Below are 72,089 nucleotides of genomic sequence, written 5' to 3'. Positions count from 1 at the left end.
CTTTCTGTGTTGTTTTTTTCTTGTTGTCGAATGTCTTCAGGCTCATTTTCAGCAATCGGTCAAAGAATGGGATCTCCTGTTTGTCAAGGCGCTGTTCTTGGAACGTTCATCAGGTTTTGGGGGCCATGGTATCTTTGGCATGGATTTGATTTGGCCTCTGATGTGGACTGCCGATTGGTTAATGATATGTTTAATGTCGTGTGTGGACTCCAGTTCCTGAACCTTATCCTTGAGTATGGCATTGTCTCCAACAGCTTGTGCAACTGATAAATTGTCAGGATATACAAGAATCCTACCATTTGCCTCACTGATGAAGTGGGGAGACTCACAGAATTCTGCATCTAGCTTATGCCGAATAGGATTTTTGGTCTGTTTCTTCACATCATGGAAGCCATAGATTCTCATGAATTCTACAAGTTTCTCAGTTAGGACAGTCAGTCGAACTGCCTGAGGATCAATGAACATAGTGTCCCTTATGTACTTGAATAGCATCATATACGATTCTTGTTCTGCTTCTTGATAGGCCACATCTTCGTCTGGCATACTAGCAGTCACAACTTTGGGCTTCTCATCCCTCGTGTAATTTCTGTAACACGTCTTATGGTAGTGGGCTTCTGCTGCCACTAGTTCTCATGATGTTATGGCAAGAATTTTGTTGTCAGATTTTCGAACGGCTGCTTGTCGAACCTTGTCATCAGAGCGGAGCTCCAAAGACTGCATGAGTGGTTCACGGGTTTTGAATCCTGTGATGTATTTGGTTTTCTTGTCATAGAAAATACAAATTTGATCCATAACACGAGATGAACTAGGTCCATCACGCCTGGATGGCCGTGGATCTCTGGCAGCAAAAGAGTCTTCTTTTGAGGAAAAGCTTGCGAGTGTTTTCTTGTGTGTAAAAGACGAACGGCAGTTCCTATGATACCATAGTTTTGAGTCATATTCATCGGCACAGATATTAAGGATGGCATCAAAGTCTTGTATCCTGGCAGCATTCTGTAGTGCTTCTATGGACTGCAGATCCTTTGGTTATGGTGAGTTCACTGAGTGGTGCTTTCACTGAACAAATGATGCAGGTCCTCTCCTCAAGATGAGGCCTCTTGGCTGGCTTCCGAGTTTCACCCATTATCTGTTCACCTGTAAAGATACAGTATACAGCAATTTAATTACCAATTTGAGAAATAACCATGATAACAATTCATGCAAATATTGGTACATTCAGTGTCAGTTATAGCAGTGCTGTCTGCTTTCGAAGTCAATTACTATGGCAAATTGAAATATGTTAAAATCTTATGTAATCAGAGAAATATACTTATCAAATTGAACTTAAATAGTGTAAAGGGAATAAAGAGATTAATCATACCCAGCGTCATCAAACATGAGAAGTGTTGTGAATCTGAGCTCCCTCCCATCATCTTGTCACTCTCGGAAGACAGCATGTCAGTAAACACCACATGTATTGATGAATAATGCTGTATGGATTAATATGAGTAAATACCACTTAATTAACATTTAATAGGATGATGTTCATGTTGTTAACAATTGGAACACTATGATTTTCATCATCCTTACATCCGATCACAATTTTATTCAAAGTTGACCTCCGTCAATGCCTATCCAACGCCTACGGGACCGTATTAAGTGCTTTTAAAATGATCAACATTGTGAGAGAGAAACAGTTTGATCAACCAATCATACATTGATTACATCCACATCATGAAAAACAACTCATATTACCATTTTTTCATTTTTTAAAATTGAAAACATATTTTAAGAAATTAGGCACCGCTTGGCCAAAAATCGTGAAATCTTCAAAGTCCAATAAAAAACTTGAGCTACTCGACTGAGAAGTCCATCATGCTGTTTTGTTATGTCCATGGGTATATAAATAAGATAAAACAACCAAAGTTTGGTGTCCTCTCATGGTAGCAATTTTTGGACGGGCTCATGGTCTAAAATGGAAGTTTCCTCCAGCTGCAGCGCGAGAACCACCCCCTTCAAACACGCAGCAATGGGGAAAGGCTGCATGCATTGTGCTCGCTTGTAAGCCATGCCCTGCGTTGCAAGCATAAAGCCCAGAATGCAGCTCGATACAAGCGCGCTATGGTGAGCACGTCAGGGCCGCCTCAGAATGGGCTGGGGTTGTGGGTATGTAAGGATCACCTTAGAATGAGCTGGGGTTGTGGGTATGTAAGGATCACCTTAGAATGAGCTGGGGTTGTGTGTATGTAAGGATCACCTCAGAATGAGCTGTGGTTGTGGGTATGTAAGGATCACCTTAGAATGGGCTGGGGTTGTGAGCACGTCAGGGATGCATCAGAATGGGCTGGGGTTGTGGGTATGTAAGGATCACCTTAGAATGAGCTTGGGTTGTGGGTATGTTAGGATCACCTCAGAATGGGCTGGGGTTGTGGGTATGTAAGGATCACCTTGGAATGAGCTGGGGTTGTGGGTATGTCAGGATCACCTCAGAATGGGCTGGGGTTGTGGGTATGTAAGGATCACCTTAGAATGAGCTGGGCTAGATGGAAGCCTCAATACAAATACGTACTGCCCGCTTGAAGGTTTGTCTGCCGGAACGAGCCACGCTGGGTCACTTTGTTCCAGGACAAGCTATGCTGGGTTCACCCACACTTAAGTAGCAAACTTGCCCACCTGCCAGCACTATCAGGGCCAGCTAATCCAAATGTCCAACCTGATTTCAAAGCAGTGGTTCTTTTGTTCTCATTTTTCCAGCACCTACCAGCCCTTTTCACATCCTTCTGTTTCTTCCTTCCACCATATTCTGTGACCATTATACTTGTCCATTGTACTGCATGCAGGGTTACATGTTCCCCCACTTCCTACACCTGTCCTGTATCTTGTAAGGCACAAGTGTCGAGATCATGCCTTTGGTTGTGCCTTATCTAATTGTGGTTTGCATTTAATAGTGGTTGCTTTGTGAAAAGGATTAAGCTTACTATGTTCCCTCTTGCTTTGAACTATGCTTTATTGTCCAACTGTGCCAAGGAATGTAGAAAGATAGTGAAACTGCTTGCTCTGTTACACTCCCTCGTGAAAACACGTCTTTTTGTCCTTGACCAAAGGCCAGCATGAGAAGATAAGTTTTGAGAATGTCACTGTGCTCTTTCTCCTGCATCTTTCCCTTGGCTCATGCCAAATAAGATAGGACAAGGGTGGGGGTACTGGTCAACGTTTCCCCCATTGTGTATTATACTGCTGAAACTTGCCAAAATTAGTGGAGATTTTTATCACACTCTGCAAGTATATAAGGAAGTTCTTTCTGTAAGGAACTCAGGAGTGTATGGGGCCATGCTGTTCAATTGTGAATGGTATGACTCTTACACCCTCCACAGCGCTGTGCACTTGGTTCATCAATAAATCTTGTTATCCCAGGAACTCGAGGTGTGGAACATGGTTCTATTCTCGTCAGTTGGTGTCGGAAGTGGGATCCGACTCTGAGCGATATTTGGGAGGCAGACCCTGTGGAGACTCAGCGGAGAGGCTGGCCAGCACTGATTCGATTAACGTGAGCTTTCATGCTGAGGGGTCATTCCAAATTGAGCTCCGTTCACTCACCCAGGCTGTCTGTCTCCCATTTCGTCGCTCCGTGCTTGGATCACGAACAAAATTGGAATCTGGTGTATAAGTACAGGCCTATTTGACTTGGGGTAACAAGTTGTCTATTGATGAACCAAGAAATGGGGGTCAGTTAGCAAAAAGGGGGGACTTCTTGGTAAAGCCAAGAACTTCCCAGGCAGGGCAGTCTAGAGACAAGATGGAGTTGATGGGGTTGATAGTTACCAGAGAAAGTATTGGCTGCGGGCTAACAGAGGAGACCCAAGGAATATGGCCAGGATAAGTGTTAAGTTAAGAAGGGAGAACCCCTTTAGGGAAGCCCCGGCGTGGGTTAAGTTAGACAAGTTAGAAGCAAGTTAGCGCCACGGGAGGACCGGATTAGGGAAATATCGGCGTGGTAAACCAAAAGGCAGGATTTTTCGGTGGATGACCTCGGGGCGCTTACTTGCGCCTTGTACGCATCACATCACGAATTAAATATCTTAAGGGAGATTAAGGTATGTCGGAGTAATACTCAATCTGAAGTAAACTAGAATGATTTGAGTTCTGGAGACGGAGTGCGTGTATTCAATGCATTTGGGTGGCCGAGTCAGGCGAAAAAAGGATTATAATGAGCCAGGTAAGAAAATGATGCAACCAGCCGCATCGGGTGGTTGCACCTTTATGAAAAACTGAAGTTAAGGGCTCAGAATGAGGGAAAGAATAACATGCGGAGTTGCCGCATAAGGATGCAGGCCGGCTAGCATGGAGGCCGGCGAGATAAGCAGAAGATTGGGAGAGACCCAAAAATCCTGTGGACAGGTGCATTTGGGATTGAGACGGACGAGTGCGGGAGAGCCGTCTGGAGAGAAAGGCGCATTATGGAACAGGAAGATGCGTGAGTACGGGGGAGAACCCTGCTATGAGGTTGCTTGGAGGATGTATGCCCAAATGCATTATGGGCCACTTCAACTTTCCTACACGTGAGTCGTTCGTGCCTTGCCAGCAAGGTGCTTCATGCGGTGTGCTATGCGCCATGTCGGTATAGTGGGGGCCAGTGACGCCTGCCATGCAATGTCATGAGGAATACGTTGTTGATAATGGAATTATAAGAGGAATGCTGAATGAACGTTGATAAGTAACATGAAGTATATTAAATGAGGCGATTGACATGGTTGAATGTGGGATTTCAAGACAGTAATTAATTTCTGGTGCCAACAGGAAGTCTTGTCCATACAATGAATGATGTATAGTGTGGATGAGGTCTCTCTGAATGAGGTGAATGAGGTTGTCTAGAGCGGATGAAATAGAGAATGGCAGTTGCAAGACCGAGGTACGGATGTGATGCGGAATGGCAGCTGGAAGATGCATCGGCACATTTGTGTTGATCGATGCGCCAGATAAAGACGTTTGCAGGCGAGTGATGGAGGTATGGTTTAGTTATGAAAATGCATATGGGTCTCAGGGCAGATAATGCGGGACAAGCTGCCCCACAGGCGGATGGGGGAAAGTATTGGAGAAGATAATGTGGGTCGAACGCTCATCCGAGGGATGAAAACGGTCGGGGTTTCAACTGTCGTTATGTGATGTGGCTCACACCGTGCGAATGATGTGTGGATGGGGTGCGTAATGGCTAATGCATCTTGGAAATGCGTCGGTGCAAAGACACAGGGAAGGTGCTGAGAGTGGCATGGAGTACGAGTTGGTTGTGGCAGGTGAGAAGGAATACACACCTGGAATGGAGTGTGCGAACGACGAGTGTGTGCCAAGGTGTGCGGTGGTCAGGTGTGTAACGAAGCCTGAGAGCGGAATGAATGTGCGGAAGGTGTGCACCAGGTAGAGGGTGCTGCATGGTAGACCACGCCTCCCTAGAAAGGCTGTGGGGTTTGAGGTGAGAGCATTCGCTCCACACTTCAATTGAAGATCATTGGAGGTGGCTTGTGTTTGCGGGGAGTTCCTGGACGGACCAGTTGGTTGTTGTTTCGGTACATCGGGTGTGTGCATTTGTAACATTGAGTCTGATTGTCGTTTATCTGTTCGAAGGTGGAGCTCTTGCAGAGGCAAGTTGTATTTTTTAAGATGACATCTGTTTTAATTTGTTTTGGGATTTGACTTGGGAATGCATTGAATGAAGGGAGATACTCACTTGAGGATGGGAGCTCTGAGCTCTCTCGGTCGTCCTCCAGGTCGGAAGGACGAAACGGCTCGGGCTGGCAACGAAGCAGGCTCAATGCTGTGTGTACCGCTGATACAGTGCCTCGACGGAGGTTGAGGCGAAGGCATGTTGTGGGCTGTGACATGCGACAAAGTTGATATGAAGCGGTTTCTTGGTAATTCTAGTTGACACTCGATGGGCTGCCTGCCGTTGCCTTTGCAACAGGAATCAGGGCAGGAATAGGGAATTTGTTCAGAATGCCGGCGATAACGCACCTGGTTGGGTCCCTAGGTGTGTGTCCCTGACACACAGGTGTGTGTGCATGACCGGGACTTAAATCGGGACAAAGGGAAACATATTGTTGGTTAAAACTGAGATTGCGATAATTCGTGAACTAGGGATGAGATACTGACCAAATTGTGTATGGAATGATGTAAACTAAAAATTAAATTGAGTATATATGGGGGACAGATGTGTGCAACAAAGTTAAATTGATTGGATTTTGGCAAGGTTGAGTCATATATGTGATTGGATGGGGTGTGGAGGCGAGTTATGACTGCTCCAGGGAGCAGTCCTGGTGTTGGGTCTCATATAATCGTGGTTAAAGTCAAAAGTGCAGACAAACCATGTGCAGACAAAGGTGTACTTTGGTTTGTATGACTGGAAGAGAAAAGACAACATGGGTTTGTTTTTTGGGAATGCTAGCTTGGTGGGGGTGTGAAGGTCACGGCGTGCTGGGATATCTTTGTGTACAGTTGCTGGCTTGGACTGACTTGTGTGTGGGGAAAAAGAAAACAATTGGAGCTGTTTCGGAGAAACAGTGGCTTGGTTGGAGGTTGGGATCCAGTATTATGTTAGGAGCACGCAATTGTTACGAATTCATGTGAATTACTATTCAGGTCTTTGCGTATCAATGTGTAGTCGATTAAAGGTTGTTGTGATTAAATGGTCAGGAGCCCTTCTGGGAAAAAGGAGAACGGAAACGGAAGGAAAAAGACACGAGGTCCTGGAGAAGCGACGATCTTCTTCTTCTTCCTCGCCGAGCTCCGAGGCGAGGGTATCGATATCGAGCAGCGTCTGACGCTGCGTTGGGAAACCCATCTGGCGAAAGGAATTACCCCTTGACACATCAAGTTGCCATGGGTTCGTGCACGGAACCAAGCGTCCTACACAGTTCACCTCACCGTCTACAAGGACGCGTACGGGTCGCACCTTGGGCCTCGCACGCTGGACAAGCCGCGCGTTGCTTTGCCCGCGTTGCTTGGCAAGGAGGTGCGCGCTGCAACCGTGGTTCCCGGTACGTGACGTGCACGTTTGGGAGCATGTCAGCCAGGGGTTCGTTCAACCGCGCGTGTGTGGAGAAGCCGACCATCCTCTTGGTCAGGAGGGGCCCAGAGACATTGTGAGGGACAGAGACCAAAGGGGTCGTGAGTACCCAAGGGGTCGGGAGTGGGGAAAGGGGACACACATATATAAGATGGCCATCTTAATCATATTGGTGATTGATTGTTGATTGTGTATTGTTGATGGTTGTTGATTGTTGATTCCTTGGGGGAATATATTATTGATGACTCTGGATCCTTGGTGTGGGGTTTCTTATTGACTGGAATTCATATTGATTGCGTTACGAAAGCGTATAAATCATATATCTTTCTGGTGGGGTGCCTCCCACGGTCCGGGGGTCACCGAGACCAGGTAGTTACCGGGAGGACCATGTAACAGAATTGGGGGCTCGTCCAAATTACGATTTACGGATTCGCAATTGGGTCTACGTCCGGGATCTAAAATTGTATAAAATAATAAAATAATATTTTTATTAATTAAAATTTATTAATTAAGTATTAATTGGTAAATTTTTGGGGAAATTGGGGGTAAAGTCTTGGGTGAAGGTTAACAGGTGTTAACGATAGGCACCATGGCGTTTGTGGCACAGAACTTTGCGGTAACCCCGAGTGAGGCACAGTTCCGAGCGTTATTAAAGTCGGACCTCTTGAAATTGGCCAAACATTTTAACTTGGAGGTCCGAACTAATTTGAGGAAGGCAGAGTTGCAGACCACGGTGATAGTCTATGGTGGGATTAGGAACATGGGACGAGTTAGCCTGGGAGTGGCTACCCGAAGAACCAGAAGACGTTGAGCTCTGGAAACTGGAGTTGCAATTACGGATCCAGGAACGGATCAAAGAAGAGGAAAGGAAAGCAGGAGAGAAGAGAAACAAGCAGAGGAAAGGAGAGTGGAACGAGAACTCCAGGAAAGGTTAGCAGAAGAAGAAAGGAAAGCAGAAAAGGAAAGAGCAGAAGAAGAAAGGAAAGCAGAAGAGAGGAGAGAAGAGAAACAAGCAGAGGAAAGGAGAGTGGAACGAGAACTCCAGGAAAGGTTAGAAGGGAGAAAAGCAGAGGAGAGGAGAGCTGCCAGGGAACTCGAAGCAGAGGAGAGAAAAGCTGAAAGGGAGTTGAAGGAACGTGATCTGGCGCTTCAGCAAGAGATTAAATTCAAGGAGCTGGATTTAATGAGAGAACGGGGAGAGGTACCACCCTTGCTGATGGGGTCGACACCTAGCCAGAACACCTGGGAGGTGGGCAGACATGTGAGGCTGGTTCTACCCTTCAGTGAAAAGGAAGTCACTCAATTTTTTCCACACTTTGAGAAAGTGGCTCGACAGTTAAACTGGCCGGAGGAGGCCTGGACCATACTAGTGCAAAGTGTGCTAGTGGGTAAAGCTCAAGAGATTTATTCGGCACTACCAATGGACCAATGTGCAGATTATGAGGTATTGAAGAAGCACATCCTCAAAGCCTATGAGTTGGTTCCGGAAGCTTACCGGCAAAAATTCAGGAATGCCAGGAAGAGGGAGAGTGAGACCCATGTGGAGTTTGCTAGAGTGAAAGAAAATATGTTTGATCGGTGGTGTGAGTCAAAAGAAGTCGGGAACGACTTCGAAGCATTGCGTGACCTGATGCTGGTGGAGGAATTTCAACAGTGTGTCCACGAGGACATCAAAGTGTACCTGCAGGAAAAGAAAGTACCAAAGTTGTGGGACGCAGCCACCATGGCAGATGATTATGCCTTAACACACCGGATAGGGGTCCACGAACCTAACTCCTCGCCTAGATCTCCGCAGGGAAGGTGTGGAACAGCAGGTGCGGAGAACGACAATACATGGCGGCGGCCTCGAGATGATTATGGGGACAACGCTGATACCCGAACTGTTCGAAATCAGGGGGCTACGGGCCCAAGCCAAACTTATTTTTCGGGGGGCCCGAGGCAGACCACGAGTTTTTCCTCCGGGCCTACCTGCGCTTTTTGCAAGAAACCTGGACACTTGATGTCCAGTTGTTACCTCATGAAAAGGGAAAACCCAGAGCGGAGTCCGACTATTACCACTCCGAATGCGATGGCAAGCGTAAGAAATCGCCCACAGAAGAGTTACCAACCATTTATTTATGAGGGGTTGGTCTCACTCAAGGGAGACTTGACTAACTCAAGACCGGTTAGGGTTTTGAGGGACACGGGAGCCCATCAATCCTTAATGCTTGAAGGCATTTTGCCATTGTCAAAGAGTACCGCAACTGGTGATAGTGTTCGGTTACAAGGGATCGGTGGCTGTGTTAGTGCCCCACTTCATGTCATCCATTTGGAATCCGATTTGGTGTCAGGACCGGTCACCGTCGGTTTACAAGCCACGCTTCCTGTAGAGGGAGTATCTGTGATTATCGGGAATGATTTGGCCGGGGGGCAAATTTATGGTAACCCGAAGGTGGGTAAAGAGCCCCGCAGGGGAAATAACACCACCTCCGCTCGGGATGGCGACAAAAGTTCCAAGTTATTTGTAGGGGGACTGAACTTCAACACAGAGGAAGAAGTTCTGACCTCTGTCTTCAACAGATATGGGCCGCTGGTGGAAGTGCGGGTGGTAAAAGACAGGGAAACGCAACGGTCAAGAGGGTTCGGCTTTGTCACGTTTGCAAGCACAAGAGACGCCAGAGAGGCAGAGAAGAATTGGAATGGTAAGGATTTGGAGGGTCGGACCATAACAGTAGGAAAGGCATTTCGTAGACGTCGAGAGGTCTACAGAAGAGGACAACTTGGCGGTAGTTTTGGGGTTGGCAGCAGCCGATATTACTATGGAGGCTCCCAGAGTTACGGCACCTCCCGAAAGACTGAATGTCAGAGCACTGGCCGAGAAGGAGACTGCCAGTCAAGTAACGGCTGGGACAAGGGGTCCCACCGTAACTGTTAGGAGTCTGGAGAAGTTGAAGCACTAGATACGGGGGAGCCGCCGAGCCGGGGCTCCTACACGGACTAACCGTAAACGCCGCGTTCTTAAAGGCGTCCAGGTAGTGAACTTTCCTGCACGGACTAACCGTGAACTCCACGTTCTTAAAGGCGTCCATGTAATGAACTTTCCTCCCCGGACTAACCGTGAACTCCACATTCCTTAAGGTGTCCATGTAGGGAATACTCAGCTGGGCCTCCCGAAAAAGTGCTATCGAGAGGTTTAACTTTGGGGCTTTGGTCACCACCTCTTAACTGTCATTCAAGAGAAACTAGAAGTGGTTGACGCTTGGTCCAGAGTGAATTAATCTAGGGGTTTTGGTGAAATTTTGTTGCTTTATTTTTAAGTGATAATGGTGCCCGGGGGGAACTGATGATTTGGGGGTGTGAGTTATCTGGTTTGTTTATCCAAGTTGGCCGGCAAAGAAAGTTTTTGCTGGGTTCAAACTTTCTTTGTTGAAGGGGGGGAGTGTTACGAATTCATGTGAATTACTATTCAGGTCTTTGCGTATCAATGTGTAGTCGATTAAAGGTTGTTGTGATTAAAGGGCCAGGAGCCCTTCTGGGAAAAAGGAGACCGGAAACGGCAGGAAAAAGACACGAGGTCCTGGAGAAGCGACCTTCTTCTTCTTCTTCTTCCTCGCCGAGCTCCGAGGCGAGGGTATCGATATCGAGCAGCGTCTGACGCTGCGTTGGGAAACCCATCTGGCGAAAGGAATTACCCCTTGACACATCAAGTTGCCATGGGTTCGTGCACGGAACCAAGCGTCCTACACAGTTCGCCTCACCGTCTACAAGGACGCGTACGGGTCGCACCTTGGGCCTCGCGCGCTGGACAAGCCGCGCGTTGCTTTGCCCGTGTTGCTTGGCAAGGAGGTGCGCGCTGCAACCGTGGTTCCCGGTACGTGACGTGCACTTTTGGGAGCACGTCAGCCACGGGTTCGTTCAACCGCCCGTGTGCGGAGAAGCCGACCATCCCCTTGGTCAGGAGGGGCCCAGAGACATTGTGAGGGACAGAGACCAAAGGGGTCGTGAGTACCCAAGGGGTCGGGAGTGGGGAAAGGGGACACACATATATAAGATGGCCATCTTAATCATATTGGTGATTGATTGTTGATTGTGTATTGTTGATGGTTGTTGATTGTTGATTCCTTGGGGGAATATATTATTGATTACTCTGGATCCTTGGTGTGGGGTTTCTTATTGACTGGAATTCATATTGATTGCGTTACGAAAGCGTATAAATCATATATCTTTCTGGCGGGGTGCCTCCCACAGTCCGGGGGTCACCGAGACCAGGTAGTTACCGGGAGGACCACGTAACACAATCCTGAGCAGAATGGATTGCCATTGGCTATTTTTCAAATGATTTTATCAAAATGATGGCTCCTGAGTAAGGGGAGGGGCAGCCAGGATACAAATGGGGGTGGCCCAATTTAAGGATGTGGATGCGCACACACCTGGAACAAAGCATGTTCCTGATGCCTAGGTGTAAATGTTGGTTGGAAAGGGGAATGAGTTCTGGGGAAATGAATTCACTTATTGGATGTTGTTGAATCTGTCTGTTTAAGAACATTGGGGCTTGTGGCTCGCCATTGTCTGTCTGCCAGTTATGGTGGACAGAAGGCAGGTAGAGTAATGATGCTCCTGCCTCTTGCTTGGCAGAAGGTAGAGGTGGTGGTGGGCCAAAATGGGTCAAAATAGGCCATGGAACAAAATTGAGCTCTCGAGAGCTGAGGTGATTTTAACCTGAGGATGCATCTCTCGAGGGACCCCTGGCTGGTCCGAGGTGTGAAATATGGTGACGTTGTCTTGTGGACAATTTGTGAGTGGCTAGACAGACGCGCCTGGAAGGGGAAATTGTATTCATAACTCATGTGGGTTGTGTCTGAAGGAAAGGTTCGGGAGGAAGTGTGAAGAAGGTTGTTGGAAGTGCAAAGATGATAAAGGAAAGTCGGATCAGATGAATTATTTGTCAATGACAAGTGAATCTGCAGGATTTGCTGAGAAAAGGGAGAAGGTTGGAAAAAGTTGATGGTAAAGGCAGGAAATAAAGGAAAGTGGTTAGTTATGGACTGTTGTTTTTGTGATAAGAAGGTGATAAAGGTGGTTAGCTTACACTTGGGAGAGTGCGCCAACGAATGGAAAGTTGTGAATCGGTTTTAACAAAATTGTGTTAGATTGCTACACGCAGATTGACCCCAATCGAGGAGGTGATTGGGGGCTGGTGCAGATTGGATCACGGCTCTGCAGACCAGGTGAACAGAACTCCACCAGGTACGTGGGAATCACATCAATTGAATTATTGCTCATAAAGGGAGGTGATAGAGCAAAATGAAGAAGATTGTCATGGGGACCGCAAGGCTAACCCCCGCTCTTGCAGGGAAATGGCCTTGGGATGCTAGTTGTTGTTGTTTTTGGTTGACTTTAGGTTCTAAAACCTAAGGCAAAATGCACAGGAGGATAGAGTTGATGATTGCGGACGGAGATTAGCTAGAGAACTTGGAGACGATTTCGTTATTTTTCAGATAATTTTTCCAGTGGTTTATTCTGGTGTGAAATTCGCGTGTCTAGGAAAAAGGGGAAAAATGTCGAGGTATTGATAGGATAACAGTGAAGTTTTGAAGGGGAGAATACCGATTATTTCCATTGACCGATTATGGTTGGGGGGGAAATGGTTGGTAAATCATGTATTATTAGATGTAGGGAAGATGATTAAAAGGAAGGTATTTTCAGAAATTGGTGAAAGTAAATATGGCATTTGAATTTCCAGACACGACGCAGGAAATGCGGCTATGAATAAGCCAACCATCTGAGAGATGAGGTAACTAAATGCCAATTGGTGGGGCGGGGGGCTAGGAATTTGATCATGGTGTGTGTGAGAAAGTATTTTTCAGGATGGACGATGAAGAAACCGCCGACGGAAGACCATGATCTTGACCGCCAAGGCCGTCGACCTGAACGAGCCCCTGGGCGATGCCGATGTGACCGGCGCATCAGAAGACTGTTGATTTATTTGATTTATTGTGATTTATTTTGTTGTAAATCCCCTGCGGGAATTGGCTAATGCTTCTTATGTATTATAAGCACACAGCTGCACATCTCCGCTTGATCCGACCATGGATCTGACCAACGCTGGGTCTGGCTGCGAAAGGACCTGACACTGATACTCTGGATCCACAAGCTGATTATGCGTCCATGAACAACATTGACACAAAAGGAAGTTTCTCTCTTTACTTTGAATTGTAATGCTCTGTACTCTGACCAGGAACACGTGACACAAGATATTAATTGCATTATGTATTCCTCAGAACAACAGCATGGACGTCGATTAACTTCGAAGATCGGCAAGGACCGGGTCTGTGCGAGTACGGGGAGCCCTTCGATTGGGGGGGATTTCAGCCGCACCTACGCCGCTGCAAGGGTGGGTTGGGAGACACTCCCGGGCAACATCCCCGGCCGGACCAGGCGCCTTCGTTGCGGATCTGAAACGTTAATAGATCTTCATGTTCTGGACCTTCATGTTCCAAACACGCACAACATGACAAACCTTTCAAGCGTGCATGCGGGGTACTTTCTGTGCGTGGCATGCCTTTGGGAGGACACACATACAACACTCAATAAAGCCAGATCTGGCCACATATAACACTATTCTCTTTTGCTTTGCAAATAAAGCCCGATGTGGCCTGGTCTCTGATACGTAGTCTCGTAGAGACCAAATGGGGGAATGTCGAGATCATGCCTTTGGTTGTGCCTTATCTAATTGTGGTTTGCATTTAATAGTGGTTGCTTTGTGAAAAGGATTAAGCTTACTATGTTCCCTCTTGCTTTGAACTATGCTTTATTGTCCAACTTTGCCAAGGAATGTAGAAAGATAGTGAAACTGCTTGCTCTGTTACACTCCCTCGTGAAAACATGTCTTTTTGTCCTTGACCAAAGGCCAGCATGAGAAGATAAGTTTTGAGAATGTCACTGTGCTCTTTCTCCTGCATCTTTCCCTTGGCTCATGCCAAATAAGATAGGACAAGGGTGGGGTACTGGTCAACGTTTCCCCCATTGTGTATTATACTGCTGAAACTTGCCAAAATTAGTGGAGATTTTTATCACACTCTGCAAGTATATAAGGAAGTTCTTTCTGTAAGGAACTCAGGAGTGTATGGGGCCATGCTGTTCAATTGTGAATGGTATGACTCTTACACCCTCCACAGCGCTGTGCACTTGGTTCATCAATAAATCTTGTTATCCTAGGAACTCAAGGTGTGGAACATGGTTCTATTCTCATCACAAGTGCTCTCATTCATCCCACAATGGGACCTTTCAGGTCCACTGTAAAAACGATTTCCGACATATATATATATATATATATATATATATATATATATATATATATATATACATATATATATATATATATATATATATATATATATATACACACACACACACACACACTCAGTGTACAAAACATTAGGAACACCTGCTCTTTCTCTGAAATAGACTGACCTGGTGAATCCAGGTGAAAGCTATGATCCCTTATTGATTGCACCTGTTAAATCCACTCCAATCAGTGTAGATGAAGGGGTGGAAACAGCTTAAAGAAGGATCTGACATGAATTGTGCAGAGCAACAGATCGGTTATATTTGGTCAACAGAGTCCAGTACAATATTGGTGCTGAAAGACCCATAAAAATGCACAATTCGTTGTACCTTCACTCAAATGGGGTTTGGCAGCCGTGGACTGGACAGAGTTGCACTTCTTTCGGCAAAAAACAGGAACCTGCGGTTGCAGTGGGCTAAGGAACGAAAACACTGGACACTGGAGGATTGGGAAAACATTGCTTGGTCTGATGAATCCCTGTTCCTGCTGTTTCATGTTGATGGGACGACCAGGGTATGGAGAAAACCACGAGTACATGCATTCATCATGCCGTGTGTCAACATTGCAGGCTGGTGGTGGTGGTGTGATGGTGTGGGGGGTGTTTTCATGGCACACATTGACCCCTTGATAAAGGTGGAGCAACGTTTGAATGCCACAGGATATCTGAACATCTTCAGGTGCATCCCTTCATGGCAGCAGTGTATGCATCTGTGAATGGATTTATTTAGTGGGATAATGCCCCCATGCCACAAGCTAGGATTGTTCAGGAATGGTTCCATGAACATGACTGAATTCAGCTTACTGCAGTGGCCTGCCCAGTCACCAGGTCTCTTTCCAATTGAGCATCTGTGGGATGAGATGGAACGAGCTATTCGGAGTCGAGATCCACGACCATCCAATTTGACACACCTGCAGGAAGCATTGGAGTCAACACGGGTCAACATCCCTGTGGAATGCTTTTGACACCTTGCAGAGTCCATGCCCCGACGTATTGAGGATGTTCTGAGGACAAAATGGGGTGCAACTCAATATTAGGAAGGTGTTCCTAATGTTGTGTACACTGAGTATATATTCTTGTTTATATATAATCTTGTTAATTTGTCAGTGTTACTTCCAGTAATTGGAAGTTTTGCATTTCGATTGTGTATATTATAACATGTATTGTGTACCTTAATCTGATTCTTGTTTCTGTGCATCTTAGTTTAAATGTTGCGGCTACAATGGAACATCTGATTTTACTGCCTATCAAATTGCAAATAATGTAACCACTCTTCCTGACGTGTGCTGTGCAACCAAGCCGTGCAATTCGACCAATGCCTATCAGGTGAGCTGATTTCACTACTATATTTAAAAGGAGCTGAGTTTCTCCATCCGTAACGCTTTATTCTAAAGAGTTTCCGCTGCCATAGAATAATACAAATGGTACCATTAGAAAGGTAATAATCCATACATTTACTTGGTTGGGAAGGTAATAATCCATTTACTTGGAACAAAAATTTCTGACTTTAATCACATTTACTTGTCTGTAGTGTTTTAAAAGCCCATGTTTCCAGTATTGAGGAAGAAGAAGTGGGACAACAGGCTTTAATATAGTGGGTCCAATGGTAACATTTGTTATTTTATGACAGTAGGGCATTTTTTATTGTCCCCCGTTGCACAGCGTAGCGAAAGGGGGACTATGGGTTTCCCCTCCGTTCGTGTGTGCGTGCGGGCGTGTAAGCGAAGGACTGCATTCGAATTTGGTGTGTGGGTGCAACCCACGTCAAAATCCAAGATGGCCGCCGCCATTTATGTCTGATGCCATGAATGTCTGAACCTTGTGAGATGAATATTGTTGCGGATATGGGACTTGGCCTCAATATCCGCTTGTAAATACTCCCCTATTTCCCCAATACTCCCCAACTATCCCCAATCCCCCATTCCCTAGTCCCATTGCCTGTAAATAACACTCTGTAGAACCGACCTTCCCCTTTTTCCCCCATTAAATGTCGTGCCCAGGTCCACCGCATCTCACGTAGACAACTATAGGACATCTTGCTAGTTATTCTTAGTCTATGTCAGTTAAGGACTCGTTTCCATTAATTCTGACTCTTCGTTGCACCAGAATGTGATTGTATGGCACCAGTAGTGAGTTTAGGACCTCCCCTTACCTCCTCCCATCTTCCCCATGAAACAACAACAACAACAACAACAACAACAACTACAACAACTACAACAACTACAACAACAGAGGAGATTGGGGGCGGCGCGGCGCGGGGAGTGTGCGTCCTCGCTCCGGCTGGTTAGCCGCCATTGGCCATGCGCTCCACGGGGTTACCACGAAGGGGCTGGCTGTCAGCCCCTCGTCAAGGGCGGAGCCGGTAACCCCCCCCCCCCCCGCACCCAATGAGAAGCAACGGACCGATTCCATCTGGGGCGGAGCTAACTAGCCGAGGGCGTGTCACTCCCCGCCGGATATACGCAGCGACTTACCGGACGTGACGTGAGATGCGCCCCCAGCTTGGAGAAAGAACGTGACCTTCCAGCGCTGAGTGAGACCTCCCGTATCTTTGGACTGGACCGGGTCGATTTTGCCCCTGAGCCAAGGTGCACCTTGAGCCATCGAAGACCTGCCCCTCCTTGCCATCAATCCCCGTGTGAGTCAGTTTTGTCCCGTTTATCTGTCGTCTGTCGGGGTTAAGATAAGACCGTGTTTAAGTGCCTGCCTTTCTATGCTGTCCCTCTTGTCGTTGTAATCTGACCTTCCGCCCTAATATAACCTCCTCCGGAGGCCTTGAGAACTGTACCCCTGGTGTCGTGTCATTTAACCCAGCCGTTGTGTCCTTTTCCTTCATTGACCTAGCATAGCGCGACTCGGCCAAGGTTCGAGTATAATCGGGTAAACGTGCAGGCGCGGTCATACCAAACCGCTCGGTAAACCAACATCCACAACCGCGTCTGTAACAATTGGTGTCGAGGAGTGGAATTCGGACCTGGGACTAAATTTATTAGGCCCAAATTTTGGAACACCAATTGTACCACTAGGGTAACAATTGGTGTTGGGGAGGTAGAATTCGATCCGGAGCGCGTTTCCCGCGCTCGAAATTATAACGGCGAAATTTGATTTGTTTTACGGAAATAAAAACCCGAATTTTGAAAGTCGCGCTATGGCGGATCAAGACAGCTGGGGTCCGGTAGGGGAGAGTGAGGCAGGGTCGGTCCAGGACCAAATTGAGGGACGCGAGGAGAGCGAAGCAGCGAGGGTAGCAGACGCACAAAATAGCGTCGTTGCGCCCGACGTTGCGGGAGCGCAAAATGGCGCCCCGCTGGTCACCGCGCCCGCGACCGTGGCAGCGCCCCTGGTGGATCCGAACCTTTTTATGTTGCAAATGAGGGCCCTTATGGAACAAATGGGTGAGCAATTGGGAGACCAAATTAGAGGTTTGAAAAGCAGTATGGGACAAATGGGAAACCAAATGGGGGTAATGAGGGACGAAGCGAGGGGTACCGGTGAGGGGTTAGACAACGGGATAAAAGAGGTGAGAAATGGGTTAATGGGGGTAGAAAACAGAATGGCCGCTCAAGAGAATCAAATGGAAGGGATGCAAGAGGGGTTAGAGGGGGTAGAAAATAGAATGGCTGCCCAGGAGAATCAGATAGAGGGAGTGAAAAATGGGTTAGAGGGGTTAGAAAACAGGATGGAAGGCAAATTGAGGGACATGAGGGACCAAGCGGAAAGGGAAGTTAACCAAATGGGGCAGCAGATAGAGGGGGTCAGAATGGGGGTAGAAACCAAACTGGATGCTCACAGGGAGGAAATGGAGCAGATGAGGGTGGCATCTGGGCAGGAGATGCAAGTGATGGGAGAGGAGATCAGAAGAGGTGTGAGTGAGGAGGTCGGAGGAGTGCGCGAGGAGGTGAGGCACTGTAAGGAGCGCATGGAGAAGGAGGTGAGAAAGGGGACTGTAAAATTGCAAAGTGGTATAGAGGAGTTGACGCTGGGAGTAGAACAACTGACAGTGGGACAAAAGGAGTTGGGGGAACAGGTAAAGAAGAACACAGCGGTAATAGAGGGGTTAAAATCGACGCAGAAGGAGATGAAAAAGGACGTAGGGGTAATTAAAAAAGAGTGTCAGACGGTACATGAGGACTTGACGAGAAAAATGAACAAAGTGGTAGAGGTGATGGAGGTTAAAGAGCGGGAGGTGCGGGAGCACATAGAAAAAAATAAAGTGGAGTTAGAGGAAGAACTTAAAGGGGCGCACGAGGAGATGAAGGAGGTGAAGCAGAAATTAGAAGAAGTGGAAGAGGGGGTGAGCGAAATTAAAAAGCGACGGAGAGAGGATAAGAAAGAGATAAAGGAGGAAGTAAAAGAATTGGTCCAAAGTCTGTGTTCGAATCGTGATGATGTGCTCATTAACCGGATGAGGGATTCGCAGGTGATGGAGGAGAAGCGAAGAGGAAGAGGACCCGGTGTAAGTGGTGACCAATATGGTCGTGCGTATGATGCGCCAGGGGATTTAATAAGCTTGGGGGTCGAGATAGACCCGGGTGTTCGTGAGAGGCCGTTGGTGAAGTGTGCGACAGGTCTGGTGTGCGAAAAAGGAGGTGTGCAAGAAAGTCCGACTCTGGGGTGTGTGAGGAAAAAGTGTGTGCCAAGGAGTGAGGGTGCTGGCGAGAGTGAGTCGGTCGTAGCGCGTGTGCGAGGGGGCACATGGAAGCGCGGTGTGGTAAGTGTTACAGAGGGTGTGACGGGAGAGTGTGCGCGAGAAAGGTGTGTGACGGACAGGTGCATGGGGAAAGAGTGCGCTGTCAAGAGTAAGGGTGAGTGCGCTGTCAAGAATGGAGGTGAAAGTATTGAGAGTGACAAGGAGAGTGAGTTGGTTGTGACAGGTGAGCGAGGATGTACACCTGGGATGGCAGGATGCACACCTGGAATGGTAGAGCGTGAGTGGGAATGCACGCTGGAGTTGGTGGTGAGGCATGTGGTTGGGTGTGCGAATGAGAGCACACCTGTGATTGTCACAGAGGAGGTGACAGAGGAGGGGGCGCGAAGAGGTGTGTTGGTGAGGTGTGCGACCAACGAATGTGTGCCAAAGTGTTCGGTGGTCAGGTGTGTGACCAAGGCTGTGAGTGGAATGGGTGTACCTGGGTGTGTAAGGAACGGTACAAGGAGCATGGAAACGGCTGGATGTGTGAGCAAGGAACGGGCTGCGGGGTGTAAGCGTCCAGGTGAAGCATCGACGGTAACCGGTTTAGAGGTTAGAGCGACTTTTAGCCGAATCGGGCCCTCGGTGCGTGCTGGGCCTCGCTTTGAACGGCCGCGTCCGTGCTCCACTAGGCGGAGCGGGCAGCCCGATAGAAAGGGTCGTCATGGCGACCACTTTTTGTCGAGGCAGTCCGGCAGGTCGAGATCGGGACATTGGATGGCTCCACGCCGAGATGGTGCGTGGGATCTCGGCCCGGGTAAGCCCCCGTCCCTGCACCGAGTGCCGGACGCATCCAGCCGCTGGCACAGAACAACCCGCATTCATGGCTTGGCTTTACGAAGCCGGGCTTTGGATAGGAATTGGCGCACCGAGAGGCAGTAGTGAGTAGACTGGGTGATGAGGTTAGTGTTTTGGACCCAAAATTAGAGAAAAACAAAATTTGATGATTGGCAAGGGATTGGCAGTAGTGATTGGCAGATGATGGGTAGTGATTGGCAAAATTTTTGATTTGTCGAAATTTGATGTGCAAAATTGGTAGTGAGCGATGGGCCCGGTGGGTAAGGGGGGCATCCCTGCCACCCTTCCCATAGTGGGGGCAAAGGAGCAATAGCTTATGGGGTGTATGGCAGTGAAAACTAGCCCGGGTGGGTTAGGTTATATTGATAGGGCCCTAGAAGATGACAGTAGGTAACGTTAAGTATAGTTAGTGACTGATACCTGTAGTGGGGACGCAGGTAGATTAGTATGGATGATAATGACGTGGGAGCGCAATAGTTTAAAGGGACGACTGGGAAGCGCAAGTTTCAGAGGGGAGTAGTTAGATGAGATGATGCCGTGTGTATGAGAATTGAACAGGTGTGATTGCACAGGTGTGCAACTGGACAGGTGTGTGGAGCAGTGTGTGAGTAATGAGTGTTGTGGATCAGCGCGAATGCGCTTGGGGAGAGAAGGGTGCAGGTGGCACCAGGTGTGAGAGCACAGGTGTGCAGGTAGAGGTGTGTGGAGAGAGTTGGAGTAAGTGGTACGGAGTGGTGTGCATGGTGCGAAGGTGTGGATGGGGGAAGAGTGGACCCCTTTCACGGATACCCGGGGCAGGTAGTGTAAGTGTTAGGTAGAGGGTATAGGTAAATTGTGGTTGGATATTGGCATTTGTGGTGCGGTTGCAGAATGGTATTGTGGATGGGTGCATTAGTGTTGTGGAAATGGCTGGGCGTGTAGCCTGTTAGTGTGTGTAGTTGGTTGGGCACTCCACCACTGTGAGGATGTCGGCCAGGTGAGGCCGCAGGTGGGCTCCGGGAGCCGTTAGTGTCAGTGGGGCCCGAGGATCCGGAGGACGGACCGGGGTAGCCCAGTGCCAGAGAGGGCACCGAGTGGGGAGAGCGCCAGAGGGCCTTCCCCAGGTAGTTAGGTTAGGGTAAGGAGCAGGTAAGCTCGGAGGCAACTGTAGTGGTGGAGGTGTGCAGGTGGGTAGACCCGCTGGGAGAGGTACACGCCACAGCCCAGAAATTGTGCGAGGGCACCGGGAGATGAATCGGGGGAGTGAGACCCCAAATTGAAAAGCACCACAGTTTGGTCAATGGGAATTGGTTTTTAGAACCCATAGTGTAAGAGGGCCAATGGTTTGGCCGGAGAAAGACCCCGGGTAGTGTAAAGTTGTTAAAGTCATTTAGGAAATAGTTAGGATTGATGAACCTGTCGCACCATACGCAGCCACTTACCTGTGGTGATGATGATGACTCCACACCTGTGTTTTCTTTGTTCTGTGTGCAGGAAATGAGAATTGCTGTGTGGATTGGTGAGACGCATCACGACGTGGATGAGACATTGGGGTGATTCCATCTCTCCCTCCCTAGGAGGGACTGATGATGAATTGGTAATGGCAAATTTTGATGTTCAGTTGGAGATGGCAAATTTTGATGAGAGTTGAAAATGGCAAATTTGATTGGTTAGGAGGGAGAGAAGACGAATTTGGTATATGGGAGGAACGGGGAAGACAGTATGGATGTTTGTTGATTTGTAAAGTAGATGTTTATGGGTATTGTTGTGTTTTGTGGATACAGTAAGGGGTAAGGGAGGGGCCATGTAGGTTACCTGGTGGGGGGGGAGGGGGGCGTACGGTAGGAACGTACCCGTCTCACCTGGTTCCCATGTGCCCCCAGTGTGCATTACCTTATATTGCGTGCACTGCTGCGCCCTTACCACCTTACTCACTTGTCTGCTTCTTTTGTCTCCCACCTCCGAGGATCTGGTTTTGGGGCAGAGAGAGAGGAGAGAGAGGTGCTGGCTCCGCAGTTGTGGGCCTGCACTTTCGCTGCTTGCTGCCTGGATCGATACACCATATGGACCGCAATATTTGTGGCCACCCACAATGGACCGCAGTTCTTTTGCGGCCAAGCACCACCCGTGGATGGACCTATGGGTCAACATGGCACCTATGCCATACAAGGTGAACCACTAACAGTTGGCCCCCTGACGGCCACAATAAAGAAATGGACGCGGTTGGCGCCTTTCTTTATTTTTGAAAGAAGCCAGAAGGCCAAGTGCACCACATGAAGAGCAAGAGACACCTGCAGGGTTAGGGGTTGTTGAATTTATTTTTATTCATTGAACAATGGTGACTGCACCGGATGGTGCTGACTGTGTGATGGGGTGGTGCTTTTGGTGCTGGGAAGGGGTGCTCTGCACATTATTAAAGGCCGTAGGCCACAGAGCACTCGTGGGTTGGTGTATCGATGCTGGCATGCGTGCTCTCTCTATGCATAACATCTGCATGTGTTCCTCCAAAAACAGGTCCTGGATCGTAGTGTAAATATCAGCGTAGTCTTGTAAATAATGCTCCCTACCGGCTGTATGTTTAGTTTGCGAATTCTTTCCGCAATTCGGTTATCCTGTGGGTGTGTTTCTGTGAGGAGAAGGGTGCAACGTCGCAGGGGGACATATTTACTCATTTGTGAACATCTGTAAAACTGTCGCACTCAGGGTAGAGTTAATAGTAGAGGGAACTACATCTGAGTGCCACACTAAAATAGGTAAAAATTTATCGGGTCGGGAGGGCCCGAGGGTAGAGAAGGGTGCAATGTTGCGGATATGGGACTTGGCCTCAATATCCGCTTGTAAATACTCCCCTATTTCCCCAATACTCCCCAACTATCCCCAATCCCCCATTCCCTAGTCCCATTGCCTGTAAATAACACTCTGTAGAACCGACCTTCCCCTTTTTCCCCCATTAAATGTCGTGCCCAGGTCCACCGCATCTCACGTAGACAACTATAGGACATCTTGCTAGTTATTCTTAGTCTATGTCAGTTAAGGACTCGTTTCCATTAATTCTGACTCTTCGTTGCACCAGAATGTGATTGTATGGCACCAGTAGTGAGTTTAGGACCTCCCCTTACCTCCTCCCATCTTCCCCATGAAACAACAACAACAACAACAACAACAACTACAACAACTACAACAACTACAACAACTACAACAACAGAGGAGATTGGGGGCGGCGCGGCGCGGGGAGTGTACGTCCTCGCTCCGGCTGGTTAGCCGCCATTGGCCATGCGCTCCACGGGGTTACCACGAAGGGGCTGGCTGTCAGCCCCTCGTCAAGGGCGGAGCCGGTAACCCCCCCCCCCCCGCACCCAATGAGAAGCAACGGACCGATTCCATCTGGGGCGGAGCTAACTTGCCGAGGGCGTGTCACTCCCCGCCGGATATACGCAGCGACTTACCGGACGTGACGTGAGATGCGCCCCCAGCTTGGAGAAAGAACGTGACCTTCCAGCGCTGAGTGAGACCTCCCGTATCTTTGGACTGGACCGGGTCGATTTTGCCCCTGAGCCAAGGTGCACCTTGAGCCATCGAAGACCTGCCCCTCCTTGCCATCAATCCCCGTGTGAGTCAGTTTTGTCCCGTTTATCTGTCGTCTGTCGGGGTTAAGATAAGACCGTGTTTAAGTGCCTGCCTTTCTATGCTGTCCCTCTTGTCGTTGTAATCTGACCTTCCGCCCTAATATAACCTCCTCCGGAGGTCTTGAGAACTGAACCCTTGGTGTCGTGTCATTTGAACCCCAGCCGTTGTGTCCTTTTCCTTCATTGACCTAGCATAGCGCGACTCGGCCAAGGTTCGAGTATAATCGGGTAAACGTGCAGGCGCGGTCATACCAAACCGCTCGGTAAACCAACATCCACAACCACGTCTGTAACAATATCTTGAAAAATAAGCGAAGTACCAATGTCTAATTTGGTGTGTGGGTGTATCTCGGCATAAGGAAGAACGCTATTGATAATTGGGTCGCCACGTCAAGATCCAAGATGGCCGCCACCATATATATGTCTGAAACTTGTGAGCGAAATATCTCGAAAAAGAAGCGAAGTACCAACTTCTAATCTGGTGTGTGGGTGTATCTCGGCACAAGGACGAACGGGGAGGGGGGAGGTTACATTACACCGATTTACATTGAAAACTGCTGAAATATGTCCGCAACTTCAACTTAGCACAGTTTAGAAAATACTCGAGATAAATCCATGCGGTAAAAGATTGCTGAGAGTTGCTAAGACCTACGACTTAGAAATTCCACCTGGACACACTTCAGGGGGCAATTTCAAAGGGGAGATGTGCTTATTCTTTCTAAAAAATATTTTAGGTGTGGTATAGACACGATATTTGCATGCATCGGTTTCAAAAATCGAGCAAATATGGTAAATATTACTCACGTGAAACCAGGATCCGTCTCGGTGGTAGCCATGATTGTGTAGATGTCACATGATCAATCATGAAGAGTGGTTAAGTCCAAAATATGACATACCATGGCATAAAAACGATTTGCCCGCAAAGCATTGCACCGCAACGGCGGTCACAGAGTGCCATGCACATTGCACAGCGTGACGTAAGTAATGTGCGCAGCGCCCCTGGCGGAATTACCGGTCCCTATCAAAGACATTTAATTCATATCGCACAAAATCGACAAAAATCGACACAAAACACGATCGCTTTTCGCTCTGAATTACGTGCAAACGTGTGACGGAAATCACCATCGCCCAGCATCGAATGCCAACCAAGATGGTGCCCGGTAACTGCATCTCCACCTATGTGGAGTGAATGGCAATGGTCACATCACGTGATCGCTCTGAGCGAATCAGTCTAGCGGCGGGGATGGAACATCACGTGATCGCTCTGAGCGAATCAGCGAGCTGTTCTGACACCGGCTGAGATTAGCGGGTACTTCGCTGAAATGCGCTGAGGTAAATATGAATAAAAAATATGGATCGTCAAATATTTTGAGGTCGGCCATGTTCGTCCCAGGCTCAATGGCCATGTCTATGCCAAATATGAAGCACGTGAGCCTCTCCGTTTCAGAGTCTATCGGTAACATTACACACACACACACACACACACACACACACACACACACACACACACACACACACACACAAACGGTGTTTTATATAATTATATAGATGGAAGGAGCCACACAAAAGGAAATACAGTAATACTTTTTGAAGTAAAATAGCAAAATTATATAAAAGTACATGGAAGGAGCACACGAACAACAACAACAACAACAACAATTACCTATTATGAACGAGTATAAAAACAATAACGTATTTTCACGACTTTAACTTCATTTTGCGTCCTCCTTGACACTATCAGATATACATGCAATACGTTTGTGAAGTACATCATGCGGTCTTTTAATGGAACCCATCAGCAAAGCGACCAGAGGCAGGTCTATTACTAATAAGTATGGACGTGTTAAGATGAGGTTTGAAATCTGCAGCTGCTGTTTGCCTCACCACTTGCGAACTCTAAATTATAATTAACTTTATTATTCAAAATGAGTTGAGTTTGAAAAACTGATACCACCTCACCATGAATGCAAAATGTTATTTTGGTACAGACCATGATGGATTGCCTCATTATCCCATTAGTTGCATAAATGAGACATTTAAGGTTCTAAATAAATAAAATATTAAAGGTTTGGATGGTGACAATCTTTGCACTATTGTCCGTTATACTGCATGCAGGGTTACATGTTAGACCATCTTGATACACCATGACAGAGGACAGTAATGAGTTTGGAGTCAAAACGATGTCACATTTCAATATGTTACACTGTTTGGGGTTCATCAAAAGTTTGTAATTACCTTAAATTATTGTCTTTTTAGCTTAATTGGTAATACCAGGGTGCGGTTCAACCTACCCCCCTTGCAAGGTGCAATGTACACTGCACATAGGGCATGTTGAACCTCTTCGGATTTTTTTTAAACATCAAAATTGACCGTTATGGAAAAATGCTGACTAATGTTGCCTCTGGCAGAATTTAACTTGAAGTCAAAACATGTTTTTCACCCACAATAAAAGTTTTGTTTGATTTATTTGAAATTTCAGGTGAAGAGCCAAATGTTATAAACTTGTTCAAGGTGCCCCGCTTTTCCCGCTTCTGTAAAGTACACAGGCGTGAATGAGCTGTTAAATGAGACTTAGGAAGGAGAAGAAGAGGTAATGATTATAAGGGATGAAAAACTCCAGGGGGAGATTATGTGCATCTTTGGGTATGGAAGGAGTTTTTTTATCTGTGTGCCTGTGTCTGCCTGTCTGTGTGTGTCTGCCTGTGTGTGTGTGTGTGTGTGTGTGTGTGTGTGTGTGTGTGTGTGTGTGTGTGTGTGTGTGTGTGTCGCCACTTTTATCAGAGATGGCTGTACGGATCTTCGTTAAACTTTCAGAGATTCATCAGTGAGTGTCACGGAGTGTTTTCAGCCAAAATAAACGTGAACATTTTGAAAAAAAAGTTTTATTTTTTGGGATTTTATACAATTGCTCTGCAGGGCCTGAGCCTTTGTAGCGATGTGAAAAGTAATATGTAATTATCCCCGATAAGTGTGTGTGTGTGTGTGTGAGTGTGATGCTCTATTATTAAATATAAATTTTCCTTAGTCGGTGTTGGAAAGTGTTTTAGGCAAAACAAAAAAATAGGAAAACCCCCCAAATGTATGCAGGACACAGTGGTCCATCAAAAGCAGCCGTATTTTTCTATCCTGTGTTTGCTTTAATTCAAAGGAGATTTATATTCCTGGAAATGAATCGTCAGGTATGAGGACATGGATAGCTCTCCAAGCAGTTGTTTTATTTTAACGGGCGCTTGACTGTGCATTGAAATATGTTACTCGCATGATCGGTGAACAGGAAGCAAATAGCACAAGGAGAAACTCTTTTCTGGTCACTTTCCTACCTTCCAGCATTATTCGATGTTTAATAACAAATCCATGCCATTTGATCACATATATGTGGAATGACAAAAAGATTATATTACTGATTTTTTTGTCATTAATACAACTTAATTGTAGAAATGTTTGCCAACACTTATCATACAAATCCATAGTTTGTGTATGCAATAGTTCATAAAGACCTAATCCTTGATTCTCGATGTCTTCTTGTTTCCACAGCCCTGCGGAGACAAGCTGGTTACCTTTTTCAGGGAAAATGCCAAAATCATTGGAGGAATTGTGGCGGGCATCTGTGCTATTGAGGTTTGTCTTCACTCTTCAGGATGGGTTTAAGGAGATATAATAGGATGGAACTTGTCAGATGAGCAATATATTTTCAATCTTTCTCTTTTCAATACATGAGGTCAGGAGTCAGGGCTCACCTTTTCTTTCATGTACATCACATGGCTGCGAGTATCATGATGCAGTGCCCCTTATACGTTAGAGAAGGAATTTGGAATTTGCTCAGGCTCGATAGCTCGCCTACTGTTCACCAAGGACACCATGGGATCCTTAACGTCCACCAATCGTTGCTGGAAGATGGGACGCCCACTTTTAACATCCGTCCAAGGGATTATTCTTTGGTCAGAGCTTGAGATTTAAAATCTTTGGGTTAAAAATGTGCTTTTGGTTTTAAAAAACGGGATACTGCATCAGCGGCACTGCCACGCTCCCAGCAATGATGCAACCAGCAGCCAGCCACAGGCAGCAGAGGAAATAGCAATAATTTATCTGAAGCAATTTGTCATCCTCTGATCTACAGTCTATCAGGCTCAACCTGGTTTGATAAGGAAAAGCAAATTTCACTCAACTCTGTTACTGTACTCCCACCATTGTCGTCTTTTAATCTGACACTTCATCACAACCTCTGGTTGTCTCCCATACCCACCCACAGGGCTAACATCTCCACCTATTTCCCTTATTCTTCCATTACACGATGTTAACTTTCCAGTTTGACATTTGTATAAATGTGGAATTTATATAAATAAAACAGGACATTTTTTAAATGTGAGAAAATGAAATACCGATTACATCAATGAACAGTATTAAATAAATTAATTGATATATGTGGGAACATTCCATGCCCTGACCAGGATTGGAACCCAGGTCCTCTGGAAAACCTAATGGTTGGTGGACCTTTTTTCCAGAGAACCTGGGTTCGATTCCTGGTGTGGGCATGTAATGTTCCCACATACAGTCACGTGAAAAAGTAAGTACACCCCATGTAAAGTTTTGACTTTTTCAACATACAGCTATTTTTATTTTTTTATTTTTTTTTGTAGACCGAATCGAGGCTCGTGAAAGAGCTAACATTTACTTCACAAACAAATCAACCAGACAAACAAAATATATAAAAAGAGGGAGCGGAAGACAAGATGGGGAGAGAAGGGGAAGCACACAAACACAACATTTGAGAGCAGGGAGATGTGTGGAAGGGAGAGGGCTTGGGGGGAAGGAGGGGGGGGGGGGGGAGGGAGAAGTATAAAACACAAGGACACCAAGGACTTCCAGGACAGAAGTTAGTATTTCAAAAAAGTGGAATTGGAGTGAAATTAGCGGGGGTAGAAAAGATCAAGGTTTTGGATGGGGGAAGATAAGAGATGGTGGTGAACAGCTGTTTTAAAGACCTGGAGGGTGGAGGGGGATTGAAGAGAGTGAGGGAGTTTGTTCCAGAGGCGGGAGAAAAGAGGAATGAAGGAGTGAAGGTGAGCAGAGAGTCTTGATTTTGGCAGTTTAACCATAAGAGGGTTGCAGGCAGATCTTGTGCGACCTGTAGGAATATTTGCGGGACAGAGCCCAGAGAGAGCTGGGGGGGGGGGGGGGGCATGGCCAGAGAGGAGTCGGTAGAAGACAGAAAGACCACCAACCTGCCTGTGGTGAGTGAGTGAGAGGCCCTTGGAGTTAGCTTCATCGCGGGAAATTCCAATGATTCTGAATGCTTTGGTTTCAACAGCGTGAAGACGAGCTAGGTGTGAGGCAGGAGCACCAGCCCAGAGGGGAGAGCAGTATTCCATTGAGCTGCGGATGAAAGCCTTGTATGTGGTGAGGAGCTCTGGTATGCCAAGGAAGGACTTCGCACGACGGAGGATGCCCAGTCGGTGACTGGCTTTGGAGGCCAGATTTGAAATGTGGTTTTCCCAGGAAACTTATTTGTGGTTTATTTGATCTTCACTTCAATAATATTGACAGATAAAGGTGATATTGTGGCGGACACAAAAGCGCACTGGCGTGGTGACATCATTCCGCGCACCAAGTGGGCGGCGGCCACGCCCGAGGGGTAGGCGTGGCCTCAGGATATACACCGGGCGCACGGCCCGGAGCACAGGCAGTGCCACAGTGATCTCTTTGCAATAAAGAACTTTAAACCTACCGCGTTGTCCGCTTCCTCCTTGGTAGCAAGAAGCGCGCGTGGCACCGCGCTTTATTGGTGACCTTTCGACGTTCCCGGTCAGCCGCCGCTGACCGCCCGAATACGCTATATCAACATGGCCAACAATGCGGTCAAAATTCCCGACTTCTGGGAGACCCAAGCTGAGGTCTGGTTCGTCCAGGCCGAAGCCCAGTTTCAGCTTCGGCGCATCACGGGCGACGCGAGGTACAACCACGTCGTCGCCGCCCTCGGGCCCGGCTCAGCTGCATGGGTCGTGTCTTTCCTGAGACACCCGCCGGCCGACGGCAGGTACGAGGCGATCAAGCGACTCCTGCTCGCCACGTTCTGCCTCACGGAGGATGCACGAGCCGACCGCCTCTTGGACCTCCCCGAGCTCGGTGACACGCGACCATCGGTCCGCATGGACCATATGTTGTCGCTGATGGGCGACGAAGCCCCGAACGCTCTGTTCCGGGCGTTATTTCGACGCCAGCTGCCGGCGCGAGTTCGCCTCGCGTTGGCCGGTTCTGCGGCAACGGAACCCCACGCTCTCGCTGCCGAGGCCGACAGATACTTCGCGGCGTTGGACACGCAGGCGAGTTTTGGCGCTGCCGTCGCGACTCCCGGGGCTTTCCCCGATGCCGATGCACCACACCTCGTGGAACTCGGGGCTGAGGCGCGCTGCGTGTCCGCCGTCACGCCCCGCCGCCCACCACCACCACCACCACCACCGCCGCTGCGGAGAAAACCGCGGCCTCTACCGCCGCAGCCGCCCACCTGGTGTTTCTTCCACGCCAAGTTCGGCCACGAGGCTCGGCAGTGCCGCCCGCCGTGCTCATTCAGCAGGTCGGGAAACGGGCGAGCCAGCGCACGGTGGCAGCTTTGAGCGTCGGCGGTTCCAACAGCTTACTGTATATAACGGACACCTTGTCCGGGCGCTGTTACCTGTGCGACACGGGAGCGCAGGTGAGTGTCATTCCTGCCGGCACATCAGACAAGCAGACCGCGGGCCGTGGCCCCGCGCTGCTTGCGGCCAATGGTTCATCCATCCTCACGTACGGAAAACGCTGTCTCTCCTTGCGGTTCGGAGGTCAGGTTTTTTGATGGACGTTCGTCACAGCCGACGTGCCCATGGCGCTGCTCCGCGCGGACTTCCTGTGCGCTCATGGATTACTGGTGGATGTAAAGCGCAGAAGGCTTGTTCAGGCGGTGACGTTCAGCTCGCTCGCGTGCGCGCTGCCCCGCTCGTTGAGCAGCTCGCAGAGCGGCTCATCGAGCGCCTCGCCAAGCGGCTTGTTGAGCGGTTCCGTTCCGGCCAGGTTCATCTGCACGCTTCCGGCAGCGAACGAATTTACCCGCCTCCTCGCCGGTTTCCCGGCCCTCACGAGGCCCACCTTCTCGGCTGGGGCCGTTAAGCACGGGGTGGAACACCACATCTCCACCTCCGGGCCACCGGTCTACGCCCGGGCACGCCGCCTCGAGCCGACGAAGCTCGCCGTTGCTAAGGCGGAGTTCGCTACGCTGGAGTGGCTCGGCATCGTGCGGTGCTCCGAGAGTGCCTGGGCGTCGCCGCTCCACATTGTGCCCAAGCCCGGCGGGGGATGGCGACCGTGCGGAGACTACCGGCGCCTCAACGACGCCACCACCCCCGACCGCTACCCCGTCCCTCACATACAGGACTTCTCCGCCCGGTTGGCGGGTATGTCCTTCTTTTCAAAGGTGGACCTCGTACGCGGCTACCATCAGGTCCCCGTCAGGCCGGAGGACATCCCGAAGACGGCGGTCATCACGCCATTCGGACTCTTCGAATTTCTTCGGATGCCCTTCGGTTTGAAGAATGCGGCTCAGGCGTTTCAGCGCCTTATGGACAGTGTCTTGCGCGGCTTGGACTTTTTATACGTCTACCTGGACGACATCCTCATCGCCAGCATGTCCCGCGAAGAGCATCTTCACCATCTCCGCACGCTTTTCGAACGTCTGGGCCAGCATGGCCTCATTGTGAATCCCGCTAAGTGCCGGTTTGGTGTCGCCGACATCGACTTTTTGGGGCACCGCGTCACGAGGCATGGGGCCGTCCCCCTACCGGCCAAGGTGGAGGCGGTGAGGGGGTTTCCGCGCCCCCGCACGATCAAGGGGCTCCAGGAGTTCCTGGGCATGGTAAACTTTTACCATCGTTTCCTGCCCCGCATCGCCCAGCTCCTGCGCCCCTCCACGAGGCCCTCCGAGGGAAGCCGGGCAAGGGTGACATTACCTGGACCGGGCAGATGGACGCGGCATTCGTGGACGCGAAGCTCGCCTTGGCTAATGCCACCATGCTCGCGCACCCGGCGCCCGATCCGCCGATCGCCCTCACCACCGATGCCTCGGACTACGCGGTGGGCGCGGTGCACGAGCAATGGGTGCGTGGTGCTTGGCAACCGCTGGCGTTCTTCAGCCGGCAGCTTCGCCCGCCCGAATGCCATTACAGCACCTTCGACCGCGAGTTGCTTGGGCTTCACCTGGCGGTCAGGCACTTCCACCATCTGCTCGAGGGCCGTGCGTTCACGGCCTTCGTCGACCACAAGCCGCTGGTCTTCGCGATGGGCAAGGTCACCGAGCCGTGGTCGGCCCAGCAGCAGCTTCACCTCGCGGCCGTGTCCGAATACACGACGGACATCCGGCACGTCGCGGAGAAGGACAACCCGGTGGCGGATTGCCTTTCCCGGTCCGTCGCCCACGCGGTCCACCTTGGCATCGACTATGCCCGGATGGCGGTGGACCAGGCCGCCGACCCCGGTGTCCAGGCCTTGCGGACCGCCGTCACGGGCCTCGACGTCACCGAGGTGTCGTTCGACGGCGCGGCCACGGCCCTCTTGTGTGACGTCTCCCTCGGGCGGCCTCGCCCCATCGTGCCCGCGGGCTGGCAGCGCCAGGTTTTCGACGCCATCCACGGCCTGTCCCACCCGGGCACGAAGGCCCCCCAGAGGTTGATCGCTGACAAGTTTGTCTGGCATGGCCTCCGGAAGGCCGTCAGCGGCTGGACCAGGACATGCCTCGCGTGCCAGCGCGCGAAGGTGCACCGGCATACCCAGGCCCCATTGGCCCCGTTTACGGTGCCGGCACGGAGGTTCGACCACGTGCACATGGACCTGGTGGGACCTCTGCCCCCCTCGCGGGGTTTCACCCACGTCCTGACCATGGTGGACCGCACCACCCGGTGGCCAGAGGCTGTGCCTTTAGCGGCGACAACGGCGGCGGACATCGCGCAGGCGTTCATCGCCACCTGGGTCGCCCGGTTCGGCGCCCCCTCGGACATCTCGTCCGACCGCGGCCCGCAGTTCACCTCGGAGCTCTGGGCCGCGGTCGCGCAGGGGCTTGGGGTCCAGCTGCACCGAACCACGGCCTACCACCCCCAGGCCAATGGCCTGTGCGAGCGGTTCCACCGTTCGTTGAAGGCGCGCTCCGGGCCACCCTCCGCGACGGCGGTTGGGTCGACAAGCTCCCCTGGGTCCTGCTGGGCCTCCGGACGGCGCCCAAGGATGACCTGCGCGCATCCGCAGCAGAGTTGGTCTTTGGGCAACCACTGTGGGTTCCGGGCGAGTTCCTGCCCGACCCCACGACACCATGGTCCGCGGCACGGGAGCGCTCCGCGCTGCAGGAGACCGCCCGAAGGTTCGCCCCGGTGCCGACGGCGCACCACGGGCACCCACCCACGCACGTCGCCCCGGAGCTTCGCACTGCGGAGTATGTCTTCGTCCGGCACGACGCCCACCGGACACCACTGCGGCCCCCGTATGACGGGCCTTTCCGTGTGCTGGAAACCGGGTGAAGCACTTCACCTTGGACATCGGCGGTACTCCCGACCGCGTCTTGGTGGATCGACTCAAGCCGGCCCACCTCGACGTGGACCACCCCCCGCCGGTGGCTTAGCCCCCGCTTCGGGGCCGCCCCCCTGTGGGCGGACCCCCGGCACCGACCGGCGCCGCCGGCACGCCGCCCCCCGGTCCGGCACCCATCCCGGGTACAGCCGGGGGCATCCCAGCTGGCATCCCTGCACCCCGGACGCCGCCGGTCGCCAGAGGGCGCTTCGGCCGGGTCATCCGTTTGCCCCGCAAACTGGCCCTCCAGGTGCACGGGAATTCTGGGGGGGCGCGTGTGGCGGACAAAAAAGCCCACTGGCGTGGTGACATCATTCCGCGCACCAAGTGGGCGGCGGCCACGCCCGAGGGGTAGGCGTGACCTCAGGATATACACCGGGCGCACGGCCCGGAGCACAGGCAGTGCCACAGTGATCTCTTTGCAATAAAGAACTTTAAACCTACCGCGTTGTCTGCTTCCTCCTTGGTAGCAAGAAGCGCGCGTGGCACCGCGCTTTAATATAATATAACAAATATCATGAAACATTTACACTTTAAAGGCCATTGTATAATTTAAATAAACATAAATGCAAATTTCGCATGTGGAAAAAGTAAGTACACCCCGACATTTATCACTCCTTCAAATACCTAAAATTAGAATCAGGTGCACCAGCTCAGGTGCAAATGATTAGAACATCGTGAGAGTGGATCTTGGAGGAACCTGTCTTATTTAAACCTCAGACATTTAGTTTGGTTTGCTCTTTGTTGTTGAAGTATGCGACGTCACCATGCCTCGATCAAAAGAGCTCTCTGAGGCCTTCAGAAAGTAGGTTATAGATGCCTACGAGTCTGGGAAGGGATTTAGAAAGATCTCCAAACAATTGAAGTCAATCATTCGACTGTCCGGAAGATCATCTACAAGTGGAGAAGATTCCAAACTACTGCCAACTTGTTCAGGCCAGGCCGCTGTGGAAGTGTAACTCAGTGTAACTCATTGGTTGGAACTGGTAACGAACCAATGTACGAGCAGGTGGTCGTAAGAATGTCAGGAATGCATCTCGCCCTGTCGAAGCTGGGAGTCCTGTTGTGTAGCTTTAGCACGACCCCGGGCTAACACACATTCCCAAGCCCGTACTATTGTCTTTCATCGGGATGCAAAGAGGATGAAGCAAATTCCCACAAGGGAGGAGCGAGTTGGTGCCAGGAAGGCGAGCAGGATGACTGAGTAACATTGCTGCGGAGAAGGGATTACGATTTCAGCGCACAGAGGATTAACTGAAGTTTGCCCATATAAACAGAAGAGACTTTGAGTCAAGGAGCACTCATCCTCAGAAGCCCTGCCCGACGGAATGAACGCGTACCACGAGTACGGCGCTGCGGAGAAGACATCGGCCACGAAAGAGGGACTATCAGGATAGAGTTACCTGGTCCATTGAGTTAAACGGTAGTTATTTGGTATTGGAATGAAGTGAACAACCAGTTAATAAAGTCATGACCTTTTGTAAAACCTGTTTCCGACCATTGGCGTCTTGAGTCCCTACACACCTCCACGACAATATGGAGGCACCGCTGGAATCAATTGGACACATACAAGATCTTTAAAAGGTAAGTGTGTCTTGTTTTTTTTGTCCATTATGATATACGAACCTGTGTTTAGTTTGTGTACAGACATGGTGGAGGAGGTGGTGGTGGGTTTCTCTACGCACCAATACCGCGCGATAGGTAACATAACGACAATCCAAGGAGTGTAAACGTATTTTTGTCACGACCGTCCGAGGTAAAAGTCACGGATGGAACGTTTTAAATGATTCTATTATTCGTGTGTTTGCGAGGATGCGTACGTTATACGCTGGGTGTTAAGAGCCTTACTCTGGTCTGCAGGCAAATCGGCTCATGAAGTGCACCATGAGGCGATTTGTTTGCCGGTTTGGTAAGGTTCGGTAAGGTCCGTACACGTGTACAATCGTGTACACCCGTTTTAAATAAATAAATAAATAATTTTTTTCCAGTTTTCCCGCCATTTCTAAAACTCGTTTGATTAACATATAAATTAATGACAGACAGCGCCATCTCATGCCGGTCCAGAATTATTGTGAAAGATGGCGATTGGATGAAAATTGCATACCGACACTCCCTCACTGTCCCTCATTGTCCCTCATTTCCATTTCGGCTACCTGTCTCTTGCCCCTGCTCTTTCTTGCGAAATGAACGTTCTTTGAACAAGTGGAATGATTTAGGAATGTTTAGAGGTCATTGCAATATTAATTACTTGTGATCATTTGTGAAATTTCATGAACAGATATGTGCAATGGATCTAATTTGAGTGAGTATGAGAAAATTTGGTGCAGGATTCGTGGAATGTACAAGGCTGGTACATGTGTTTAGCACTTGAAGACGTACCCCTGAGCTGCCCGCTCAAGGTGTGCGATTAAGGCGGCGGACAAAGAAATTAGTATATACAGATATTTTTTCTCAGTCAAATTGGATGGGAAAAATGCACTTTTATATTTTCCCCCATTGCAATGTGCTTATATTTTGGAACGGCTAGGGGGATTTAAATAAAATAAAAATGAATAAGCTTTTCAGACAGATAGAGAGAGACAGACAGACAGATAGACAGAGAGAGAGACATAGAGAGAGACAGAAAGAAAGAGAGAGAAAGACATAGAGAGAGACAGACAGAGATAAAGATGATATTCAGACAGACAGAGAGAGAAAGACATAGAGAGAGACAGACAGAGATAAAGATGATATTCAGACAGACAGAGAGAGAGAGAGACATAGAGAGAGACAGACAGAGAGAGAGATAAACAGAGAGACAGACAGACAGATAGACAGAGAGAGACAAACAGACAGAGAGACAGAAAGAGAGACAGAAAGAAAGAGAGAGAGAGACATAGAGACAGACAGAGATAAAGACGATATTCAGACAGACAGAGAGAGAAAGAGATAGAGAGAGACAGACAGAGAGAGAGAGACAGAAAGAAAGAGAGAGAAAGACATAGAGAGAGACAGACAGAGATAAAGATGCTATTCAGACAGACAGAGAGAGAGAGAGACATAGAGAGAGACAGACAGAGAGAGAGATAAACAGAGAGACAGACAGACAGATAGACAGAGAGAGACAGACAGAGAGTCAGACAGACAGAGAGAGATAGACAGAGAGAGAGACATAGAGACAGACAGATAGACAGAGAGAGACAAACAGACAGATAGACAGAGAGAGAGAGACATAGAGAGAGACAGACAGAGAGAGAGATAAACAGAGAGACAGACAGACAGATAGACAGAGAGAGACAGACAGAGAGTCAGACAGACAGAGAGAGATAGACAGAGAGAGAGACATAGAGACAGACAGATAGACAGAGAGAGACAAACAGACAGAGAGACAGAAAGAGAGACAGAAAGAAAGAGAGAGAGAGAGAGAAATAGAGACAGACAGAGATAAAGATGATATTCAGACAGACAGAGAGAGAAAGACATAGAGAGAGACAGACAGAGATAAAGATGATATTCAGACAGACAGAGAGAGAGAGACATAGAGAGAGACAGACAGAGAGAGAGATGATATTCAGACAGACAGAGAGAGAGAGACATAGAGAGAGACAGACAGAGAGAGATAAACAGAGAGACAGACAGACAGATAGACAGAGAGAGACAAACAGACAGAGAGACAGAAAGAGAGACAGAAAGAAAGAGAGAGAGACATAGAGACAGACAGAGGTAAAGATGATATTCAGACAGACAGAGAGAGACAGACAGAGAGTCAGACAGACAGAGAGAGAGATAGACAGAGAGAGACATAGAGACAGACAGATAGACAGAGAGAGACAAACAGACAGAGAGACAGAAAGAGAGACAGAAAGAAAGAGAGAGAGAGACATAGAGACAGACAGAGATAAAGATGATATTCAGACAGACAGAGAGAGAAAGACATAGAGAGAGACAGACAGAGATAAAGATGATATTCAGACAGACAGAGAGAGAGAGAGACATAGAGAGAGACAGACAGAGAGAGAGATAAACAGAGAGACAGACAGACAGATAGACAGAGAGAGACAAACAGACAGAGAGACAGAAAGAGAGACAGAAAGAAAGAGAGAGAGAGACATAGAGACAGACAGAGATAAAGATGATATTCAGACAGACAGAGAGAGACAGACAGAGAGTCAGACAGACAGAGAGAGAGATAGACAGAGAGAGAGACATAGAGAGAGACAGACAGAGAGAGAGAGACAGAAAGAAAAAGAGAGAGAGAGACATAGAGAGAGACAGACAGAGATAAAGATGATATTCAGACAGATAGAGAGAGACAGACAGACAGATAGACAGAGAGAGAGAGACATAGAGAGAGACAGAAAGAAAGAGAGAGAAAGACATAGAGAGAGACAGACAGAGATAAAGATGATATTCAGACAGACAGAGAGAGAGAGACATAGAGAGAGACAGACAAAGAATAAACGTTTTGGAAACATTCAAATGTTGGGTTTTACTGACGTTTCCACAACGTCGCCACAACGTTTCACTTTCGTTGTTGCAACATTTTGCTCCAACGTTTTGGGAACATTCAAATGTTGGGTTTTGCTGACGTTTCCACAACGTCGCTACAACGTTTCACTTTCGTTGTTGCAACGTTTTGCTCCAACGTTTTGGGAACACTCAAATGTTAAGTAAATCGGATAAGAATTCACGAGTTATTTAATTATTAGCGATTAATGAAGTACTACTTATTTAATTAATTACATTTGTTATTACATTACAGTAATTACATTACAGTAATTACCTGAGGTAATTACAGTAATTACAGTTCCGGTAATTACAGTAATTACAGTAATCATTACAGTAATTACAGTAATCTTATGACAGTAATTACATTACATTAACTCAGGCACCTTTTGAGTAAGGAAGCTGATATTTGGACATGACACTGACCAAGTGATGTGGCTATCAAGGATAATTTTGATTTATTGATTAATCATTTAATAAATTAACTCGTTGATTTATAAATGACTTATTTAATTAAAATTCCTCAGAGATACATCTTCGGATGAAATACTTGCAGATTGGTTATACTATGAGCCAATTGATTAAGGAAAATATTTTGTGATGGCCATATTGGAGTTCGTGGCAACTCAGTTAGTGCCACTGCACCTTTAAAATGCATCCCTGCGTTCATTTTTCGATCGATTGAGTTGAAATTTTGAACAATCGGATCTGGACTGTCGTTGTTAACGACTCTAGCATGCACCCGTCCAATCAGGATGGAGCGGTATGGTCCCCGGATCATCACTGCCCGCAGTTTTAATTAGTTTTACTTTTTCTCTTGGTCATATAATTTTGAAGACATGCATGTCATGATATAGGAAATGTTTGTTCTGTTGAACGGAATAAATGTTGTTTATTTGTGTGGGTGTGTATTTTTGTGTATTTTGGATATATTTTCACGACTAATTCCAGTTAACATCCTGCAAAATTTGCTCGTTTTTCTGGCCGAGTCGAAATTGCGTTGAGTTCCTATGGCATGCGCCATTAAAAGCGCTGTGTAATGGTTGAGCTCCCTTTATTTCGTTTTGGTCACGCGGATGAGCAGACAAAATGACGAATGCTGCGGCTGGAGCAGTAGAAGCGATTTTTTAATTGTTCAATGATTATTCGATATTGTTATGACTTATTGTCAATAGGTATACTAAGTGGCCATGAGGTAGCCTGTTGCTATGTACAGTTTTATTCTATTGTTGATTATACCACATAGCTGTGGTGATAAAGGAAATGTTCGTTTTAAATAGATGATTATGATAGGACCATGACTATAAAATCATGATGATTATTATGAATGATATCATAGGGGTCAAATGCAGAATGATTGCATGAACTTGGGAAAGAACTTTCAAGCCCTATGGGATAAATTGGGTGTTACAAGCGATGGAGTTTCAAAATTTAGCATGATTGAAGGAATTTTACAGTCTTATTTCAGGAGTTTTACGAAATTTATATTGCCAAGAGATTTGGGTACTATTAAAAGAAAAATGATGAGATATTTTTCCCAAAGAACTTTAATATCTGCCATCCATTTTGGCGGTCTCACGAATGAAGGATGAGTTGCCTTTAGTGGTTGCAAAGAAAATTTGTGGAGACCAGGCAAAATGGAAAAATAGGTCAGATATGACCCTAGGACAGAACAGTGATTCATCAATTGACATGAGGTATGAACCAGAGGTGACGACCGATGAGCTTCGATCTCAGTCAATAGATGGACCTGTCCTGACATCATTGGGGAAAGGGCTTATGCAAGGAGTCATCCAAAATGATTAATTTGATTTATTGATGAATATTGATAAATTAATTGAAATTGAATAATTGAATTGAACTGAATAAATTTAATTGAATAAATTTAACTGAATAAATTGAACTGAATAAATTGAATTGGATATATTGATTGTTTTATTGATGAAAATGCGGTCTCAAGAAAGAAGCTTTGATATCTTTGTGAGATATTATCAATGTGAAGACAACCTTGGAAAATTGAGCAAGGTGGTGAGTTTATATATAGATATATATGTGCGGTTACCATTGTGTGATTTCCCCTTCAACAGAGCGGACACCTGAGGATTCACCCATTTCATACTGACCCTCTGGCTCATCTGCAAATACTGATCTGTGAGATTGGATTGTGCAAAAGCCACAGATGAGAGAGATTCTCTGGAAATCACCGTTTGAACAGGTGGAGAGATCCTTCCTGGAGGTACGAGTGAAGCTTTAGAGGAACAAACTACAACACATCCAATGCTACTTTGATAAAAGGCAGAATGGGAAATGGAGCCTGCAAGAATACACAAGGACAACCAGAGATTCCACAAAAAGGTACTTGTACACATCATATGTACGACCGTTATGGTGCCGAAGCTATAAGGCAGGTCGAGAATTGGTATTTGTGGACAAAGGGACATGATGAGGAGTTTCCAAGAGATGGTACATTTGAGCGAAGTCGATTGGAAAGATTGGAACAAAGATTGAAAGCCAGGAAGAGACAGAATCTAACGGTAGACTGGCTTGCATTCCATCTTTGGGATGGTGAATCCAGACAACGGGAACAGCAAGAACGGATAACGGATCTAGAACTTAAAATAAAAAGGATACAGGATACAGTGGAGGAGACAAATGCACAACTGCCCTCGAAATTAGGAATGAAAGTGACAGTTGTCCCATCTGATTTCCAGTTGTCTCCCCAAAAAGGACGGTACAGAGAATTTTTTCGTGTTTCAGGAGATAACGAGAGATTGCAGTGGCAACTCAGGGATGTAGAGATGCAGCCCAGCAATACAAGTGCACAGGTGCACAGACCAGGCAACGACAGAAACCGGTGTTTCAAGTGTGGACGGATGGGACATTGGAAAAGAGGATGTCCGTATACCAAAAGGAAGACAAGTTCATAGGGTAAACCAAGATCAAGGGTACCAGTGCTGACCGATACCTCAGACAATGATTAGGCCTTCATTGCGACAAATCCCAAATGACGATTGGCCTCAACAAATTAGATTACTGGACAAACATGAATAACTGTCGATGATTCTTGGGTCTGAAAAGTTTTCGGAGCAAGAATTATTCATTTTTCTTTTGCTTGTAAGCAAATTGATAATTAATTGATCAAATGCCGAAATTGGATCTTTTATGTTGGGCACAAAATTTTAAATTTACAAAGTTTGGAACAATTGCTTTGCAATTTTTTTTGGCAAACCAAGTGACAAGAGTCACATCATGATCAGGTGGGAATTTCGGACTATTGTTCCGCACGATTGATAGGTCAGTGGTCGACTGACATACAAATGGGTGGGTAGTCAAATTTGGATAAATTATTGTGGGAACTGAAAGGGTAATGTCAATGTGACGTCATAGGGGTTTTCTAAGAATAAACCTTTTGGTCCATTTGTGTATTAGCGCTTATAAAATTGAAGGACAAATTTTGAGAAATTGAAATAAAGTTGACACCCATCCGGATCTGTAAATAAGGGTTCCAACGCAAACAAATACGCATAATGCATGTGTGTGTGGGTATTTTGTGTGTCAGTGTTTTTGTTTTTGTGTATCAATCTTACAAGATTGTTGACACCGACAGTGTGCCTTGTCTGAAAATAGATAGTTCCATGGGGATGGGATCGCATATCGAGAGAATTCGTAAAATAAAAAATAGAAATATAATTTGATTATGAAAATTATCACTTTTGTCAAGGGAGATGGAGAATAAAGATTTGATTTGCTGAGTTATGAGCAGCTATTCATTAATAGTAAAAATTGGAAGTAATCTTGGGATTCCATTGTGATAGAATTTATATGAGAATCAAAGCTATTTATGGATATGAGCTCCATAAAAAATGTGGGAGTACAAAATTAGCCAAATTTTGGAGAGGTCTTACACTGACTTCCCAGAGTACTCTGCTCACGGATTTTATATATATATAAACTTGAATTTTATCAGAATATAAATTGGGCTGTATGTATGGATGTGTATAAGGCATAGATGATATGGGAAAATAGTAAAGGAAATTTTGCTGGTTTGAACTATTGTGAGTTTTGAGTTCTGGAGTTCAAGCAAAGTCACTGGTTAACAGATGAGAATGGATAGTAAATAAATTCTTCGATGCTGGGTAAATTAAGTACGATATTACTAAGACTTATGAGAGCTATTGTTCTTCCTTACAGCAGTGCGAAATTATTGGGAAAAAAAAAATATATATATATTAGATCCAACATAATGAATCTATAAATGAATGTCAGAGGGATAATATCCTCAATTTGTACTAATTATTTGATTGTGGGTAAAGGAATTAATTTATCATAGTGGATTGTTAACAGCAGCCTGAAAATGTCCTGAGAGTGCATCCATGTAATCAGAAATCCCAGATTTGTTTTTACAAACAACATTTTGGTAGAGGTCTTGTGTGGACGAGCACTTCCTTGGTAGATAAAAAACGGTACTGCATGCTGGCAGCCACTTTTGCGGCCAGTTAGGCCAAACAAATTGAGAGGAAATTGTAGTTAAATACGTAAGTTACACATGGCTATTTGTAAAAAGGAAATTTGTTGAGATGGGAAACATTTTTCGAAGGTTTATTAAAGTGTTATAATATGACATGTGGCAAGGCAAACTATTGGATGGGAAAATTAGATCTGGTTGTAGAATAAATTTATTGACCCCTTGAAGTTAATTCTTCGAATCATTGTTTCACTGGCATTTTTTGTTCACATTGGAAATAGTTTGGTAGAGCTTTGTTTAAAACCTTTGGTTGCGGTATCTTGGAACAAAATGATAAACCATAGGAGATTGATAAGAATAGAAAAAAAAAAATATGGACCCAAAATAGAAAGTTGGATTCATGCCTCTCATTGCAAGCAAGCACATGGGGCTAAGGTGGACGATCCCACAGAAAATGAGGCTGCACCTAGCAGCCCAGCAGAACATTCAGTGGCAGATAAATGATAGTCGTGATTTACAGTCATTTGAATTACATTTTAACACCCCTTGCATTGATAAACATTACATTTTCAACATGTGATATTCCTACTTGGGATAGTGACATTTATTTGCCTACATGACATACAATTACCTGCTGATATTAATACAACATGAGTGAAAAAATGTATCACAACTACACTCATGATCAGGGGATTGAGTTCAACCCCGGGAGATAGGGGGATCAGGGTAAGACAAATAATCTGATTTATGTTACATATTAAGGGATTTTCTTTATTTACCTTTTAGGAAGCTTGTTAGTTTGGTATATAATGTTGAATGTCATCGACATATAATTATGTCATAGGTATGAATATATACAAGGAGTAGCAGACTTGTTTGTTGGTTTAGTAGTTATATTGGCAATTGTTTTAGTGGTGGCTTGCTTGAAAGCCTTAGTGACGGTGTGTTTGAATAAGGTAACCAACAACACGATGATAACGCATGAAGTGACAAATGAGGAAAGAAATGTGGAACCACAAGAGGAAGACTTTTATGGCGACATAAATACTGAGATTAAAAGATTAAATCAAGTGATGTTGCAAATGAATACAGTAGAATTACGATAATGGCATAACGACAATGTTATGAGTTGTGTCAATTACAAGATCAGTGAACTCATATCACCACGAGTGACACACTGTTAAAAAAAAAAAAAAAAAAAAAAGGGAAAAGGAAAAGTTGGGAGGAATTATGGTAATAATACATTATGCTTAATTTGTTGGTTTGGGAAAATTTTTGGTGGGAATTAGATATTCCTGTTTGTGATTGTAATCATATACAATTTATTTTCTTAGAGTATTGCTAAAATACCTGCGCGAGTTAATTTTGAACTATATTAACCTGAAAGCAATTGTGGATGCTATTCTTAGTTTAGTAGTCAAATACATACCTGATTGAATATTACTTGTGTGACGCATATAAATGAATATAACTTTTTGAATGTTGTAAGGGAAAACAACAAATTGTTGAATGTGAAACTGTCGGAAGATATACATAATTATGCTGATTTCATGGTAAGATGTACCCTATCTGATTCAGTGTGTGTGGAAAGCAGATTCAGATGTGACTGAGCATAAGGATAAGACGAGATCACATTTGAAGGGGGTGCTAACGGAATTGGGAAGACGTTCGAGAAAGAAAATCTGTGGCTAAAAAAATGAAGTTAATCGTGGCATACACCCTCTTTCTCAAAGAATGATGAAGACATTCTCCCGTGTAACTTGGAGATGGATGCTTACCTTCACCAAGGAAATTTATGTGACCATTTGCCTGGATCACACTGCAACATATGAAAGAAAGGCGATCACTTACTCTTGTTCGAAGGCTTCGAACATTCATCACATCAGAAGTTGCAGGACAACGACATTTTACCTGCAACCTCTGTGAAATGCGGGGACATATGTTATTACTTCACCAACGTCCGGGGAACCAGCATGTAGCTGCAAAAAACGGCTGTGCCCTTGTCACAACAGCTGTGCACGATTCTGCTGGTTGCTCCTGGTATGGACCATGAATGACCTGAACACCATGGTCCCAACATCATTGTGGATGCATCCGGCATCCCTGTTCCACATCTTGCTGGCCAATCAACATTACACCAACACTTGCTGCCCACTCATAATGAGGGAGGAGGCAAGTCGACTACAACTGGGCGAAGGCCTTGTTCAAGGAATCATTATAGTTCACAGCAAGAGTGGCAAGAATGCTACATGGAGAGCAGGGTTAGTCTATGACTCCGCACCGTTACCACAACAGCGAAATCCTACACGAAGTAGTGCGGGTGTTTATAAAGACAGAAGAAAATGTTTCATACCTGAATTCAAACACAAGTGATCAGCCCTTCCTTTCAAACAAAGAATCAACGTTTGTTTGGAGGGAAACGTTTTTGCCAGATGTTGCAGATGCCTTAAAAACTTGAAAATGGTGAAGCAAAATTGTTGTATCTTGGTGATGGTGAAGTGTTGTTTTACAAAGATATTTGTGATGCAAATGAAATAGATTGAATTAACAATATGGAAGGAGTCAATGACCAATGAAATGTTTTGTGATCAGAGTCTTGCAGGATGACGGTGTATGCCTAAGGAAATTGTATTGATGTTTACTTGTAGTGATTGATTGTTTACTTATATTGATGTTTAGATTAATGGTTAATATAAACAAAAAACAAAAAGATGAGGGAATTGTGGAAGTGTAACTCAGTGTAACTCATTGGTTGGAACTGGTAACGAACCAAGGTACGAGCAGGTGGTCGTAAGAATGTCAGGAATGCATCTCGCCCTGTCGAAGCTGGGAGTCCTGTTGTGTAGCTTTAGCACGACCCCGGGCTAACACACATTCCCAAGCCCGTACTATTGTCTTTCATCGGGATGCAAAGAGGATGAAGCAAATTCCCAGCAGGGAGGAGCGAGTTGGTGCCAGGAAGGCGAGCAGGATGACTGAGTAACATTGCTGCGGAGAAGGGATTACGATTTCAGCGCACAGAGGATTAACTGAAGTTTGCCCATATAAACAGAAGAGACTTTGAGTCAAGGAGCACTCATCCTCAGAAGCCCTGCCCGACGGAATGAACGCGTACCACGAGTACGGCGCTGCGGAGAAGACATCGGCCACGAAAGAGGGACTATCAGGATAGAGTTACCTGGTCCATTGAGTTAAACGGTAGTTATTTGGTATTGGAATGAAGTGAACAACCAGTTAATAAAGTCATGACCTTTTGTAAAACCTGTTTCCGACCATTGGCGTCTTGAGTCCCTACACACCTCCACGACACCGCCCCAGCAAGTTCAGCCCGAGAGCAGACCGGAAGATGCTGAAAGAAGTCTCTAAGAACCCCAGAATGTCATCACGGGACCTACAGGTAGCTCTTGCCACTGTTGATGTCAAAGCGCACGAGTCTACCATTAGAAAGAGGCTGCACAAATTTGATCTAAATGGGAGGTGTGCCAGGAGGAAACCTTTGCTGTCCAGAAAGAACATCAGGGCAAGACTAAAGTTTGCAAATGAACATCAAGGCGAAGAGCAGCTATTTGGCCACAGTACCAGAAGACATGTTTGGCGAAAACCAAAGACAGCACTTTGACCACAAGGAAACCTGATACCAACTGCAAAGCATGATGGTCTAATAATTTATGGCTTGGGGCAGCTTTCCTGCATCAGGGCCTGGGCAGCTCACTATCATAGAATCCACAATGAATTCATTATACCAGAGGGTGCTTGAGAGTTGAAGCTCCGACATCTGTCGGAGAGTTGAAGCTCAACCGAAGGTGGACCTTGCAACATGACAATGACCCTCCCATCTACTTTCTCAACAATCCTCTCCAAGAAGTTCTGTCGCTCAAGCTTTTGGGTCTCACTATCTGCCATGATCTTTCTTGGGAAAACCACATTTCCAAGCTGGCCTCCAAAGCCAGTCGCCGACTGGGCATCCTCAGTCGTGCGAAGTCCTTCCTTGGCACACCTGAGCTCCTCACCATATACAAGGCTTTCATCTGCAGCTCAATGGAATACTGTTCCCCCCTCTGGGCTGGTGCTCCTGCCTCACACCTAGCTCGGCTTCACGCTGTTGAGGCCAAAGCTTTCAGAATCATTGGAATCTCCTGCGATGAAGTCAACTCCGAGGGCCTTTCATTCACTCACCGCAGGCAGGTTGGTGGTCTTTCTGTCTTCTACCGACTCCTCTCCGGCCTTGCTCCCCCAGCTCTCTATGTGCTCTGTCCCCCCAATATTCCTTCAGGTCGCACAAGATCTGCCTGCAACCCTCTTATGGTTAAACTGCCAAAATCTAGGCTCTCTGCTCACCTTCACTCTTTCATTCCCCTTTTCTCCCACCTCTGGGACAAACTCCCCAACTCCCTTCAATCCCACTCCTCCCTCCAGGTCTTTAAAACAGCTGTTCACCACCATCTCTTATCTTCCCCCATCCAAAACCTTGATCTTTTCTACCCCCGGTAATTCACCCCAGAGTCCTTGCAGTGTTCATATGTTTTATACCTCTCCCACCTCCCCCCAAGTCCTCCCGATGTCCCTGCTCTCAAATATTGTGTTTGTGTCCTCCCCCCTCTCTTCCCATCTTGTCTGCCGCTCCCCTTGTTTTTTGTGTTTTATGTGTCTGTTTGACTTTTTGTGTGATTAATGTTTGCTCTTTCACGAGCCTCGATCTTGTATACAAAAAAAAACAAAAAAAACCCCAAACATACCAGTAAATCCACCAAGGAATGGCTGAAACGAAAGAAATGGAGGGTTCTGGAATGGCCAAGTCAAAGCCCGGATCTAAATCCCATCGAGATGTTGTGGGGGGATTTGAAATGAGATGTGCATGCAAGAAACCCCTCAAAAATCACACAGCTGAAAGAATTCTGCATGGAGGAGTGGGCAAAAATTTCTCCCAGTCGATGTGAGAGACTGGCAGACAGTTATAAGAAACGCCTACTTGAGGTTGTTTCTGCCAAAGCGGGCAATACCACCTATTGGAGCCAAGGTTTTTTTTTTTTTTTTTTTTTTCCCAAGATCGAGGCTCGTGAAAGAGCGAACATTAATCACACAGAAAGACAAACCGACAAACCGACAAACCGACACATAAAACAAACAACATCGGGAGCGGCAGACAAGATGGGGAGAGAGGGGGCAGGACACAAACACAACATTTGAGAGCAGGAACCGAGAGACATGGAGACATCGAGAGATCTGTGGGAGGGAGAGGGCTTTGGGGGGGAGGCATGGGAAAGAGGGTGGGAGAGGCATAAAACATATGGACACTGCCAGGACTTCCAGGAAAGAAGTTGGAATTACAAACAAGGTGGATCTGGGGTGAATTAGTGGGGGTAGAAAAGATCAAGGTTTTGGATGGGGGAAGATAAGAGATGGTGGTGAACAGCTGTTTTAAAGACCTGGAGGGAGGAGTGGGATTGAAGGGAGTGTGGGAGTTTGTTCCAGAGGCGGGAGAAAAGAGGAGTGAAGGTGAGCAGAGAGCCGAGATTTCGGTAGTTTAACCATCAGAGGCTTGCTGGCAGATCTTGTGCGACCTGTAGGAATATTTGGGGGACAGAGCACAGAGAGAGCTGGGGGAGCAAGGCCGGAGAGGAGTCGGTAGAAGACAGAAAGACCACCTACCTGCCTGCGGTGAGTGAGTGAAAGGCCCTCAGAGATAGCTTCATCGTGGGAGATTCCAATGATTCTGAAAGCTTTGGTTTCAACAGCGTGAAGCCGAGCTAGGTGTGAGGCAGGAGCATCAGCCCATAGGGGAGAACAGTATTCCATTGAGCTGTGGATGAAAGCCTTGTATGTGGTGAGGAGCTCAGGTGTGCCTAGGAAGGACTTCGCACGACGGAGGATGCCCAGTCGGCGACTGGCTTTGCAGGCCAGCTTGGAAATGTGGTTTTCCCAAGAAAGATCATGGCAGATAGTGAGACCCAAAAGCTTGAGTGACAGAACTTCTTGGAGAGGATTGTTGAGAAAGTAGATGGGAAGGTTGTCCAGTCGATCTTTTCGGAGAGACATAGTAAGAGTGTGAGATTTGTCAGGATTGAAAGACATGTTCCACTTGTTTGACCAGTCTGTGATTTTGTCCAGGTCTTCAGAGAGTGAGGAGGCTGCAGACTGCTGATCTGAGGGAAGAGGAATTGGAGCGGCAGAGAGTGGAGTCATCAGCAAAGAGATACAGAGGATTTTCCAGAGAGTCGGAGAGATCATTGATAAAGACCAGAAAAAGCACAGGGCCCAGCACACTGCCTTGGGGAACTCCAGCCTGAACAGGAAGGGGAGATGAGAGAAATCCATTCAGGGCCACACGTTGACTATGACCAGAGAGGAAGTCCGCAAGCCATGCATGGAGATTTCCATGGATACCATAGGAGGAGAGTTTGGTGAGCAGAGCTGGGTGCCAGACCGTATCGAAGGCACGTGATATGTCAAGGGAGACAGCTCTGATTTCCTGTTTGGCATTGAGGACCTCCATCCATTGTTGAGACAGGAGAAGCAGCATGTCCAGAATAGAGTGACCTGGTCTGAATCCAAATTGATGATCAGAGATCAAGCCATTGGAGAAGAGGAAAGATTTCATATCCGAAGCAATGATGGATTCCATGACTTTGCTGATAATTGGGAGCAGGCTGATTGGTCTGTAGTTGCAAGGATCTGTTTTTGCACCTTTTTTGTGTAAAGCGGTAATGTTTGCTGATTTCCAGGATGCTGGCAGACGACCTTGAGCAAAAGATAGGGTGAAAAGAACAGAGAGAGGGTGAGATAGAGCGGCAGAGCAGGATTTTAGGACCCGTGGGCTGATGCCGTCTGGTCCAGTTGCAGAATCAGAGGTTGTACTTACTTTTTCCACATGCGAAATTTGCATTTATGTTTATTTAAATTATACAATGGACTACAAAATGTAAATGTTTCATGATATTTGTGATATTATATCACCGTTATCTATCAATATTGTTGAAATGAAGATCATCTAGCTGTATGTTGAAATATGTTGAAAAAGTCAAAACTTTACATGGGGTGTACTTACTTTTTCACGTGACTGTATATCGATTTAAAACACTGCTTAATAAAATCTTGTTTCTGTTGCAGATCCTGGCCATGATCATTGCCCTGGTGGTTGCCTGCAACTCGCAGGATGAAATGAAAGCATGAAGGAAAGTCCAATGGGATGAGCACTTGCTTCATTTTCAAATTGAAATCAACACGATATCACACAAAAAATTAGCTCGTTTAATGAATATAGATCAATATTTTTGGTAGTTGTTGAAAATATAGTCAGGGTGAGGTAAATTAAAGCTGGTTGTCTTGAATAATAATGACATTATTGTTGCTGTCATATTATTTTGTGTATGCTGCATTGGATAGCATACCTTAGTAGTTTATGGAAGAACTCTAATCAATCATCGGTAATATCCATCTTTGATGATTCGTGTCATCCGGTTATCTGCAAATTAGGATTATCATCATTTTCTGCAATGCTGCTTTTCATGTTTTACGTTTCTTTCAATGTACAGGTTGTAGAAATGTCTCACTCGATTGTTTAATCCATCAAATTTGACTGCCATTGTTGGAGGTAAAATAACTTATTTCTTCAAGATCATCAAAACTTAAATAAATGAAACGGAATCTGCGATGTGAGGCAAACATTGGAGTAAGATATGAGAGTGGATTCCTAAGCTGAGCCAATTAGACTGCCTGGTGGAGGTGACAACGGGAAAGAGAATACAAGGACCCTCCGAGGGTATCAAATGCATGATGGTGAAGAAGAATATACTCCAGCCTATTTCCCATGCATTTAAATTTTTTATTTATCATTGAAAGGTTTTATTTGTTTGCTATATTCAGGCTGTATAAGCATTTGTAGTGTCGTTGTAAGGCTTTATTGTGGTTGTAATTGCATATGTATCTTTTCCGTACCTGGCGACAGTTAACACTTGCGTACTCGGTATACAGTACTTGGATATTGCTGTGTACTTGGAGCATGGGTTGTACATTTAATGACAAATGACAGTAACCAATCACAATTCAGCATGTAAATTGTTAATGTATACACGTGCACAAATTTAATAAATTTATATGGACCACACCAACTTCAACCTGGTGGTTTGTTCTCATTTGTTTTATACTTTAAGGCATGCTGGATGCTGTCCGCATCCAATCCTTCTGCCTGGCTCCAGTTAAGACCCTGCCCAGTGTTATGCAAGAAAACCAATAATCTACCAGCAGAACAGGAACTCGATCCTCAATGTTGGTACAATAATGTTAAAACTTAAACTCAGCTTTGGGGGACCTCATAGGAGGGATACCATCTTCCCAAAAACACCCAAATGTAGTTGGTTTTAGTGATGAAACAATCGATTCAAGAGCACCTGTTTTGATTGGCATGACGACCAGATGTTCAAGCAATACACTTCACACCACTGCAGTATTAAAATTGCTTTATTTTAGGACAGGATTATTTTATAAGGTAGGACAGGAGAGCCAGTTGAACTTCCTTTTTGAATGATGCCTTAATTTTGTAAATATTTTCAAGTGCTTGGGTATAGTACTTGGGTACTTGATCTGGGCAAGGTTTTGTCCTACCACACGTTGGCAATGACATCCGTTTTTGAGGCCACCAAAGGTGCTATGAAGTGTATATTGGGATGTGGGGTCAGACAGTGCTGCCACCGGCCACTTCATCGTGGGAGTGGCAAAGCGTACGTTCGTGACGGTGACCTCATTTCGTGCGCACATTAGGATGGAGACTGAAATTATATTATTATACATATATATACTATATATATATCTATATATATATATAATATATATATATATATATAATATATATATATATATGTATGTATATGTATGTATGTATATATATATATATATATATATATATATATATATATTAATATCTATATTATATGTTATACTGTATATATATATATATAATATATATATATATATATATGTATTATAATAATCTATAGTATATATATATATATATCTATATATTGTTGCGGAGATGAGGACTGTATTTTTTTGATTGTGTGCTGTATTATTATTATTATTGTTTAGTTCTGCGCCCCCTACTCTCCGGAGCTGTGTAAAGGTGAAAGGGCATCCCATAATTAGTCCACAAGCATACACGTCAGCCAAGTAATAGAATACCCCTGTTGATAGTTATCTCTTATTCTGTGTTCTAGGGGTAAGGCTGTGTCTCCCATTAATTGAAGTACCTCCATTGCACCAGTGAAAAGAGAATAGATCCCCTTTCATTCCCATCCCCAAAACCTCCATTTCCTATCACATCCCCTTTCGTCATTGCTGAGGCCCTCGATTCTCATTTACACTCCCCTCCAATAACCGCCATTGACCAAGAAAGGCGTGTCTCCACCTCGTCATAGAGGGGAAGAGGGGCGTGCCCGCCCGTCATCATCCAGGGCGGAGCCCGAGGGTCGCGCGACCAACCAGGGCCGAGGTGAGCACCCCGATGGGCGTGTCCAAAACGCCGGCGGCTTAATCGCTGGAGGCGCTATAAAAGGCGCGCACGGAAGTGAGTCGTGAGTTGGTCTGAGTTGGTTGAGAGTCGGTCGTCAAGTGGAGAGTGGTGAAGAGTCAGTCAGTAGAGTTGGTGGTCAGTTGGTTGCGTTGGTTGCGGTGAGGAGTCGGTGGTAAAGAGTGAGGGACCAAGAAAGAGTTGAGGGTGTGGACCAACGAGTCAGACAAGTCCTGGGAAAGCGGCGGAGGCCACAGCAGCATCAACACCCCACAGCCACTTGGGGCCTGGACGGCGGTTTGGAGCAGGACCGTAAAGGAACGGCGGCTGCTAAACACGCCGGTTGAGCTGCGGGACCCCCTTGGACCTCCCTCTCCCTCCAGCCATCCACCTCCTGCCTTTCCACCCTTCTTGTATACATGAGTTTGTTTTGTTTGTTCTGTCCCTGGGTATTTAATTAAGTCTGTAGGTAAGCTAAAATTTGCACTGTGTCACCTGCGTCTTATGTGTTGTAAATAAACCTTGATTGCTCCTTTTTGCTTGTGTAAATAATAAATCCAATTACTCTTCTGTCCGTCTATTCGTTTTATTCCTTTTCCTCTTTGCATTCGTCGTTTTAGTCTTTTCCCCTCATTGAGCAGCTGCGGTGCGATCCGGCCAAAGTTCTGGGTGAATCGGGTGAGTCAGGGATCCTGTAACGGTCGCGGCAATACCACCGCTCGGTAAATAACATCTTAATCCGCGATCAGTAACAATTGGTTGTCAGGAGTTGGATTCGGACCTGGGACTAAATTTGTTAGGCCCAAATTTTGGAACACCAATTGTGTTATTAAGTAACAATTGGTGTCTGGGAGTGAGATTCGGGGCCCGAACCAAATTTTTAAAACATCTAGAAAAAAATTTGGTCAAAATTTGGAGCGGCCGAAATTTGTTTTGTTTTACAAAACCCGAATTTTGAAATCGCGCCATGGCTGGTCAAGGCGACGGGATGCCGGTGGGAGAGATAGACGGGGTAGAATCGACCCAGGACCTCGGGGAAATGTATGTGGAGGAAAGGGAGGAGGAGAGCAATGAGGTGGTTGAGGGTGTATCAGACGCACAAAATGGCGCTCTCGCGCACGAGGTTTCAGGCGCGCAAAGAGGCGCCTAGAACGAGCGCGTGGTAGCCGAGCCCGCTGTATCAGCGGGCTTTAACATGCAGCAGTTCATGGCACGGTTTAGCGAATACATGGCACAGTCGAAGTGCGACAACGAAAAAAGAGCCAGGGAAATGGAGGGAATGGAAAACAGAATGGGGGAGCGACTAGGAAATCAAATCGGGGAGTTAGACAAGAAATTTGGGAAGTTAGACAATAATTTTGAGGAGTTAGACAAGAAATTTGGGAAGTTAGACAATAATTTTGAGGGGTTAGACGACGGGATAAAAGAGGTGAGACATGGGTTAACGGGGGTGGAAAATAGAATGGCTGCCCAGGAGAATCAGATAGAGGGGATGAAAAATGGGTTAATGGGGCTAGAAAATAGGATGGAGGACAAATTGCGGGAAATAGGGGAACAATCTGCCAGGGAAATCAAACGAATGGGAAACCAGATAGAGGAGGTGCAAATCGGGTTAGAAAGTAAACTGGATGCTCAGAGGGATGAATTGGGACAGATGAGGGTGGCATCTACAAAAGAGATGGGGGAGATGAAAGAGGAGATACGACGAGGTGTGAGTGAGGAGGTTTCGGGGCTACGCGAGGAGGTAAAGCGAGGTGAGAAGCGTATGGAGAAAGAGGTGAGAAATAATACGGCGAAGTTACAAGGGGGAATAGAAGATCTGACGGAGGAGGTGGAACAGCTGACAGAGGGACAGACGGAGTTAGTGGAGCAGGTTCAAAAGAACACTGCAGTACTAGGAGGGTTAAAGGCGATACAAAAAGAAATTAAAAACGAATTAATAGCGACACAGAAGGAATGTCAGATGGTACGTGAGGAACTGACAATGAGGGTGGACGAGGTGACAGAGATAATGGAGACGAAGGACCGGGAGGTAAGGATGCACATAGAGACGGTCACGGTAGCCTTAGAGGACGAACTTGAGGAGACGCACCGAGAAATAAAAGAGGTTAAACAAAAATTAGAGGAAGTGGAAGAAGAGGTGAGTGAAATTAAGAAGGGACGGACAGAAACTAAAAGAGAAATCCAGGAGGAGGTGATGGAATATGTGCAAGGTCGGTGCTCAACTCATGATGTGATGCTCACTAACCGAATAAAGAGTTTGCAGGTGGCAAAGGAGGTGCGACGACGAGGTACGGAGGTGAGTGGCAATGTATATGATGTGAGGAAAGCTTCAGTCGGCTTGGGGATTGGTTTGGATCCGGGTGTTCGTGAAAGGCCGTTGGTGAAGTGTGCGACAGGTCTGGTGTGCGAAAAAAGAGGTGTGCAAGAATGTCCGACCATGGGGTGTGTGAGGAAAAAGTGCACGCCAAGGAGTGAGTGTGCTGTCGAGAGCGAGTCGGCCGTAGCGCGTGTGCGAGGGGGTACAGGGAAGCGCGGTGTGGTGAGAGTTACAGAGGATGTAACGAAAGAGTGTGCGTGAGAGGATGCGCGAGAAAGGTGTGTAACGGACAGGTGCATGAGGAAAGAGTGCGCTGTCGAGAGGAAGGGTGAGTGCGTTGTCAAGAGTGGAGGTGAGAGTAGTGAGAGTGAAACGGAGCGTGAGTTGGTTATGACAGGTGAGCGAGGATGTACACCTGGAATGGAAGGATGCACACCTGGAATGGTAGAGCGTGTGTGGGAATGCACATTTGAGTTGGTCGTGAGGCACGAGGTTGGGTGTGCGAGTAAGAGCACACCTGTGATTGTCACAGAAGAGGTGCCCGAGGAAGGGGCGCGAAGAGGTGTGTTGGTGAGGTGTGCGAGCGACGAATGTGTGCCAAGGTGTTCGGTGGTCAGGTGTGTGACCAAGTCGGTGAGCGGAATGGGTGTACCGAGGTGTGTAAGGAAAGGTACGAGGAGCATGGGAACAGCTGGAGGTAGGAGCAAGAAAGGGGTAGCGTATGCATGTAAGCGTGCAGGTGAAGCATCGACGGTAACCGGGTTAGAGGTTAGAACGACTTATAGCCGAATCGGGCCCTCGGTGCGCGCCGGGCAGCTTCGCGTGCCGCGAGGACCAGCGGGGATCCGAACCACGGCGGTTTCGTAAGAACCGCCATACGCGATCCACGCTGTGCCTCGCTTGGAACGGCCGCGTCCGGGCTCCACTAGGCGGAGCGGGCAGCCCGATAGGAAGGGTCGTCATGGCGACCACTTTCTATTGAGACGTGCCGGCAGGTCGAGATCGGGACATTGGATGGCTCCACGCCGAGGTGGTGCGTGGGATCTCGGCACGGGTAAGCCCCCGTCCCTGCACCGAGTGCCGGACGCATCCAGCCGCCGGCACCAAAGAACCCGCGTTCATTGCTCGGCTGTACGAAGCCGGGCTGTAGACGTGAATTGGCGCACCGAGAGGATGTAATAAGTAGACGGGTGATGAGGATAGTGTTTTGGCCCCAAAATTAAAAAAAAAAAAGCAAAAATGTGATAATGGTGGGTAGAATTGGCAGTAAATGGAAAATTTTTGAATTGGTTGGAATTTGGTGTGCCAAATTGATAGTAGGACCTCCCCGATGTGGAGGGATGGCAAATCCACCATCCCTCACAGACGGTGGGGGCAAATGCGCAATAGTTTATGGGGTGGCTATGACAACCGAGCCAGGGAGGGCTTGGTTATATTGATAGGGATCTAGCGAAGATGACATTAGGTAACGTTAAGGTTTAGATAGTGACTGATACCTGTAGTGGGGACGCAGGTAGATTAGTGTGGATAATAAGGATGTGGGAGCGCAATAGTTTAAAGGGGCGACTGGGAAGCGCAAGTTTCAGAGGGGAGTAGTTAGCTGAGATGATGCCGTGTGTGTGAGGATTGAACAGGTGTGATTGCACAGGTGTGCAACTGAACAGGTGTATGGAGCAGTGTATGAGGGAGTAGTGGTGATTGCGTGTTGTGTTGACCAAATGGTCCAGGAAGAGGAGGAGGGTGCAGGTGGCACCAGGTAGGATTGCACAGGTGTGCAACGACAGGTGAATGAAGGACAGGTGTATGGAATAAATGGTATGGAGTATAGGAATGGATGGTCGTGGAGTGAGTATGGTGGAAATTGTGGAGTGGAGTGGATGGTGCGAAGGTGTGAATGGGGGAAGAGTGGACCCCCATCACGGATACCCGGGGCGGGTAGAGTAAGTGTTAGGTAGAGGGTACAGGTAAATTGTGGTTGGATATTGGCATCTGTGGTGCGGGTAAAAGAATGGTCTTTGGATGGGTGCATTAGTGTTGTGGAAATGGCTGGGCGTGTAGCCTGTTAGTGTGTGTAGTTGGTTTGGGCACTCCACCACTGTGAGGATGTCGGCCAGGTGAGGCCGCAGGTGGGCTCTGGGAGCCGGTAGTAGTTGTTGTGGATGGGGCCCGAGGATCCGGAGGACGGACCCGGGTAGCCCAGTGCCAGAGGGCACCATGGGGTGACAGAGCCAGGAGAGGGACATTCCCCAGTTAGTTAGGTTAGGGTGAGGAGCTAGGTAAGCTCGGGTGGCAACTGCAGTGGTGGAGGTGTGCAGGTGGGTAGACCTGCTGGGAGAGCTACACGTCGTAGCCCAGAAATTGTGCGAGAGCACCGGGAGATGAATCGGGGGAGTGAGACCCCAAATTGAGAAGCACCACAGTTTGGTCAATGGGAATTGGTTTTTAGAACCCATAGTGTAAGTTGGCCAATGGATTGGCAGGGAGAGACCCCGGGTAGTGTAAAGTGTGTTAATGTCATTTAGAAAGTAGTTAGGATGAAGTCTCCTCGCACCATCTGCATCCACTCACCTGAGGTGACAGGTACTCCGCACCATGCCATGTTTAATTATTTTTACTGTGCAAATGTTTGGATTGTGAGACGCATCATGACGTGGGTGTGACATTGTGCTTTGATGTTCCATCTCTGCCTCCTTATGAGGATTGATGATGAATTTGGTGATGGCAAATTTTGAATTAGAGGGATTGTGGAGACGAATTTGGTATAGGGGAAGTATGGGGAAGACGTAACAGTAGTGACGAATTTGTAAATGTGTAGATTTTTGTACATATGGGGTAAGGGCAAGGGTAGGGTAGGTGACAGGGGGGTGACGTACGGTAGGGACGAGCTTTCTCACTTCGCCCTCCGTACGCATTTCGCCTTGCATTGCCTTATTGATGTGTACCCTTGTGACCTTACCCCTCGCTCAATTGTCTTTCCCCTTTTGTCTCCCACATGACCTGTGCGCCACTGGGTGCCGAGGGGAGCGTGCGTGGGTCGGCCATTGTGCGCCCGAAATTCCCAGAACCAGCTGTCTGCATCGATGCACCACATTATGGACCACATGTCTGTGGCCGAGCACCACTTATGGACCCCATGGGTTGGGGCATGGCCCCTCTGCTGGAACCGGCCATGAGGGCCCGAAATCTTGCTGGCGGACCTTGGCCACAGGGCACCGATGCCCCCCAGGTGAACCACACTAGTCGGCCCTGTGGGCTATAAATAAAATCAAATAAAAAGGACACATTGGGTGCATTTTTCAGTTCAAATAGGCCGCCAGTAAGAAAATGAAGGAAAAGACAACAACTAGAAGAAATAATAATAACCAGCAGAGGGAGCCGAAGAGCAAGAGATCACCTGCAGGGTTAGGGGTTGTTTGGTTATTTTTATTCATGAACAGTGATGACTGTGCACCGATTGGTGCTTGAGGGTGCTTTGGTGCGTTTTTGGGTGCTTTAATGGTGCATTGATGCAGAGCAGACTGTCTCCCCCCCAGAAAGAACAATCACAGGTCCTGGGTTAGTTTTGTAAATAAAAATAGCGTCATTGTAAATAATGCTCCCCACCGTCAGTGTATAGTTTGAAGACCATTCCGCAATTCGGTTAACTGTGGGCGTAAGTCTGTTAGGCAGGGTGCAATGGAGCAGCGGGACACATTTATTTATGTTTTAAAACTGTCGCACTCAGGGTCAGGTTAAAAGTAGAGGGAACTACACCTACGTGTCACACTAAAAGTAAAAGTTGTAGGCCCGGAACGTGCCTAAGAGGAGGAGGGTGCAGTGTTGCGGAGATGAGGACTGTATTTTTTTGATTGTGTGCTGTATTATTATTATTATTGTTTATTCTGCGCCCCCCTACCTCCGGAGCTGTGTAAAGGTGAAAGGGCATCCCATAATTAGTCCACAAGCATACACGTCAGCCAAGTAATAGAATACCCCTGTTGATAGTTATCTCTTATTCTGTGTTCTAGGGTAAGGCTGTGTCTCCCATTAATTGAAGTACTCCATTGCACCAGTGAAAGAGAATAGATCCCCTTTCATTCCCATCCCCAAAACCTCCATTTCCTATCACATCCCCTTTCGTCATTGCTGAGCCCTCGATTCTTAATTGCCTCCCCTCCAATAACCGCCATTGACCACGAGGCTCGAGTCGGGGGAAAAAGGCGTGTCTCCACCTCGTCATTAGAGGGGAAGAGGGGCATGCCCGCCCGTCGTCATCCAGGGCGGAGCCCGAGGGTCGCGCGACCAACCAGGGCCGAGGTGAGCACCCCGATGGGCGTGTCCAAAACGCCGGCGGCTTAATCGCTGGAGGCGCTATAAAAGGCGCGCACGGAAGTGAGTCGTGAGTTGGTCTGAGTTGGTTGAGAGTCGGTCGTCAAGTGGAGAGTGGTGAAGAGTCAGTCAGTAGAGTCGGTGGTCAGTTGGTTGCGTTGGTTGCGGTGAGGAGTCGGTGGTAAAGAGTGAGGGACCAAGAAAGAGTTGAGGGTGTGGACCAACGAGTCAGACAAGTCCTGGGAAAGCGGCGGAGGCCACAGCAGCATCAACACCCCACAGCCACTTGGGGCCTGGACGGCGGTTTGGAGCAGGACCGTAAAGGAACGGCGGCTGCTAAACGCGCCGGTTGAGCTGCGGGGACCCCCTTGGACCTCCCTCTCCCTCCAGCCATCCACCTCCTGCCTTTCCACCCTTCTTGTATACGTGAGTTTGTTTTGTTTGTTCTGTCCCTGGGTATTTAATTAAGTCTGTAGGTAAGCTAAAATTTGCACTGTGTCACCTGCGTCTTATGTGTTGTAAATAAACCTTGATTGCTCCTTTTTGCTTGTGTAAATAATAAATCCAATTACTCTTCTGTCCGTCTATTCGTTTTATTTCTTTTCCTCTTTGCATTCGTCGTTTTAGTCTTTTCCCCTCATTGAGCAGCTGCGGTGCGATCCGGCCAAAGTTCTGGGTGAATCGGGTGAGTCAGGGATCCTGTAACGGTCGCGGCAATACCACCGCTCGGTAAATAACATCTTAATCCGCGATCAGTAACAATATATATATATATATATATACATATATATATATATTATATATACAGTATATATATATATATATATATATATTATATATATTATAATATATATATATATATATATATATATATATATATATATATATACATATATATATATATATATTTCGGCCTCTTTCCCCTTATCGAGGGGGGATTAATCCCCTCGTCTATGACTGACCGACGTGGTCCTGGGGGTCCCAAACGCTCCTTCCGGTCGGGAGAAGCCAGGGTATTTGGTCTACTAAGAGTCCCAAGGACCTGAGTGCCACTCCTGACCGTGAAGCAGGGGAGGGACTCCCGCTCGAACCCCGGTTTTAGTTGGACTAGTTGCCGAGCGGTTTTAGCAACCCGAAGTTCGAGCCGTTTAGCATTCACTAACCCGATTCCGAACGTGGGCCAAATCGTGCCACAGATGCGCAATGATGGAAAAGACTAAAGCGACCGAATGTGAAGAAGAAGAAGAAGGCAAAGTTTGAAGAACAAATATTATTTATTACTACTATTTACAATCATCAAAAGAACCAAGGAAGAAGGAAAGATAATAAAATAATTTACAGAAGGATGGAAGGATCAGAAGGACACAGAGAAAATACTAGCTTACCTATCAGTCTTACTTAACCCCAAGACAACATGAAAGACAGACGAACAATCACACTTACACGGGGATGAAAGCAGGAACGAATGGCAGGTGGATGGCTTGGAGGGAGAGGAAGGTTCGGTGGTGACCGGAGCCCGGTCGGGCCGGGAGGCGCCACCGTCAACCCAAGCTGCGATCGTGCAAAACTGCCGCGGCTCAAAACTACGTGGGCGAAGCACCTCCTGCGTATCGCGCGCTCTTCAAAATCCTTCCCTTCTTGTGACGCAGCTCTCTCTCCTCCCTCCTTCATCTGCCTCATGGGGTGTCTCCGCGACGGGTTATATATCCCCGCCCTTGAACCTTCCCTCTCCGCCTTCTCAAACCAAACACACTCACTCCTCGTTGGTCGATCGTGGCTGGCTCCTCCTGCCGATGACGAGGGCTGAGACACGCCTTTCTTCTCCGAGGCTTAACCACGTGCGTAATGGAGGCAAATGTAGTAAAGCATGCGAAGGAGTCATTTGCAGGAAACCATCCAAACCTGGCACTTCGAAGATGGGACCTATCTTATTTAATTGAGGCAACGCAATGACTAGTGGACCACAGAGCCTTATACTGACATTTACTAAGGACATAACTACCGAGGGGGGCTTATGATTGGCTACGTGTTGCGATGGCCTAATTAAGGACTACCTTTGAACTTCCTTTACACTACCGAGGGTGATATTTACACGACAACACAACCACAATTCTCAAATCCGTTACAATATATAATAATAATAATAATAATTCATTTATTTTGTATAGCGCTTTTCCAGAAGCCCAAAGGCGCTTTGACAGAGTGGAAAACATAATGCATAACAATACATGAAAACAACAATTGCAAAAAGACAAGAATCAAGAAAACAAACAGCAGCGATATACGGCATATATATAAGACAAGAATCAAAAAGACAAGACAAGAATCAATAGGGAAATATTTAAAGCAAAAGGAGGGAGAAGGAGAAGAGATAGTCAGGGGTTAAATGCTGTGGGTTGAATGTTGAATGCAGCGTTGAACAGGTGGGTCTTTAGTGATGTTTTGAATGTGGTGAGTGAGGAGGAGTCTCTGATGGTGTGAGGTAGTGAGTTCCAGAGGGTGGGAGCAGCGATGGAGAAGGCCCTGTCCCCCCAGGATCTGAATTTGGGTCCGGATGGAGGGGGTCAGGAGGTTGGTACCAGCAGAGCGGAGGTTGCGGTGGGAGTGTGTCTGGAGAGGAGGTCAGCCAGGTAGGATGGGGCCAGGTTATGGAGGGCTTTGTATGTCAAGAGGAGGATTTTGTACTGGATTCTCTGGGGGATGGGGAGCCAGTGAAGCTTGTAAAGGACGGGGGTGATGTGGTCACGGGTCCGGGAATGAGTGAGTAGACGGGCAGCGGAGTTCTGAATGTATTGGAGTTTATTGGTGATTTTTGAGGGTGAACCATAGAGGAGGCTATTGCAGTAGTCCAGACGGGAGGTGATGAAGGCGTGGATGAGGGTTTCTGCAGCCGTGGAGGAGAGGGATGAGCGGAGACGGGCAATGTTTTTCAGGTGAAAGAAGGCTGACTTTGTGATCTGTTTAGTGTATTTGTCGAAGGAAAGGGTTTGGTCAAAGATGACGCCAAGATTCCGGATGTGAGGGGAGGTGGATACTGGGATACCGTCGATGTTGAGGGCAAAGTTATGGGTGGATTTTGTGAGCGTTTTTGGGCCAATGATGATTATTTCAGATTTATCACAGTTAAGCTTGAGGAAGTTGATTTGAAGCCAGGATTTTATTTCAGTGATGCAGTTTGTCAGGATAGAGTGGGTGTCGGTGGAGACGGACTTGGTGGAGATGAAAAGCTGGATGTCATCGGCGAAGCAGTGGAATTGGAGACCATTGACGGCGGATTAAGTGACCGAGCGGGGACAGGTAAAGGATGAAGAGGAGGGGGCCAAGAACTGAACCTTGGGGGACACCTTGGGGGAGGGGAGCAGTGGGGGATTTGCAGTTATTGATGGAGATGAACTGGCATCTGTCAGAGAGGTATGATTTAATCCAAGAGAGGGCAGTGCCGGTGACGTTAAAGGTGGATTCAAGTCGGGTGAGGAGGATAGTGTGATCGATGGTGTCAAAGGCAGCGCTGAGGTCGAGGAGGACGAGAATGTTGAGGTTGCCAGCGTCAGAGGAGAGGAGAAGGTCGTTGGTGATTTTGAGGAGAGCAGTTTCAGTACTGTGGTTGGAGCGGAATCCGGATTGGAATGTTTCATACAAGTTATTGGCAGAGAGATGATGTTTGAGTTGAGTGGCTACAGCGCGTTCCAAAACTTTTGACAGAAAGGGTAGGTTGGAGATGGGTCTGAAGTTGTTTAGGGTGTCAGGGTTTAGACCAGGTTTTTTTAGAATGGGGGTAACAGCAGCAATTTTGAGGGAAGGTGGGACGATGCCTGTAGACAGGGAGGAGTTTATTGTTGCAATGATAAGTGGAGAGAGAGCAGGGAGGGAGGCTTTGACAAAGCTGGAGGGGATGGGGTCAAGAGTGCAGGTGGCAGTTTTCATTCCTATGAGGAGTTCAGAGAGGTCAGTAGGAGAGATTGGGGAGAACCGAGACAGGGGATGGCAGGACAAGGGGGGGGCAGGTGGTTGGAGGGGGAGCGGGTGCGGCGGTGGTCAAGCTGTTGTAGATGTTGTCAATTTTGCGTTGGAAGAAAGAGAGGAAGGAGATGCAGTTGTCTACTGTGAATGACTGGGTGGTGGTGTTCAGGGGGCGGAGGAGTTTGTTTATTGTCGAGAAGAGTGCTTTTGGGTTTCCGGAGCCAGAGTGGATAATTTGAGAGTAGTAGGCAGAGCGGGCGCGGGAGAGGGCATCTTTGTAGTGTTGTATGTGGTCCTTGTAGGCTTGGGAGTGAACTGTGAGACCCGTTTTATTGCGGAGTCTTTCAAGTTGGCGAGCACGAGTTTTCATCAGGTGGAGTTCAGGGGTAAACCAGGGAGCAGAATGGGTGAAAGAAACTGTTTTGGTTTTTACAGGCGCAAGCTGGTCAAGGCAGGAGGAGAGAGTGTGGTTGTAGTAGTCAGTGAGGTCGGAAGGGGTGTGGAGGTCAATGAAGGGAGAAGTGGACATTTTTTCAGAGAGGGTGGATGAGAATGAGGTAGGTGAAAGAGCGTTTAGCTTACGGAAGTTGATTGTGCGATAATGCCTTGGTGTTGGGGCGGGGATGTTGATGGTCAGAGTGATGGCTAAGTGGTCAGAGAGGGTGAGGTCGGAGCCATAGAGATGGTGCAAATTTAATCCAGTGGAGCAGACAAGGTCCAAAATGTGACCACGGATATGGGTAGGAAAGTCGACATGTTGAGTGAGGTTAAAGCAGGTGAGTAAATCAGTGAAGTCAGTGGTTATTGTGGAGTCAGTGGAGTCCATGTGGATATTGAAATCACCAAGGAGGAGGATTGAGGGGGAGAGGGAACATAGCTGGGTCAGAAAGTAGGAGAAGTCAGACAGGAATGATGGGTGTGGTTTGGGAGGGCGGTAGACGACAGCCATGACTGACTGCGTGTGACCAGAGAGTTTTAAAGCCAGGTGTTCAAATGATGGAGCAGATGAGATGGAGATGAGGTTGGTCTTGATGTCTTGACGGTGGATAACGGCAATTCCACCACCTCGGCCCTCCGAGCGTGGTTTATTGACGTAGGAATATCCATTGGGTGTGGTGAGGTTGAGTGTGTAGTAGTCCAGAGGTTGTTGCCAGGTTTCGGTGAGACAGAGAAAGTCCAGTTTGTTATCCAGGATGTATTCGTTCAGGATGAGGCATTTATTGTTGAGGGACCGGGTGTTGAACAGGGTGAGCTTGATGTTGTTTTGAACAGCAGGGATGAATTCAGGTGATTTAGCCAGGGTTCGTAGGCAAGAGGTGCGATCGTGTGGGTTGCTGTGACCAGGTGCGCTGGGACGAAGAGTGAGAGTGCGCTGAGCCGACCAGAGGACGGGGATGGAGTGACCTGATTGCAAATAAACAAACTTGCGACCGGAGCCACGGTGAATGTACCTGGGTCGTCGGAGGAGTCCATTTGATTTGATGGCAGAGATGCATGATGGGGTGGAGCGGGTATTGAGCAGAAGAAGCCTTGCGGCGGAGTACTTCAGAGCCATGCCAGGCAGGAGCGAAGGGACGAGTACGAGGCCAAGGTCGAGGAGGCAAAGCGGCAAACGCAGCGGCAAACGCAGCGGCAAACGACTGCAGCCGCTAATCAAGACCACAGCGGCAAACAAGGCCACAAGGCCACCGGCAAACAAGGCCACGGCCACAATCAACGGGAGCGGGCCTTTCGAATTCCGTATTCCGTACCATCAAAAGCAGATTCCGTTATCCAGCCGGAGAACACGCGGCACGTGCGGGTGTGAAAAGGCAGGACAGGTGTGAGATGTCAGGTCAGAAAGGTAGAAGCAGACCCTGTACATCCATCCAGTCGGAGAAGCGGCGAATATGCAACGCCAGCGTCCTCTCGCAACCGAACCCGGAATATATATATATATCTGTGCAGTAGTCAGGTTCACTATGTTTTTTCGTTCAAAATCATGGTAGATTAGCAAACCTATACATTTTTGGAAACGTTATTACATGGAAAATCTGAAAATCAATGTTTACATTTGCCAATTCCGACCAATTCGATTCGACCAATTCGACCAATTCGACCAATCGACCAATTCCATTCGACCAATTCGACCATTCGACCAATCGATTCGATCGACCATTCGATCGATTCGATTCGATTCGATTCATCGAATTCGATTTGATCGACCATTTGACCAATTCGATTTGCCAATCAATTTGACCGACCTTTGCTTGTGTGGAACGGACTGTGAAAACGATGCGGACTATATTGTCGGATACGACACACAGGACAGTGATGACGAACTCTAAATGGCATATTCTGTAATCGTGTATGTTTGATGCCATTGACTGCCTGTGTATATTTTGTCATTGACTGCCTGTGTAGATGTGAAGTTATACTGACTGCATGTGTATATATGATTTTGCTGACTGCCTGTGTATGTTTGGTGATATGAATTATTATATTGTTGCGGTTTTTAGAACCCTCACTTGTAAATACTTGTAAATAATAAGGCTTGTAAATATCCCATCATTTAATGAGGTCAAAGGTCGCACCCATAGTTAGTCCATATGCAACACGTAGGACACCATAGGACTTTCAGTTATTTCCTTGGTATGTGTCTAGTTAAGGCTGTGTTTCCAATAGTTGAATCTGCGTTGCATTAATCAAATAAGATAGTCCCCATTCCGTCCATTTTGCCAGTCTCTCTCTCCAAATTGTATTACGCGCCTCTGCCAGCCGCAGCCACCTCAGCGCTCGCTCCAAACGCCATTACGCACGCGGTCAAGCTTGGAGAAGAAGGGGGCGAAGCGCCAAGGACGAGGCGTGGCCCTGTCAACAAGCCGTCAAAGGCGGAGCCGGTGAGCCCTCGCTATCCAACCAGGGCTGAGGTGAGCTCACTGGCGGGCGTGTCTCTATGAACCGTGCATTGATTTCAAAGCGCGATATATAAGCGCGCGCGAAAAGCCCTTTCACGGGACTTCTTTCGGCGGGCTCCTTATGAACGGACTCGTTGGGCAAGGCGTTATGAACAGACTCGTTGGGATAGGCGCTTTATGAACCTATTGATCAGGAGGCGCGCTTGTTTCAAAGGACTGCGCAGGGAACCATTGATTGATCGGGAGAGAGAGAGCGTTTGGCACGCTATACGTATGCAGCATTCGAGCCCCTCGCATATGCAAGGTCCGGTCGTGCGCCAACGACACGCGAAGCTGCCTGCCGTTCTTCGCCGCGGACCCGGAGCCTGGACGGAGTCGACTTGCCTGGACCCATCTGCCTGGACCTTCCTCCCCTGCCAGCTGCCATCCCGTGTGAGTCTGTCTGTTTGTCCTGGGGTCGTGATAAGTTAAGACAGTATAGGTAAGCTTGCCCTGTGTCCTTTTGCTCTTCTTCTTCTTGTATATTCCTTTCGTTTCCTCTTTGGTTTGTTAATAAATGTACCTTGTTCTTTCTTGGTTTTTCAATAATCCGATCGCCTCTGTCTTTTCTTCCAATTGAGTACCTGTGGCACGATTTCGGAACCGCTCAGGATCGGGTTTAGTCTTTGTTAACGGCCCGAGTCGCGGCTCGCTTCGCTCGGCGTATCCATTAACGCTGCGGCTCGGGTGGGAGTTATCTCCTCGCTTTACAGCCGGTGGTAGTACTTAGGTAATAAGACTAATTGGGCTTACAACCCCACCTACCACCGACCGGAAGTGACGTCATAGCTTCCAGGACTTGGGGGACGGCCAGGTAAAAGACAAGGGGATTAAGCCCCCCTTGATAAGGGGAGAGCCGACCCCCGAATCCGCAACAATATATATTTATATATATATATTGTTGTGGATTTGAGAATTGTGTTTTTTTTGTGTGTAAATATCACCCTCTGTCATGTAAAGGTCAAAAGGTCGTCCCTTAGTTAGTCCATATACAATCACGTAGCAAATCATATATCCTTCTAAATAGTTATTTCTTTATTAAGTGTATTAGTTTAAGGCTGTGTCTTCCATTAATTGACACTGCATTGCACCGAATTCAAATAAGATAGAACCCCTTTTCAAGTGTCCCCCAATCCTCTCAGTGCATTGTGTGGTTTTCTTCACCCCAAACTCCATTATGCACGCGGTCAAGCCCACGAACAAGGGCGTTGCCCGCCCCTCGTCATCGGAAGGTGGAGCCAGCGAGCCCCCACCAGCCGATCAGGGCTGGTGAAATACCATCACGGGCGTGGCGCGGGTTGATCTCAAGGCGCGTTATAAAAGCGCCCGCGCAAGCCTTTTCAGAGAGATGCGGCAGATGCAGGAAGTGCGTAAGAGTCCAGTAGAGGAGAAGCGGAGAGAGGGATTTGAGGGAGGTGCGCTGGACCAGAGGCAGATTCTGCAGAATAGGAGAAGAGCGTCGGAGACGCAGGAGGCGGAGGACGCGTGAGACAGCTGCCGGTGTGGAGCCGAATACGTGGAGCTGCCGGCTCCTCGCTGCCAGCCCGAAGCGGGGCTGTGTTTGCCGGGTTTTCGCCTCGACCCGAAAGCGTGGATCGGAGTGCGCGCTTGGAGCTGGACCTCGACGCCTACCATCTGACTGGACCCTCCTCTGCCGTCCCAAACCATTCGTGCCATTCATCCCTGCCTTCATTCCCTGTGTAAGTCTGCTTGTCGTCTGTCTTTTGTGTCTTGTCCTGGGGTGTAAGTAAGTCGGTATAAGCTAGAATTGCACTGTGTCTTCTTCTTCTTCTTCTGTAAATTATTTTCTTATCCTTCCTTCTCCTTGGTTATTTTTGATGGTGTAAATAATAGTAATAAATTATATTTGTATTTCCTACCTTCGTTCTTCTTCTTCACATCCATTTCGTCCTTGTCTTTTCCACATTGAATACCTGTGGCACGATTTGGCCAACGTTTCGGAATCGGGTCTAGTTGTTGTTAATGGTTCGTGCCGCGGGCTGCCAGCCGCTTGGCAATTAACATCTTGTCCGTGGTCGCGAACGAGGTCGCACACCTGCCTCTCCGGAGGGAGCTGCGCGGCTTCAGGAGCGGAGACGGTCAGCTTAACAGGACAAGGGGCTAACCACCTCTTGCTAAGGGGGAAGAGCCGTACTCCGTATCCGTAACAATTTTTATGTATATATATATATATATATATATATATATATATATATATATATATATATAAATATATATATATACGTATATATTGTAACGAATTTGGAAAGTGTAAAGAATGTGAGAACTGGTTTGCTGTGTTTTAACTGACCCTCGTAGAGTAAATAAGGTCGAAGGACGTCCCCCTAGTTAATTCCATGAAACTTACACACAGGCCACGATATATCTTTTTAAATAGCTTATTTCCTTATTCTATGTAGGCTAAATATGTGTTTCCCACTAGATTGACTCTGCATTGTATCAAACGAAATAAGCGTAGGCCCCTTTCAATTTCCCCAATCATCTCCGCTCTCCAAAGTTCCTTTCAAAAGCGGTGCGAGTGGTGTTCAATCCCGCAAGCCGCCATTGCCCATGTGCTAATCTCGGAGAAGATGGGGGTAGGAGCCGCCAACTCACAGGCGTGGCACGTCGTCATGATCAAAGGGGGAATCGGACAGCCCTAACAGCCAACCAGCACCACGGTGAGCGACCCGGTAGGCGTGCCCTCGCAGCCGGCGGCTTGATTCCGACCCGAGTAATAAAAGCGACTGGAAGGGACTGCTTCGGCAGATGACATGAGAGATGAGATGAGAGATGGGCTGTGAGAGGAGAGATGAGCTGTGAGATGAGAGATGAGAGACGCTCCAAAAAGGAGAGGTACTTGGAGATGGAACAAGCTTTGGAGAGACGCGCTGAGAGGAGGGAGACGGCTCCACCAGAAGGAGAGGAGCAGGTGTGACCGAGCCAGCGCGTGACGTCCACAGCATCAGCAGCGTCGACGCGACCGAGGGTTTTCCCGCCAAAAACGCGAAGAGTGGGAGCTGCTACCTCCAGCCCTGCCGGTTGCAGGGACCTGACCCTGCCCCCCTCTCCAGCAACCCACCTCCGCCATTCCTGCCTGCAATTTCCCCCGTGTAAGTGTGAACGTCGTCTGTCTTAATCGTTGTCCTGGGGTTAAGTAAACTGCATAGATAAGCTAACGATTCACTGTGTGACTGCTTCTTCCATCCATTGCTTGTAAATAACTTTGATCGCTCCTTCTTTTTGCTTGTGTGTATAATAAATCCTGTTATTCCTCCGTACTCTGTCTTCTTCTCTCTTCCTTCTCTTTCGGTCGCTTTAGACTTTAGAGGTTTCCAAATTGAATATCTGTGGTGCGATCTGGTCAACGTTGGGGGAGTCGGGCCAATCGGGGATCCTGTAACGGTCGCGGTTGACCATCCGCTCGGCCCAAAGTAACATCTTGTCCGCGACCCGTATCAATTGGTGTCTAGGAGTGGGATACGAGGCCCGAACCAAATTTTTAAAACGTGTAGAAAAAAAATTTGGTCAAAATTACGAGCTGCCGAAATTTTGTTGTTTTATGAAACCCGAATTTTGAGATCGCGCCATGGACAATCAAGGCGATCGGATGTCGGTGGGGGAGATAGACGGGTTAGGGGTAACCCAGGATCAGAGGGGAGAAATGGAGGAGAGAAATAAGGAGGTGGTTGAGGGAGTATCAGACGCACAAAATGGCGTCCTCGCGCACGTGGGTGTAGCGGCACCAAATAGAGCCGTGCCCTTTGTACCAACGGTGGAAGACATGCAATTAATTATGGCTGAAATGGAAGCCCTTTTGAACAGGAACAGTGAGCGATTGTTAAACAAATTGGGAAACCAAATTGAAGCAATAACGAACGAATTGGGAAACCAAATTGAAGCAATAACGAACGAATTGGGAAACCAAATTGAAGCAACAACGAACGGAATGAGGGCCGATAGAGATGAAAGGTAGCAGAGGGACAGAGACCGCAAGTTGGGCGAAAGGGTCCCAGGGGTGCACGAGGAGGTAACGCGGGTCGAGAAGCGCTGGTTGAGCGAAGCGGAGGAAAGCGCGGGTACAATGACGGGGGTAGAAATCGCGACACGGGGTTTGGAAAAGCCGGCGACCGATGAGGTAGAGGGTGTTTTATTAAAGCCAGCGGTCGTCGAGGTGAATAAAGAAAAAGCAGTGCTGGGAATTAAAATTGAAGAGATGACGGAGGTAGCCCGGGAATTGCAGGGAGAAATGGAAAATGTGCAAAGTCCCTGCTCACATCACGATGCTGTGCTTAACCCGAATGGAAGTTTGCAGGTTTTGGTGCAGGGAGGAAGAAGAACCCCGAAGGTGAGACGTGCTGTGTATTGTGCGGGGAGATTTTGTAAAAGGATGTTTGGCGACAAAATAATTTTCGCGCGCTTGGGATCGAGGAGGCATCCGGGCGTTGGTGAAGGGTCCCGTGTGAGTGGAAATGGCACGCGTGGGAGGAAAAAGTGTGCGTCGGCGAGTGGGTGTGTTATAAAGTGTGGGAGTGAAACCGAGTGCAAGCGAGAATGCACGTCGGGGTGTGCGGAGTGTACGTGCGAGGGTGAGAGTGACACGAGGAGTGAGTTGGTGGTGGAGCGGGTGCGAGAATGCACGCTTGGAATGGTTGAGGGTGTGCGAGGAAGCACACCTGAGTTGGTCATGGCGCGAGTGTGGGAGAGCCCTTCTGAGCGCGTTAGTGGGTGGATGCCAGAGTGCACGCCCATGGTGAGTGTTACGGAGGACGTAACGGAGGAGAGGTGTGGACCGAGGTGTGCGCAAGAGTGTGCGCGAGAGGTGTGGTGTGTAACAGGGAGAGCGTTGGTGGAATGTACGGACGGCGTTGGAACGCCAGGTTTTGTGAGGGTGAAAGGGGTAGCGTATGCGTGTGAGCATGCAGGTGAAGCATCGACGGTAACCGGGTTAGCGGTTAGGGCGACGGATAGCCGATGCGAGCACTCGGGGCGCGGTGTGCTTTGTTGGGTGCGCGGCCCGGCGCGGATCGATGCTGCGTCGCTTCTCTTCGAAGCGTCGTTGCCGATTCGGGCTTGGCCCCGCCCCGCACGGTCGAGTCCGGGCCTTGTCGGGCCAGGCAACCGGTCCGGTTCAAGGGCGAGTGGGAGGAAGCGGCACGGTCCCCCCTCGCGGGGACGGGGTTCTGACCGGGGGAGATTGAGCCATCGGGCCCGGGACCGCAAGGTGCCGCGCCGAGATGGTGCGTGGAACCTCGGCCCAACCAAACCACCTCCCTTGAACCGAAAGCCGGACGGATTCAACCTGCAGGCAACCAAACCACCCGAATTCATTGCTCGGCTTTGCGAAGCCGAGTTTAATGATGTCATGACGCACCGAGGCTAGGATATAGCGGACTGTGATGATGGTGATAGTGATAGTGATAGTGATTTGATACGAAATTTAGAAAAGTGAATAGGATTGGTAGAGTGATTGGCAAATTTTTGATTTGTTGAAATTTGGTAAGCAAAATTGGTAGTGGGACGCCCCCGATGTGGTGGGATGGCCAATCCACCATCCCTCACAGCGGGGGGGCAAAGGAGCACTAGAGTTATGGGGTGTATGGCAGTGAAAACTAGCCCGGGTGGGTTAGGATATTGTGTGTAGGGCCCTAGAAGATGACATTAGGCAACGTTAAGATTAGTTAGTGACAAGGATATCTGTAGTGGGGACGCAGGTAGATTAGTGTGGATTATAATGACGAGGGAGCGCAATAGTTTAAAGGGAAGACGGAGGAGCGCGAGTTTTAGAACGGAGTAGACAGAGCAGATGATGCAGTATGAATGGAAGTGCTGGTGAGCAGCTTCAAATGAGGCATCGGTGAGGCAATGCTCCGAGGTGTGTGTGAGTGTACAAGTGATGAATGAGAGAGCATTGCGGATGAGTGTCATGGTGAGTAGTGAGTGTTGTGGATCAGCGCGAATGCGCTTGGGGGAGAGAAGGGTGCAGGCGGCACCAAGTATGAGAGCACAGGTGTGCAAGTACAGGTGTGTGAAATATATGGAGCAGAGAATGAGTGGTGTGGAGAGAGTTGGAGTAAGTGGTACGGAGTGGTGTGCATGGTGCGAAGGTGTGGATGGGGGAAGAGTGGACCCCTTTCACGAGTACCCGGGGCGGGTAGTGTAAGTGTTAGGTAGAGGGTATAGGTAAATTGTGGTTGGATATTGGCATCTGTGGTGCGGGTGGAAGAATGGTATTTGGATGGGTGCATTAGTGTTGTGGAAATGGCTGGGCGTGTAGCCTGTTAGTGTGTGTAGTTGGTTTGGGCACTCCACCACTGTGAGGATGTCGGCCAGGTGAGGCCGCAGGTGGGCTCTGGGAGCCGGTAGTTGTTGTGGATGGGGCCCGAGGATCCGGAGGACGGACCCGGGTAGCCCAGTGCCAGAGGGCACCGAGTGGGGTGACAGAGCCAGGAGGGGCCTTCCCCAATTAGATAGGTTAGGTAAGGAGCAGGTAAGCTCGGGTGGCAACGGCAGTGGTGGAGGTGTGCAGGTGGGTAGACCTGCTGGGAGAGCTACACGTCACAGCCCAGAAATTGTGCAAGGGCACCGGGAGATGAATCGGGGGAGTGAGACCCCAAATTGAGAGGCACCACAGTTTTGTCAATGGGAATTGGTTTTTAGAACCCATAGTGTAAGTTGGCCAATGGATTGGCAGGGAAAGACCCCGGGTAGTGTAAAGGGTGTTAAAGTCATTTAGAGGATAGTTAGGATTGAAGTCTCCTCGCACCATCTACATGCACTCACCTGAAGTAAAGATGACGTACCTCCACACCATGCCATGTTTTGTTATTTTACTGTGCAAATGTTTGGATTGTGAGACGCATCATGACGTGGGTGTGACATTGTGCTTGATGTTCCATCTCTTCCTCCTTATGAGGATTGATGATGAATTGGGTGATGGCAAATTTTGAAGTAGAGGGATTGGAGACGAATTTAGTGTAGAAGGGAAAGATTGGGAAGACAAGACGTAGTGACGAATTTGTAAAGGTGTAAATTGTTGTAAATATGGGGTAAGGGCAAGGGTAGTGTAGGTGACAG

The 72,089-nt window shown here is 47.7% G+C and overlaps 1 long non-coding RNA gene across 1 annotated transcript; it reads left to right on the top strand.

The window, feature by feature from the left end:
* The first annotated feature begins 15,487 nt into the window (after positions 1-15,487).
* LOC137411417 (uncharacterized) lies at positions 15,488-50,100 on the top strand. The gene is made up of 3 exons (XR_010981326.2): positions 15,488-15,687; positions 26,989-27,072; positions 49,094-50,100. It is a non-coding gene; the product is annotated as an uncharacterized LOC137411417 (long non-coding RNA).
* The last annotated feature ends 21,989 nt before the right edge of the window (positions 50,101-72,089 follow it).

This window comes from Myxine glutinosa, chromosome 1, assembly GCF_964187855.1.
Source record: "Myxine glutinosa chromosome 1, kmMyxGlut1.1, whole genome shotgun sequence".
NCBI lineage: Eukaryota > Metazoa > Chordata > Myxini > Myxiniformes > Myxinidae > Myxine > Myxine glutinosa.
This window is presented reverse-complemented; position numbering and strand designations above follow the sequence as displayed.